The sequence below is a fragment of the Mytilus californianus genome, unplaced genomic scaffold (assembly GCF_021869535.1).
Source record: "Mytilus californianus isolate M0D057914Y unplaced genomic scaffold, xbMytCali1.0.p SCAF_8, whole genome shotgun sequence".
NCBI lineage: Eukaryota > Metazoa > Mollusca > Bivalvia > Mytilida > Mytilidae > Mytilus > Mytilus californianus.
The window spans coordinates 26117391-26178338 of NW_026262734.1; the positions used below are offsets into that span (position 1 = coordinate 26117391).

Sequence of the window (60948 nt, forward strand, 5' to 3'; positions counted from 1 at the left end):
GCGCCTTTGTCGTCGTCCGGGGTCGTTGTCTTTTTGTGTGAACTTTTTTGGTCGTGCACCTTGCTCGTTGTACTGTCGTCGAGGTACATCATCATCTCTCTTCTCGTCATCTTTCTTGGATGGGCAACATTCAACTCCTTCGATGAAGAGGCGGTCTCGTTTGAAAAAAGCCTTTTTCCGTTGTCTACGGGCTTCTTGAAAGTGTGGCCAAAGTTCTTTGCGTTTATCGTTAACTTCTTTAGGAAATTGTTCACTGATACCGAAGTGAGTTCCCCTCAATTTACTTGCAGCTTTTCTCACGAATTCCCTTTCTTTAAAATTTCGGAATCTGCAAACTATTGGCTTTGTCATGAATTTCACTGATCCATCGGGGAATCGTTCGACATATTCTTTACCAAAACGGTGGGCACGGTCGTATTCAGCTATTCGACATAATTTCAATTGTTCAGTCATAAATTTCTCGAGAACTTTTTCAGTCGACTCTGACTCTTCAAACTTATCTTGCATCGGTATTCCGGTAAAAATTAAATTTTCTCGCATTGATCTCGTCTGTAAGTCAATGTGTCTTGTATACAATTCATCGAGATCTTTTTGTAAGCGAAATATAGCTTCGTTCGCAGAATCAGTATCTTCTCGAATTACCGCACATGCACCTTTGACATCTGACACATCCTTTTTCGCATCTTCAAATTTTTCGTTTATGAAATTCATACCCTGCTCAACATCATCAACTCTTTTGGACACTTTTTCTACAGTTTTTACTAAATTTTGGACGGTTCTGTCAAATGTAGAAATCTTTTTTGAAAGTTCATCAAGTGTTGACAATTTGTCACATATCATATTAACTTTTTGGGTAAGATCGTCTAGTTTACAATTTGCGTCTAAATAAGGATTCACCATTGGCTGCATAACAGAGTTTATATTCTGTGGAGTACTGGTGTAAAAACCAACGGCCGGGAAACTTGGAGATTGTTGAGTAAAATTTGGATTCTGGACTGGCTGCGTCAATGAGTAAGGTTGAAATTGCTGTCTATTTTGTGTAACTGGGGTATCGTAGACGGGAACATTAAAAGTTGCCATATTTACATTATTGGTCGAGTATTCATTTGTTTTGTTTTTGTTTACATTACTCTTAGTTTTGTTTACGTTTGACGAGGACTTTTGAGTATTAATCACTGTCTTTTTGTTTGGATTCTCACCACTCACATTCTGTGTACTTGATTTTTTCCTTTTTCTAACCTTCTTTTCTCCTTTTTTTGAATTCATAAAGAATAACTAATGTTCTTTTTGTAAAATGTCATATTTTATCACTATAAGTCCATTTGAAAACACTTCATATTCCTTTAGTAAATTATTTTTGAAGGAGAGAAAAAAAACAAAACACGACATTCTTTTTTCACACATGCGCATTTCTGTAAAACCTAAGTCCAACAAAATCTACAACACCATATATAAGACATGTAAGACAAAAAAGACAAATAAATGATGTAAAGACAAACACATGTTTGAAACACTACATAGAATCATAGTTATAATTATCTGCAGAACCGTAGCTCTTAAGGTCTTTTATTTGATATTTTTTAATTGTTTGTGGACCATAGAGTCTGGTGGACAAATAGTAAAAAAATTATAATACAGCAGTATTTATAATATAATAGCCATATCCATAATATAATAGCCATATCTATATTATATCTATAATATAATAGCCATATTTATATTTAGATCTTTGAAAGACCCATTTAGATAAACTGTATGAGTTTGATATCTAGAAAAGTAAGCATATACACATGTATCTTATACACCATCATGTAAAATATGTGGAATTAACATTTCTAATTGAAAGTAAAAATGTCTCACTAGGGTATAAACTAGCTGATGAATAGTGTTGGTTATTTTTATATCTGTATTTGCATATAATGATTTACCATTGCAAAACAATATCCATCATTCATGAAATTATATCACTCTAGATATGTGTCCTAGCGTACAATATTTATTTTTGCTTTGAATGATCCAATACTAGTCATGTTCATATTCATATTATGTCTTCATATAATTTCAGTCAATGGAAATACATGGAATCCAACATCCTAGCTGATTTTGCAATTTTTCATACAGACTATGAAAACACTACTATAGTGTTCTTTAATTCTTTAAAACGTTGTACATGTTGTAGTGTTTTAACAAATTACTTTTCATCAACTATATGTACAAAAATGAATGAAAGAAGGTAAGAAATTAAAGTTATACTCAAATAGTTATTTTTACTTGTGAGAAAAGTTGCATGTAATATTTCATGGAAAATATTCTTTCTTCTTCCTGTTATTGACTTACAAATGTAACTCTGTCTCAAATAAATTGGAAGTTCAAAGATTTAAGAATACAAACAAGTGCACATGTACATAAACAAACATTAAAATGTTATTGTCTATATTAATTAACATTGCCAAGTTCTCAAAATATTTTTTATAGCCTTCAGCTATTGACCATGTTTACAACACATACTACAAATTGTGTGGTCTCAGTGAAATTCAGTCAATGTATTTGCAGATTTTTTATACTTTCGTACATGTAGGTGTAATTTAGATTGAGCCAAACTGCCTTCCCCCCCCCCTTTGTGGGTAAAAAATTGGTTGATTATATAGGGAATCACAGAAGCATGACTAGAGCGGCCCCCCATAGGTCAGTCAGCGGACCCCCTTACAAAAAGTTCTAGATCTGCCACTGAGCAGCTACATGTATACCAATATAAAATACCAGACAGTCTAAAATAAGAGAATAAAACAACCACAAACTTTTTAATAGTTTGCAATCAGGACTACAATAACATTGACCTTCTTGATTTTTGGGGTCCATACTGACAGGGCTCAGCCACTTTTAAGAACATACAATCATTGACTATTTCAATTCAAACTTTTAGGTTGAAATGATTTGTAAAATTTACACATTTATGATAATTTGATAAAGCATAGAAAATGTAAGGTTTTTTTAAAACTTTTTTTATATCTGCAATAAAATGAGATGTGTTTTTGTCATTAAACATTGATATATAATTCACATTTACATTGTACTTTTAATTGTATATTGTATTATTTTCTTTTATTGGATTTGTTTTTCACTACATATATAACATTATAATTTCAGGTTAGAATGAAAAACCTGGTGAAGATGAAGGTTATAATTGTGATCTACATATTGATTAATTTGAAGCAGATTTTGTTCTAAAGAGGGAAATAAATAAACAGTGGGTTTTATAAAGATGTTCAATTATTAACACAACAACAAAAATATTCATTGTATGAGAGATAAATGGATATAAGTGTAAATAAGACCCTTTCATTTTCTTTTTCTATTCACACTTTTTAGCAAGTAGCTATAAATAGCTACATTACCAAGTTCCAATTAGACTTATATTTTTTTTACCCTCTTTCCAAATTATTTGCAATCTTTTATAATCTTGTTCAATTTAGTGGTCCTGAAATATTGGTTAATGTATCTAGTGCTGGCAGTTTTTGTTGTTGTTTGGCAAAGGATACCGTTTGTATGCAGATAAAACTGGTTTATCTCTGTCACATTGTACATTTTGGTGTTGTTATAAGTTAGTAGTGTACATGTAGTTTGTTGGTGTAAAATCAGGATCCTCACACATTTACAAATGCAAGTGTCAAACAAATAAAAGTTTAAATGACCAAAAGCAACCAACAACAACCACAGGCACAGAGTTTCCCACTACTTACTTAGAACCAGGTCATACAGAATGAAAATGTGGTGGGCTGACACATACTGTAAGTGCTAAACTCTCCTGTAACCTGTGACGGTGTAACAGCTTGACATTTAAGAACAAACAGTTGACACACAGAAATGTCACCTTTATAATAAATAAAAATATGTGGTATGATAATCTATGATTGCCAATCATGAAAAAGACAACTCTCCACCAGAGACCAAATGACATAGAAAATGTATTTATAAACAAATTTACTGAAAAATAAAACATTCATGTCCCTGCAGACAAAAGCTCTTAAAGTCAATAAACCATGACCATGGGCTGGGCTAAAAATCTCCATGGAAATAAGATGTGCTTCAGTTAATACAACCAGATGCAGATCCAGGATTTTGAAAAGGGGTTGTGCAGGGGCCCCAAGCTACACGAAATTTGGAGTGAAACCGGCATCTGGATTAACCCTAAATGAAGCTTCATTAGAGGGGGAGCAGGCACCCTGATCACCAACTTTTATTCAGCCTCTGACAACTGCATCCCAAATATTATCGACATACGATTCATGGTTCCCCTTTAGAATACATTGCTGACTCTGCAGCTGGAAACAACAAATAAGAAAAGAATAACAAAGATAAGTATGCATGTTAAAAGGGATAATGTCAGCTTCTTATATTTCTTGTAACATGCTCAAAGAAGTTTCTGTGTGAAATCTGCCTCACAAAGTTAGGAACGTGTTTTTCAAGAAAAGGGCAGTTGGTTGTCGAAGAAAATTCCAGTGTCTGCATCTTTGGTTGAAATACAAAAACAAAACATTAAACACGCCTATGAGTTTTTAAGATATCCTCTTTCTTGAATGCATGGACGTGGGCCCACAGTGAGTTTTAGGTATCCAAGTAGGGAGCGGATCCAGGATTTTGGAAAGGGGGGCGTAGTATTAAAATTTGCCGAGCGGAGCTAGGCGAAAAAAAATTTGGACCTTTTTTTGGCTAAAAAACATAAAATAAGTGGAAAATGCATTTTATAGTTAAAGTGTAGGGGTTGGACATTTTTGGTGCCGTATTCTCTCCATTAATTGTCTATTATAAAATGATTGGATGGATTCAAAGCTATGTACTAATTAATATATTTGATGTGGGATTTGTCAGTAAAACATGGACATGGAAAATTCTCGTTTGTTGTATGGTTAGTTAGCATAACCTCACAGATTTCTTGTTGTAAACAAGATATACGGCTATTAAATGAAATTTCATATTCGACCGACACGAAGAAAGACAAACAAGCAAATTTTATCCAAATGTTTGGTTGATATGTTTCAACCAACAAGGGAAGTGAGGGGGTTCCAAATCAACCAACGGCTACGAATGAGTCGGAAATGACAATGAAGTTAATATAAAAAATAGGTCACACCCAACAGGCAGGTTGCAGTCGGGCCTTGAAAAAGTATTCAGTATATCAGTTCGGCAAAACAGACATTCCGGTCAGATATAGGATTCACATGCAACCCCCCCCCCAAAAAAAAAAATTACGCCCGTTTTTTATTCATCATGTTCATTTAATGCTAAATAATTTTGTTGAAAATATTTTTTTCTAATAGCAAAAAAGTGGACAAGATTATTGTTATCAATCCAGATACGGCCAGAATTTTTGTTTAAGGCAAAAATCAGGGTCAGAATTTTTTCTCTAAAATATCTCAGACTGCCCCCTCAAATCAAATGGTCCGTACCTTAGACTTTAAATCTGTATCTAGAGCTTACTGACTGGGGATCACTATTCATCAATGTTATTAATGGGCTGGGGCGTGTGGCGTTAAACATGTTTTCGTAGGTAAATATTATTGCTGTGGAACTTTTTTTTTCATGAGAGTGTAATAGAGTATTACTTTCTGTTGGGTGGAATTGTGAAATAGAAGTCAATACGTTCTTGCTCAATACTTTGTAGCTTTGAAGGCGTCATGCTTGTCATCCTCAGCCTAAGCAATGTGTTACTGTGATTTGAATTTCAAAATGACTGAGTGACGTTTTTTTCGACGTACTGGTCAACTCCACCGTAGTGAATCACATTACTTTGACATAATCAATAATATATTACAGTAAATACGAGCAAAGAATTGTCGCATAAAAATTAAATACCATGGGTAGTAAACAACAATTAAACAGAGCTCTGTTCTTGATGTTAGCAAATAAGGGTATATATATTTTAAAACTCCCAAAAGACATAGAATCTAAATCTAGAGGTATAAAAGAAAAATATTTTATAAACGGTGCCTATACCTGTTTCTTATGTCAATCTTCAAATCGTCATTATTTAAAAAGGTTATTTTTTCATCAAAGATCTGCAATCAAGATTTTATTAATATACAAAAATATTCAACCAGAGACATATATATGCACGTATATATGTCTCTGATAATGATTCAAACCTTTTCCAGATTTGTTTCATTGACGGAATATTGGATACTTCCTAAAGAAGAAGTGGCATCCTTGCCAAATATTTATATTTTCCTGAAAGTTTGTGCATTAAAATTTGCCATTGACCAGTGGCGGATCCAGGAGTTTTTATTAGGGGGCCCACTGACTGCCATAAGAGGGGGCCGCTACAGTCACTACAGTCATGGATCAGTGATTCCCTATATAATCATTTTTTCCACTAAAGGGCATAGGCGGATCCAGGGGGGTCCGCCCCCCCCCCCTTTCATGGGAAAAATTTGGTTGATTATATAGGGAATGACTGGAGCGGCAGGCCCTTCCTTATGAAAAGTTCTTGATCCGCCACTGAAGGGGGCCTATATCCGCCTATGACTGATGCAGTGAACAATGCTGAAGATAAAGAAACCAACTTTCATGAACACTGTATAAACTCATCATAGATACCAGGATTAAATTTTGTATTTACGCCAGACGCGCTTTTCGTCTACAAAAGACTCATCAGTGACGCTCGAATCCAAAAAAGTTAAAAAAGCCAAATAAAGTACGAAGTTGAAGAGCATTGAGGACCAAAATTTCCTAAAAGTTTTGCCAAATACAGCTATGGTAATATGAGAGGTTCTTCTCTAAAACATTGGACAGGTTTTAAGGGTAGGATAATGATGACATGAAATACGAATTTTCGATTATATCCAACCACTGGATACTCGTATTATTATACATTCTGGAATCGTTTAGTTGTTAAATTGTCAATATAGTGAATTAAAAAGAACAGAGAATAAACACGGAAAGATGCGAATAATCTGGTAAAAAAAAGAAGTTTTGACTTGATAATATTGCAGCTAGTGCTAGCTATTACTAGTCTGAGGTTATAATTTAATGAGAATATCAGAGCCTTCAATGATTATATTATAATACTACTACACGGAGTCTATTTTTTAATATCCAACATATTTGGGCGACTTACACAAAATCACATTCTTTAGTCATTGCTTTTTGTGGAGGCGGAGGATCAATTTTAAGTTGCAAGGGCTTTCCAATGCAGTGTTATTGATATCTATAGTTAAAAAAAAAGACATTGCCATTTTGTAATTTAAAAATCTTGAAAAATTGTAAGATTTTAATAAAATTTATGCTTACACAAGGATGCAGTGTTACCTGGTACCCGAAATATAAAATATAAGAAAAAGCACCCGGCGACACTTAATCATTTGTGTTGGGTCGGGTTTTTTCCTAAGGTGAAAATTAGTTTAAATAGAAAAACAAACATTTTATTTATTTCTTGCTAAATATTAATTCATCCGCGTTGAAGAAAATTTTACGATTGTAAAGACATCTAGAATCAAACATTTAATTTACCCCCCCCCCCCCCCCCCCCCCCTTCCCCTTAATTGTTTTTTTTTTTTTCAGATATCGCCAGGGAACGAAAAGACATTAATTCAAGAAAAAATAAGAACAACAAACAATCTGCCTTTTTATTATTGGCTTAGATCAAGTAATTTCGATGCTCTGAAACATTTTTAATTAGACTCCCCCACCCCCATTTTTATATCTTTATAATACACGTAGAAAACACTTTAATGGAGTGCATTCGTGTGCTTTGAAACACACGAGCACGTGACAATGATTTGTTATGCTATTTTGGGAGTGTAGAAGAGACCCCAAATAAGCGGTCAAGGGTTAATACACTTATCGAAATAAAAACACAAAAAAACTTTAAGCCAATCGAATTAGCAGGATAATTTATCGGTATGTTCGGACTTTGTGTCTATTTATTTTTGTAAAATCTAGATATTTCCGAAATAAATCCGCCATTGTCTGATTATCATCTGAAGCGAGTTAGGCTCCCCTCTATGATTTCCCCTCAAATTTGTTAACATAATGCCGTGAAACGAATAACGAATTTTCATTACTACTTACTCGGAGACTGAAGACAGTAGCTCTGAACATTGTATACGGCAATACGTGAATTTATCCTGAACTATAAATGTATTTAAAGTGGTACAAAAGACGAACATTAAGAGTGTTGTTTTTGTTTATAGTTAGTACGTGTTTGATTATTTATAGTAAGGTCGGTTTGAATGGGGTTTAAAGTTTCATGCACGAGTGAATTCAGGTAGTTTAAAGTCATTCGAGCCATTACAGTTAAAGTGAACAGTAGCACTTTTCCAAATAAATAATATAATAAATTTATATTATTTATTTTCAGATTTGTTGACCATTAGTATGCGGTAACCAGTACCAGCTGAGAATGTTCGGTGTATTTACACAAAAAACATTGATTTCATTATACAGATATGAATAATAAAATGTGCACTTGTCTCTGCAAGTGGCGCCTCCCATGTGAGAGTTTGTGGTTATTTGATAAATATTTTATGTTCGTTTGAGTTTACGAATTAGAATTTAAGTTTAAAAATTATAAGCTGTTGCCTAGAAAATAATTTAATTCACGGTAGGCTTTTCAGGTTATTGCCTTATATTTTTTTATAAGTAAAATTTTACTTAAAGCGTAGCTGATTTTTCAGGCAATGAGAATGTTTTTATTATTTTATGATTAAATAATTACCTTTACATAGATATTACATAAGTATACAACTATTTAACATTTACCCCCATCGATGCAACCGGTCTTACAACGTTTGGAGTTCAGGCGATACTCTAAGGATTTTTTTTTCTATTTTGATATACTAGTATAATATGTAAATCCAAAAAAGATTTACGAGATTTTTAACATCGGTAAAGTACTGTTGTCTCTAATTTGATTACACAACGATCATGTGGTGTTTAAAAACACCCAAGCCAATGTCCTAAAAACGTTTTTTAATAAAACAAACACAATTCTTGATTTTTCTTGTAATTTCCAGGATTTATAGTGAATTGATAGCGTCTCTTTTACAGTTTTATGGGTGTGTAAAAGCCTTTGAATCTTATGTTGTCTGGCCAGCATACCAAATTATAAGCCTAGGATCTTTTCTGAACTTTTACATCCGAATAAAATTATAAACAGAACCATGTCGCATTATAATTATCTTGTTTAATTCCTTCTTACGTCAAGTCTTGAACATATGTTGCATGTCGCTACATTGGAGGTTAGTATTTTCGAAAGGTGTTTTAGAGAAAAAGATACATTTGATTAAAATAATAACAAGTTAAGGGGTCAGTTAATATCAATATTGACAGTTAAAGCATTGAAATAAAAGCATATATTCTATTGTAGACGACACGCCCGTCTGCGTACAAAATTTTAATCCTGGTATCAATAATGTTAACATTGAGAATGGAAATGGGGAATGTGTCAAAGAGACAACAACCTAACCAAAAAAGCAGAAAACAGCCGAAGGCCACCAATGGGTCTTCAACACAGCGAGAAAATCCCGCACCCGGAGGCGGGCCTCAGCCGGTCCCTAAATAAAAATGTGTACTAGTTCAGTGAAAATGGACGTCACACTAAACTCCAAAACATATAAATGAACTAAGATTAAAAAACACACAAAACTAACAAAGGCCAGAGGCTCCTGAATTGGGACAGGCGCAAAAATGTGGCGGGGTTAAACATGTTTTGTCAACCCTCCCACTATACCTCTAGCCAATGTAGAATAAACAAACACACAGCAATACGCACAGTTAAACTCAGTTTAAATGAAGTCCGAGTCCGATGTCAGAATAGGTTACAAAAGAAACTAAGCAAAATGACAATGATACATAAATTGACAAAGGACTACTAGCAGTAACTGACATGCCAGCTCCAGACCTCAATTATACTGATTGCATGAAAGATATGTCTTCATCGTATGAAAATCAAGCACAATCCCTCCCGTTAGGGGTTTAGTATCATACCATCATAAGATATATGAGAAGAACATAACCCGTATCATGCCAACAACTGGTTTAAGAATAAATGTGTTTATTTCCGATGCAAAGACCCTATGAGTGAATCAATAGTAATACCAAACTTTAATATGCCATCTTTAATGACCTGACAACAGTATCGTAACTATATCCCTTCTGAATAAGTCTGTTTAAAGGTTTGGTTAGCTTTTGAGGTGAGTGCCGACATTTTTGTGCTTTGTATAGAATATCAACATAAAAGATTGGATGTGAAATACCTGAACGTATAAAATGTCTGCATGTTGATTTATATTTATGAATGATGTCCTTGTATCGATGATAAAATTTAGTAAATGTTTTGACTAGTTTGTGATATCGAAAACCCTGGTGTAATTATTTTTCAGTAATACAGAGATTTCTTTCGTTAAAATCAAATACGTTGTTACATACACGAGCGAATCGAACAAGTTGAGATATAGTAAACACCATAAGATGGTGACAAGGGAACGTCACCATCTAAAAATGGATAATTAACAATAGGAAATGAAAAATCATCTCTTTTATCATAAATTTTGGTATTAAGCTTCATGTTAAAGATATAGATATCAAGATCCAGGAAATGGCAGTGTTCATTGTTAGTATTAGCGTTATTTAAAGTCAGTTCAGCAGGATAAATCTCTTTGGTGTACATACTGAAGTCGTCATTATTGAGAGCCAATATACCATCCAAATATCTAAAAGTGTTATGAAATTTTTGTATCAATGTTGTTTCGATGGGTCTTTGCTGATTTTAGTCACAAATTGTAACTCATAACAATACAGAAACGGGTCCGCAATAAGTGATGCACAGTTAGCCCCCATTGCAATTCCGATAACGTGACGATATGCGGAATCTCCATAGCGAAAATCTAGTAAAAATTATAGGGTAGTTATCGTATCAAAGCAGGTCCAGTTGAGTTTATTTGCAACCACTGGGTCGATGCTACTGCTGGTGGAGGTTTCCTCCCCGAGTGTATTACCAGCCCAGTAGTCAGTATTTCTGTGTTGACATGAATTTTGGCGATGATTATAAATTAAACTGTTTAGAAAATTATGAATTTTTTGAAATACTAAGGATTTTCTACCCCATGAATAGATTACCTTAGCTGTATTTAGCAAAACCATTCGGAATTTTGGGTCTTAGATGCTTTTCAACTTCGTACTTTGCCTTTTTAACTTGTTTTATTACAACGTCATGAGTCTTTTGTAGGCAAAACGCGTGTCCGGCGTACACAATTTTAATCCTGGTAGATCTATCTATGATGAGTTTATTTACATGTGGCATGAATCTTATTCGAAATATTAAGATTTTAATAATCTCAGGAATAGATTTCCTAAGCCGTAACTTTTCGGAATTTTCGGTTTTTAACGCTCTTCAACTTCGTATTTGATGTGGCTTTCCAACTGTTTTTTTTCGAACCCAATTAATAAATATGTGTAGACGGGACGCGCGTTTGGTGTTACTAATAATAAGCAAGGTATCTTTGATCAGTGTTTGTTAATTTCATTCCTCTGACATCATGAAATGATAAATTTTGTCAATAAGTTGTCAACGATGTTGCATCAAAACGAAGTGAGAGCGAGTAGAAGATAAAGTTCCATGATGATTTTTAACTTTATTTGAATGCAATGCTGTTAACAAAAATGAACAAAGATCAAAGAATTCCGCAGGTAGGTTAATGCCGGATTTTATTAATTTTCTAGGCATCCCCCCTTTTTTATTTATTTTTTATTTTGAAAGAAAAATAACTGATTCCAGATTTGTTTATGTGGTACACATTGGTGATACGTCTACCAAGAAAATATTTTCTGCTGTCACACGTGGTGTCTAAGTCGTCACGTGATTTTACGATATGACTAATTTCCCATATGATTTAGCCTGTAGAACAAGTTCCCATACTAAAAATGTCGCCATGAAATTTCACTGTACGGTAAAAGATACCTTTTACTCCATGAAAACTGCTGATCGCTCACTGATAAATGTTTCCCTTTATTTTAACAACATTAAAACCAGGAATTCACGTCCGTTGTTCAATAAGCTGACTAATTCTTCTATAAACAACTCAAAGGATTTGAAATAATATTGCCGTTGGTAACTTGTTCTACTCGTTTGTTTGTTGTCCGCATATACCGTCTGAAATGACGCCCATTGCATAAACGCTTTACTGATCGCGAAAGGGAGGTAATCGAGGTAAAACATTCCAAAGTTGCGTTTACGGGAATTTCATAAATGAAAGATAAAAACATTCTTGCGCTGTTGTTTCTGATTATATCATGCACGCATATTTAGAAAATCACGCATATATGGCAATAAATAACATTCGTTAATTATTAAAAAATACCATGCCCTTAAATAAGTACGTTTTGAAAAAAAGGGGGTGGGTGTTTCTGTGAGCCAAAATTTGTTCCTGTGAAAAAAGTTCCAGTGGAACTAATATCACAGGAAATATGTTCTGGGAGAACTTTTTTCACAGATGATTTCTATATAATTTGTTCCATCTGTATAAAATAAGTTCCACACTTACCTGGTGAAATAAGTACCGGGTTGGTGAAATTTACAAAACCAAGGAGGAATACCACATACAACATAAATACAAATTATGATACATTGATTTCTATGAAATATGTACACGTTTGTTTAAAACAAATATCACAGGAACTTATTTAACTTTTTAAAACTCTTAATATTAATTGGAACAAAATTCATGGAGTTATGATTTTTGTTCCAGAACTTATTTCACATTTGGTCATAAAATTAGTTCCGGAACAAATTTTACAGTGCTGGAACATATTTTCTGTGATATAAAGTCCGGTGGAACATATTTTCTATGAAATTTGTTCCGGTGGAACAAATGTCACGCCGGAACAAATTTTTTGTTACATATCATCTTCTATATTTCACACACAATGTGAGATCTTCAATATTTCACACACAATGTGAGCACTCTTTCTTGAATATACAATTTAAAGGATTTGTATGGGTTATGCATAGTATTTAATTTGTGTCATACTGTTGAGACACCATTCTGATGTGTTTTATAGTTTAAAATGACAAAAAGTATTAAAGTCTATATGTAGAAGGTGTTGATCAATTCCTTTCTTACTGACTTAAAAAAAGAAGCTATTTCAAGGGTCCTCAATTATCAATTTCCTGGTGAAGTCTTAAATTTTATAACAATAATAAATATTGTGCACATTATGAATGAATTTCCTTGTAAAAACCCAGTCATTCTGCAAATGAAGGGTTTATTAAAAGCAGAGACATTATTAGTTATATAATACATGATATTTCTCTCTTAAAATGTGTAAGGGAGCTACCATTTCATTTTTATGGGGGGGGGGGGGGGGGCTAGGATGAAATTTGAAAAAAATAGGCAGGACAGGAGTTTTGAGTAAAAAAAAAAGGCAGGATGAGACACTTTGCAAAAAAAAAAAGGCAGGATGACAATTTAGGTTAAAAAAAGTCAGGATAAACTAATAAAAAAAAGGCAGGACCGAATAGAGTGAAAAATAAAAAGGCAGGACTGAATAGAGGGAAAAATAAATAGGCAGGACAAAATTTTTCATCCTAGCCCCCCCCCCCCCCCATAAAAATCAAATGGTAGCTCCCTAAGTTGACCTCAAGAAATCAAATCTGCTGTGAGAAATATGTATCATTCATTATCCCCTGTAACTGCTGAATAAGAGACAGTGGTAAAGCCCAGAAAATATTAAAAATTTTATTTCTTTAACTGCTGAATCCATTTGTCCAAGATTAAAACTTACTTAACTTCTAACACTAAATAAAAAAAGCACATCAAGTACTAGTAGTTAGCCCAAAAATTTAAGAAGGATGATAAAAGAAAACAAATAGCATACAATATTAAAGAGAATTTCTAAAACATTTATTTATCTTTATATACATGAACATAAATGTGTACTTTCACTAAAAACTTGCATGTTTCATAATACTCATTGTATTATGGTGTTTATGTATCTTGCCAGACAAGGGTAAATAAATAATGTCTATACAATGATTTGTAATAAAGCTTTTGATTTTTCAATTCATAATAAAGTATAAATGAATGGTAAAATAATAAATGTCTATTTAAATGTTTTATAAAGATGTCTGATGAATCTTCATATATTTCTGATCTAAATAATGCCTCACACTTTATTTTGAAAATATCAAATCCTGCTACACTAATTTTTTTCATTCAATAAATCCAAATCACATTCAAACCTTTGAAATGTCTCTGTCTTACATGTTCCAGAATCAAATTAGTTGTTGGTTCCTTGTTTGATATCCATTTGTTGTAATACTAAACATTGTTTGCCTTCAATGTTTTTCAACTGGTTTATTTTAAATTCACTTTTTTGTATGCCACAAATCAGCTTTACACATTGTTATTTAAAGCTATCAGTCTGTTTTGACATCTTAGTAATAAATTTCATAAATAGTCATAAACATTTCATTTCTCACAGATTTTAAATCATCACAATATTATAACATGTTTTATCGGACAATTTCCTTTTGTATGTAAATCCCCACATTAAACAAGTACACAGTATTTTCCTCTGATTATATTTTTATTTCTCTGTCTTCTATGTTCCAGAAACACTATTGTTCAACTTATTGATATTCATTTGTTGTCAATACTGAGAATTGCATTATTCCTCAATTTTCCTTTAATTCACATGTAACATGTCATGAATTATCTTATACACAGCTCAGTAATCAGTCTTCTTTGATATATATCAAAAACGAATTCTCACATATATATTTTCTATCATTTCTCTTTTCATGCATAGATCCAGAATCATCTCTGTAGTTTTTATATGATACACAATTTCCTTTTGCTGCATTTTCAAAATAAAGGAAGTGCAGTCTTTTTCTCTCACAGTTTCATTGTGTGGTATAATACCATTGCTTACAAGTCACCAAAGTGCTGAAAATAGAATTGTAAACAATATTTGGATAAAATATACTTGATATATGAGGGTGTGGAGTTTACATAATCATGATAATAGAGAATAATGGACCAAAAAATTTATAATAAGAATAGAGAATAATGAGGTGCTAAAATATAAAGAATAGAGAATAATGGGCAATATGTATAAAGATTAGAGAGAAATGGCCTAAAAAATTAAAGAATACAGAAATGAAGGACCCCCATCCAGACCCTCATATATGATCTGATACAAAATAGTAAGTTTAATTCTATCTTCCTATAAAAAAGCATAACAGTTAACTTGGATGTAACCTTTTAGTTAAAAATACATTTCCAAATTAAAAAGTTTCTTTAAAATAACAATATATATTATATAGTTTAAACTACATAATACTAAAAATGATACTTTCTGAGACATAATCACTGATTAACCAATATGCTTATTTATATTACTTCATCTGCACTGACTGAATGAAACTGAGGGAAGCATAACAGTTATGTACACACAAAACAATATAATAATATCAATGCTTACATTTTGGAAACCTCTTGTTTGGCATTGTGGAAACTATGTTTTCTCTGGGTATTAGAAATTTCATTCTTATGTGTAGTGATAATCTTTCTACAAAAGAAGAAGATAACTTTACAATCATAACTGGAATATTTCAAGCCCATAACACTCTAAATAGTTGAAAAGTGTTTTTTGATAAACAAAAGTGTCCTCCTAATCTGTACTAGACATCATAGTTACAACAGACAGAACTCATGTCAATTTTGATAGTTAATCAATATAATGATAATATGTTTATATCACTTTTTAAAGTGCAATAAATCAATAAATCAAATTTGCTCTATGTATGAACACAAAAAGTGATGAAATAAAATGTTAATATGAGATTTTAAAACATGAATGAAATTAATATTGTGTTTGAAAAATGGTCACATTATACTAAATAATTATAAAAGCTAGTTATTTTTATATATCAAATTCCTACTTATAATGATAATTTACTTAATTTAGACAAGCTATTGGCATGACTGCACACACTGTGCCATGATGTAGTTAAAAAATGCATATTTTTTACTATGCTCTCTTTTTCTTTCTTTGACCCCCTTCTTTGTATTTGTAATATGTAAATGATTATACAAATCAAATACCTAAGAGAAAATGGGACATACTCATGATGCTTAAAGAGTAATTTGAAGATTTATGCTCAAAGTATATGGAAGTGTTTTCCTCCACAATAATATGATCTAATATGGCCATGGCATGTCAGTCTGACAGCACTTTTTCATAAGCACCCACATTATTTTAACACTAGTAAAGTAATTTTGAATTGCCTAAAATTATACTTTCTATAAACACTGCCTTTCGTCCTTGCCGTTTTTTAAATAGCCAGAAAAACGCCAAATGTGAAAATCAACACCCCTTTTTAAAGAAAGGTACATTTTGATCTAGATGTATAATCTTCCTTCAATGAAATGAAATATACGGCCTTTGGCAGTAAAAGAATATGATAATTTGAAACAAACTTACCTCAAAATAATAGCAATATCCATCTTTGAAACGTGTGTTTACGTGATAAGACACTCATGACAAGGTGCCCGATCAGCTGATGATCACGAAGTATGACGTGATGTGCAAGCCCAACCTTGACGTTGATGGAACGATCAGGCCAATCAGATTCCGCGTAGTTTGGTAAATGACGTCAGATTTAGATTTCGATGCAAACACCGATATTCAGTGCCAGTTTTTTTTTAAAGTACATTAACCTACCTGCGTCAAATAGCGAAAAATATTCAACAAGTGACAGAACAACCATGATTCGTGGATTCGTGTGTTCTTTGATCAGTCGTTAGATATCTTTTGATTTATTGGATTGGATTGTTTATTTTATGAATAATTGATATGTTCACCAGTAATCAGTTTAAATGGCAAATGGTTTTATATCTACGTTTTCCATACAAGTGAAGTGATGTGAGGAACATGTCGGTATTTGAATGTACATGCATTTCCATTTCCTCGACAAAGGTTTATGTTAATCTTTAATATAACAAGAGATTGTTTTCTCCTGTTCATCCGCTCTTTATCTACTTTCCCATATATTCAGCCTTCCTAAGTTAACAGAATTACGATGTCTGATAATAAAAAAATAAAATATAAAACAGAGGAGAATATACTAAGGGTGTAATCTAAATTTGCAAGAAGAAGGCGAACATACAAATGGCATATCACAAAGCACTGCAGACTGCAGAGAAAATTAAATGACACGAGTACTCCATAAAAAACTGATTGAGAACTCATGAATCTTCCGAAGAGACTATGAGTATTGATATATCAATATCATGCTTGTCAGTATTAAGATAGAAGCTATCACGAAAGTAACGATCAACTTTGAAATGTATGCACGACATGCCGATGCTACTAGAATGTTGTTGTTTGTACACGTCGTTAATGTTCGTTCACATTCTATTATCCTTTGCCTGCTTCTCAAAATATATTCCAGTTTTACAAGTTGTATAAAAGTTCACATGGAAAATTCAAACCCTTTTAATTTGTCGTAAAGTTTAGGTCTCAACCGACCGTCACTGTCAATTCTAGATGTAACTCAACATGCTCAAGTTATGAAGCAATACTGACTGCCGATGATCTGTAGTATCCTTCATTTCAAGTTCAGTGTGATAGATGTGATCAAAATAATCACCATGCTGTGAATTAATTAGTGACCAGACATCATTCGTATAGCTGAACGTGAAGTTAAATGACAGTGCTAGCTCAGTTCCATTTTTGAAGAATGGTGTCATTTGCCTTATGCAAATAATAAAAAAAAACAAGTAGAAGAAAAGAGGAGCACAGTTTGTTCCCATTAAAATGTCAATTGTCTTTTGAAAAAATGCGTCCAACAAAACGTAAACTAACAAATACGTTACCAATAAAAAAATGCAAACCAGTACATGCCCAATGATTGGTTAATTTACTTTTACTGTTTTTTATACAAATGTTCAGCCATCTCCCGGCCTTTTGCGTAAACAACTCTCCCCCTTTTACCTATAGTTGTTCATAGCTACCGAAACCAAACTGAAAGAACTAAATCTGATAATACATAAATCATACCACCTTACATTACTCATTGAAATAAAATACGGGATAACATCGGAAATTTCAGATGTGTACACTTAATTACAAAACGGAATTCATTATTTACTTCTATATTACATAGGGCACAACTGTATTTTTCTTAAGTTTTTTTTATAATTATATCATTACGGTCAACACAATCATGTAACTAGCGTGCTGTTACTGATTCTTACTTTGACATAGTTCTTTATTACATTTAATTTGAATTTAATAAAAGATATCGGCTTTCAAGTTCGTACGTCTTTACTTTAAATTTTCTATTTATAAGTTCTTAACTTATTTCCATTAATCAATTTCTCGTCATTAAAAAGACAAGTTTTTTTTCAAAATAAATTGTAATTTTCATTATTATTTTATGTTAAGGCAGAGAGTAATCGTTTTTGTACTTTGAGTTTCCCCAACATGAGAAAAATTCAATATGGATAGTAAAAAAAATTTTGAGGCGTATCATTCACGTATTTGCTTGTTAACTTTATAAATATTATGAAGTAAAGACTCCTTTGAGTTTAAAATATGCAGCCAGAATCCTATAGAAGAGTCTGAATACAAATAAAAGACATTCCTAATACAACTAATACAGCTATAATCACCGCCTTTGAACTAACTCGAAGTAGAACCTTATCTGATTTGATTCGATTTTTTACTGATCTATTTACAAATATTGAGACTCAACAATTTTGTTGTTCTTTATAATATTTTAAAAGTTGTCATACAATATTAAAGAAGAATTGAACTAACACAAGAATTCAAAAGTTTCATATGAGAAAAAAATCATCTGTCTGATCAGAATATATAGCATTTGTTCAATACAAAACAATGCCCTAAAGGATTCTCTACAAAGGAGAATAGCTGCATTGGTGGAAACTCCATATATGGCTAAAACAATATTTCTGAATATTTGTATTCTGTGTCTGTGCAATGTTTATCTCAGTAATTCATTTTCAAAAATTAACCTGTCTTTCGCAATTTTCTTAACATTTTTTATTAAATACCATTGCCTTTGTCGCGTGAACATTGCCTGTTAAGTTCTATATTTCTCACAGTATCCTTTTAACATCTTCAAACAGTTTTCGGATCCGCATTAATATTAAGTTATAAGCGTATAAAAGACATATATCGTGTAATGCTAACGTAACAGGAGCACACGTGTGATCAAAAAGGGTGATTAAGTATTTCAAATGAATAGCAAAAAAGGAAGGGCTTAAAACACAGCCTTGTTTTATCCGACTATAGATGGAAACAGTTCAGCAATATCATCTGGAACTCTAACTGCTTTGAAATAGAACTTCTTTACAATACAATCGACATTTTTTTATTGTCAATTATGACGCCCAGTATACATTACAATCAAGTTTGATTACGGTCAACTGAATACAAAGTGATGACGATTTTACTATTTTGACAATTAAACAGAAATAAATCTTCATATCACTAGAAAATGTGCTGGTGTATATAAATATATAGAAAATATAGAAAAACAAAGCTGGACAAATTTCCCGGCGTTGACTACTATAGTTTGTATTCTACTGAGTACTAAATTTGTTTACCTATACAGTTTGTATAATGTACACAATAATATATAATTTTATTATATGACTAACAAATTTCCCTTTTTTCATTGGCTAAAAGCATATATATACGCGGAGTCTTCTTTGATAAAACATTATATATTCACCGCGGGAAAAATCACGAGAGGTTAATATAAGATTTGGAACAAATATATAACGTGTACCTAAACATAGATATTCCAAGGCAACGTCAATGACGTAGGTTTTGTTTTTTCTTTTTCTTCTTGTTGAGGCGTATTTTTTCTCTTCTCAGTTTTCGGTGTATTATTTTAGTAAACTTATTATTGAATATTTCAACTTATGAAGCAACTGCAAAAGCAGGTGATATATTTAGAATAAAAACAGGGAGCAGTTTTTAAAAGTATCCTGAGCAAATACTAGAAAATTGGAGAAGGATAAAAAGTCATATAATAAAACAATTGTTGACTTTGGATTTCAATTGATACAATGATTTATAAACCCCAGAGCTAGCTATGACAATCACCCTCACCCGTATGCCTCAGTGAATATCATATCTCTTGGGTTGATACATTATTGTATTATTGTATCAACCTCATTAAAAGTCAGTGTTATCTTCAGATCAGTTTTGATCTGTTTGGGAGATTTCTATTAAAACAGGAATTATATAATTTTGTCCCTGCAGGTGCGCTTTACAGTTCTTTGGGCCAAACTCAATAATTGAAAAGCTTTTGACAGAAAAAAATCACAATATTTATTTGTTAATAATGCCATTTTTTAAGGGTTCATGGTATTAAGATTCTACGTGAATTATTCGTTCATAGTAGTTCTAGTTCTTTCAATCTGTTATGAAGAAACGATCACTTCAGAGCTGGTATCGCACCGTTTCTAAAAATGGAACAAAGACTGGTCCAATGAAATTAACTGTTCTTTTAAAAATGACTTCCGTTATTGTTTAAACGGAATTTTATTGGATATTCTTCAACCGGAAGAGTGTTCCATGTGATATTTTCTACGTCATTAGGAATCCCTCGCCTTAGTTCCTAACGTCGTTGTCTGAATGAATGTAAAACAATCATAATTTACAAGACAGACATATACAGATTTATCCAAATGTAGAAGTATGGCCGGTGTTTTTGATCTCGAGCTTCACGATACCCCTGAAGGGGAGGAGGATATTTCAGACGACGATTATTTTGAGCCTGATGAACCAGTACGTATGGTGCCTTTATTAACAGTTTAAAAAAATTATATGACACACCGATGATGCAACTTTTACAATTTAAACCAAGTGTATTTTTTCAAAGATAAAAGCTTCTTATCAAATGCATGATGGTTTTCACAGATAAAAGATCTTTTTTTAATCTTCACCATGCTTACCTGTTGATCGTCCTAAATAGATCTCCACTTCAGTTATAAAACCATATAGTATAGACTATAGTGGACTATGCATATTATTTCTATTTGGGATTCTTAGGCAACTGACCTATTAATGTCATACAACAATCCCTTTTGTTTTTTCGTGTCAAAATTTTTCTTGTGTGATGTCAAATTGTAGAGTGAGGCTGCTATAAGCAGATCAGTAGCACGCCAACTCTTACCCAGGGCTCACGCTAGCAGGCATTTTGTGCTAAAAAGTCGTTTTCAGGTCTGTGACTTCGCTTTCCCCAACCGTCAAATGCGATATCTAGTCGCCCTGGTGTTCTTGGATCTCCTGTAGTTGGTGATCGCAATACTGGTATACTAGTATTGTGCACAATACTGGTATAAAAATTTTGTACCAGTATTGTATTCCAGTATTGTACCAGTATTGTGTTTTTTTAAAATAAACAATACATATATAGGTAATTAATCTTTTATTAAAGGTGTCACGTATATATGCATAATGATAATAACATATGACATGACAATTTTATATGGAATGATTGTATGTTTAACTGATGATGCCATTAATGGTACACTGTGATTGTAATCAAAGAAAGTTTTAAATCTTCTGATGTTTTTTTTCTTAAGGGAACCGTACTGTCTCAGCATTTTAACAAACTCTTTACTTTCTTCTTTGTTTTCTTCCAGCTCTCTCTTTCCAAGTCTCAATAGTATATTTTAGTGAATTTTATATTGACATTAATGCTGTTATAGCTTCTGTATCATCAGCATTGGTATTGTTTATTTCTTCTTCAGATGGCATTTCTGAAATCCCCACTTCCTATATTGATATTTATGTATTCAGTCTGTGGACTTTCTCTTACGCTTGCTGGATTACAAGCTTGTTTAGATAGCACCTGTACGGCTCTCTTACTGTAGGAGTGCTTGTCTAGTATTAGTATTTGAGTATTTGTACCAGAAGATATATCTGCTACAAATTGTATTGCCCATGGTTCTGAATCAACTGCTTTAACTACCCTTAACATTCATGTAGACAAACTAGTAAAAGTAGTTAATTTGATTATAATCAGGTTCCCCTATTAAGCAACTTTTTATGTTTAATGGATATTGATTTTCCGTTTGAATGGTTTTACACTAGTAATTTTTTGGGGCCCTTTATAGCTTGCTGTTAGGTGTGAGCCAATGCACCGCGTTGAAGGCCGTACCTTGACCTATAATGGTTTACTTTTATAAATTGTAACTTGGATGGAGAGCTGTCTCATTGGCACTCATACCACATCTTCCTATATCTATTAATATATTTTATCATGTTTATTGTGAAAGATTGATAAGAAAATAAACACAAACAAATGCTTAGAATCTTAGTATACATTGTACATGTATTAAAATATCTGTAAAAAATATACGATGGCATACATGTAAATGCTGAATTTACAGTGTTATAGTGTAATAATTTGCTTGAATTTATTAAATAATAACTCAGATAATAAAGCTTTTATTTTATTTTATCTAAATTGAATTAAATAAAATATAGAAATATGATAAAATTATTAGCAACTATTTATATAATTAACAGTTGTTTGAATAAGATGATTTAATTACAATAATCTTTTGTTTATTTGTACAATTATAGCAATTATTTTTAACTGGTTGTTTGATTTCACAATTATCCTCTATAATCTTTTTGAGTTCATTTAATCTCCCTTTGATCTTCCATATCTAATTTTGCTTAAAATTCATTTTTCATTATACACCTTAAAGTATAGTGAACAGTACAACTACAATACTGGTATATCAGTAATGTACCAGTATTGCTGTTTTTTTTTTAAAAATTACAATACTGGTACAAAATTTTTATACCAGTATTGTGGGCAATACTGGTATACCAGTATTGCGATCACCAACTACAGGAGATCCGTGTTCTTAATAGTCGCTTGCAGTCACTTTCCTCATTGGCAATTTTCATTTTTACCAAGTCAATAAAACAGAAATTTTTCTTTTATAGGTAAATAAATTCAAAGACAGAGACGATTTATTTCTTTAGACATGTTTGAAAAGCTTTGAAAGTATTGACTTTACAGATTGGTCGTATGTTATTCATGTTATTTCAAAGAAACAACTTTGATGAAGTATTTTCTTTCACATCCGGTAATTGTTACTCGAGAGCGTATATCAAAACATTCTGATTTCCAGCAAAATAAGTTTGTTTCTTCATTAAAAACATGTAAAACGTTACTTAAATTACCTTAGTTAATGTTTCATCCATTTATTGCATTAAAAGCATCATATTCCTTTCCAAATCGCTTGTCAAATATTGTTTATTTTCGTAAATTTTTCTTTGTCCGCCATTGATATATTTGTACAAACCACGAATTGGAGGCGGGATTCATCAGAAGCAGATCAGCTATTACCGAAATCCATATTCTTGCAATAATAACTACAGTGCACCAATGGAACAGCTGAAAGAAGAATAAAGATCCCAAAAGTTAAAATTTTGCATTCCACGCTCTTAAAAAACTTTTGGTTAGATCTCCTTGCTAAATGTTTATATTTCCATGTAAATGCATTGTTTCATGTAAACATGATAAACAGAATTTTTTTTTGGTTGAATTTTAATTGATGTATGATACTTTCTTTTCTTTTTTGCCATAAAAAAAGATCTTTTTAGTGCTAGATATATAGTTGGAAGTGCCAATCAATTTTTTTTAATAGAGTTATATAGCTTGGAAACATTAATTATATTGAAATTGCATTGTTAGCGCTCTCATGTGTACAATTCTTTCCAGATTTTTATGAAACTTATATCATAGGTGTATGTATATCAGCAATTATTTGGACATGTTTGAAAATCAGTGATGATCAATTATTTTTAAAAGAGTTACATGTATGCCCCTTGGAAACATTAATTATATGGAAAATTGCATTGTTAGTGCTCTCGTGTACAATTCTTGCGAGAATTTTATGAAACTTAAATCATAAGTTTATATCAGCAATATCTTTGACGAGTATGAAAATCAGTGCTGATCAATTATTTTTAAAAGAGTTCTGCCCCTTGGAAATATTAATTATATGGAAAATTGCCTTATGAGCACTCTCATGTGTACAATTCTTGCAGGATTTTTATGAAATTAATATTATCAGTTTACATCATCATGGTCTTTGACGATATATTCAATGCTGATCAATTATTTTTAAAAGAGTCATGCCCCTTGGAAACATTAATTAAATGGAAAATTGCAAATTGTTAGCGCTCTCATATGTTCAATTCTTGCCAGATTTTTATGAAACTTATATCATAGGTTTATACCAGCAATGTCTTCCATGAATTCAAAAATCAGTGCCTATCAATTATTTTAAAAAGAGTTATGTCCCTTGGAAATATTATTTATAACGGAAATCACATTGCATTTGCTCTGAAGCCTACATTTCTCTTAGATATTAATAAAAAGTTTTAAAAGAACAAAACAGAAGTGTGTTTTTTTAGTTTTTGCCCTTGTACCTTGGATAGATAATATATATGCAATGTGGGGGGGGACATTGGAACTCTGCGCTTTTATTATGGATAATTTTTTTCTGAATAATCTTTATTTGAAAATATCTTATGCTTCAAAAACTGTAAACTTAACTGGAAATTGAATGTATATTTTTTACAGTAAAAGTTTTGTTCACCAACATACATTGTTGTTCCTTTGCCTCATCTTCAATGTTAATATATATCACAACTCCTTTGCTATGTCTGTGTCTGTAGTGATGTTTTGGATTTTAATGAACATAATCTATGTATTGCTGGTAAATTATTAATTTAAGTCAAGGATTTTGTTACCACAAATTACTTAAAACCTTTACTAAATTCTTTCATAGATACAAAGATTTGGTTTGGGGATTTGACTGTACATGTATGTAGAAAACCTATTACTAATAGTAAAGCATGTCCTAATTTTTACGGTGATGTGGTTTTTCAAACCCGTAAATTCAGATAGGAACAGTGTAAACTTATCAATCCTTTGAATAAGCTTATTCAAAAAGGTTACTAATTTAACACTGTAAGGAGATCTTTGAATATTGTTTTTATCAGTATTAATTATATTGATTTTGTTATAATAAGAAAAATTATGTCCATCATGTCCATACCTATATTTTCGCATTGCACAAGGTCATGTTTTTCTTTGACTGTTTATGACGTCTTTACACTAAATCCATTGGATGTTATACATGATTTTTGATTTAGTTGTTATTGGCTTTGAACTAGCTTTATGTAAATTTGAGTACTCTCAGATCTGTATCTTTTGTGATTTTATTAGTTGTTTTTGTGCTTTGTATCGATCTGATGAGTTAAGGTTAGGGTTGGAAGCCCACAAACATGTTTATTCCTGCCACATTCTGTATTTGCCTGTCCCAAGTCAGGAGCCTGTAATTCCTTGCTGTTTATATCATATTTGTTTTTTCTCCTATTGTTTTGTACATAAATCAGGCCATTAGTTTTCATGTTTGTATTGTTTTACGTTTTTTTTTTTTTGGGCCTTCTATAGCTTGCTGTGCCTTGAGTTTTGCTCATTATGAAAGGTTGTACTTTGACCTATAGTTGCTTACCCCTGAATTTCTGGTGGAGAGTTGTGTCATTGAGTCTCTAGTGTCTCATTAGATATCATACCAAATTTTTTTGTTTTCATATATTACATACATTGTTTTTTTTTCAAAACAGACATATTGTGGTAACCTTCAACAAGTTGATATGAAAGTCATATTGAATGACTCAAAGTTGAAAAAAAAAATCAAATGTCACATGTGTGAGCTATAGATTTTAGTTAAGATCAAACAGTAGAGACACATTATCTAATAAACATTGTAAATTCACACAATAATATCCATGCTCATAAGTATTGTAGTTTGGTCACATTTTCAACCTTCATTTTGTAAAGAAAGACGTAAAAAAAATAATTGTAAATTTGTAAAAAAGGACACTTCTCAAAGGCTCTTTTATTACTGTTCTTCATCTAAACAGTAGAGGGAAGTGCGGATACACTGTACTAATATGATTGTACCAAGCAAAAATCTTTGAATAATTTATTAGGGCCCCGCCGAATGGCGACCGCCCTATAGTGATCAGTCTGTCTGTCCGTTCGTCCGTAACAAATCGTGTCCGCTCTATATCTAGAGAACCGTTATGATTTCAAAGTTTATACTGGACATGTATATTAAACAACACCAGAGGGTGTGTCATAATGTATGTTCAACTTCCTAGGTCAAATGTCAAGGTCAAAAACTTTGGTTTTAGTTGACAACCCCATGTCCTATGGTAAAGATCATGTCCGCTCTATATCTTGAGAACCGTTATGATTTCAAAGTTTATACTTGATATGTATATTAACCAACACCAGAGGGTGTGTCATAATGTATGTACAACATCCTAGGTCAAAGGTCAAGGTCAAAAACTTTGGTTTTAGTTGACAACCCCATGTCCTATGGTAAAGATCGTGTCCGCTCTATATCTTGAGAACCGTTATGATTTCAAAGTTTATACTTGATATGTATATAAACCAACACCAGAGGGTGTGTCATAATTTATGTACAACTTCCTAGGTTAAAGGTCAAGGTCAAAAACTTTGGTTTCATTTGACAACCCCATGTCCAATGATAAAGATACAAATTTTTTACCACACATTATTCACAGCGGGGCCCACAGAGATGGCTCCCATCTCAATGATATCTAGTTAATTCAGATCGGATTGATTCTACAAGAACAGATACATGTAGTGATATCGGTTTACTGAATTATTTTGTTTGACACAGTAAGAAAATAACTGTCAGATACTACATAGATGTTAGATATATGATCATTTTTAAGAAAGGTAAACTGTATACGTAACTGTCCATGATTTGGTTTACTTTATGCAGTAAACAGATTTATCTATGATGTTGACTGACATACTGACCAAAATATCATGATATAGTTATACATGTATATCTGTATAAATCTTCCAATTCAGACATAAATATTCAGTGCTGCGACTAGAAATTGAAAGGGGCAGGGTGTCTGAGTGGAGACCAGGGCACTTTTAAAGGTTGGGAATAGGCACTTCTCAATTTTTTGTCTACTTTTCCGTGCATTTTCATCATTGCTTTATATATACCAGTCACATATTATATTATCTTATAATACTTGTTAAAGTGCATGCATTGTTGGCTTAAGATTAGATGACTGAATTGACTTTAAATATTCCAGAAAATTCCAGGTAGTGAAGTTGACTATCATCTGTTGATATTACTCTTACGTTACATTCAAAGTATGAAGTAATGTGTGCCATGTGTTGTTTATCCATAAGACCATATGAGCATTAAAGATATATTCTTTTTAGGCAGTGTAACAAAATGTATACATTTATATGCCTTTAAAAATAAAACTTAATTAACAGCAAACATTGTCTACATTTTATGATAAAACCTTGAATTTTGTATCTCATCTTTATGGTTGATTGATAAGAGTTAAGAGGATTATAATTGAATGTAATCATACAAATAACAATCCATGGGGCCACTCTGATGTGATGCTTTTCTACCTTAAAAGTTAAATCCTAGAGTGTAATAAGCTAATGAATAGTGAGGTGGCAGCTACATGTAGTGAAGTAGAAAGTAGGATTGGTAGTGAGTCTGATTGTAAACAGAGTGAGGTTGAGACTTCAAGAAATGTTGAGAGATATATAGAATGAAATTGAATATGAAGTAAGTTGATGTTCAAATAAAAACATGAATGTAACATCAGTTTATTCAGCAAATTTACAACACAAATTTCATATATATACAATCCTGGTATTATACAGGGAATTTTGAATAGATTGTACCATCTTGTTTCTAGAAATTATAGCATGACATTCATAAAACAAGCTATAAGAAAAATTAAACATTTCAGATAGGGTCCCATTCAAGCAATATACCATCACATATATAACAATGATCAATGCTAAAAGGTCTTGAGGAGAACACTGAATTATTACATAATCTGGTTAAAAACACTTATGATATGTGCATGTACAGTACTGTATGAATGATGCATTAATTAGGTCCCCTTGTTCTTAAAACCCAATATGGAGATTTGGAAAATATAGCCAGTGTGAATCTAACAACACAAGTTAACCAAACTTAACATCTGGAATTTTCTAAGATTGATGTTGAGTCTAAAACAGTTCATTGAACCTTTGGTAAAGAAAATAAAAACCTTTAGGTCAATGACATTTTTTTTAAATACTTTCAAATAATTTTTGATGCTATTTCCATCATGTCCATAGCAGTATAGTTGAACAGATAATTTTATTTCATTTTAGCCGATCCTTTTCATTTGTTTTTGTCATTCAAAACCTCATTAAGATAGTAAGAGGTTTACACACATTTTACAATAGTCTGTGTAGGAGGAATTGATATATAATAAATGGCTTACCTAGGATTACTTTTGTATCAGAGGTAAACCAATTAAGTAAGAACTATTATGAAATGTCTACATAAGATATCTATAACGGGCTGACTTACTCACTACATCCATTATATGTCAAGATTTTTTAATTGTTGAAAATAGCATGAAGACCTTAAAATTTCTAGTTTCTATATGATTTAGAATAAAGGGAGATGTGGGGTCAACCTCCATGAAATCTGTAATCTAAAAACATTAGAAAGATGTATATATATATATAGAGTTACAGGAGGTAGAGTTCTGTATTGTTTGGTAGCTCTTTCATTGAGGCTAACCACATGAATATAGTATACCTGAATTTTTTATTTTACTATCTGTTGCCCAGATACTCTATGTATACAGAATGCGTTGAACATTGCTAGAATTGAAAACCAACATTTTGTCAATTCTCGTATTTTGTTGATGTCTTCTTAAACATGTTAAAAGAGAAGATCAAAATTTGACATATTTATTATGATTTAAGTGATAGCGCTATTTATCATGTTAAACTATTTGCGAAATTTGCATTACAAAAATTTGGTCAAAAAATAATGTGGTCTGCAGTAATTATATCTTTAAGTAATTCCTTTAAATTGCAATAACTATACTGAATTCAATGATTTTATTTTTCAGGGAAACAGTTTTGGTCGAGGACAGCTGTAAGTATACAGAATTGTATCACTGACTGCACACTTATAAATTGCCAAATCTTTAGCAGTAAATTAATTATTGAAATGAAAATAGATTGAAAGATATTTTAGTTACATACATAGCACGCAGAGAAAAAAAGATAAATTAACTTTATGCATACACACATGAATATCTATACACTGTGGATTTATTTATATTTGTTGTTACTGATTTTAGGGTATTGCTAAAATCTGAATACAAGCTAAACGAAAATTTGTACTTCGTTTAATATCTTAATTTGGTTCACCTAAACCGTAGAAATTCATAAAAAAAATTGGTATTCCACAAAAAAGAATGAATCCACAGTTGTATTTTTATACGACCGCAAACAAATTTTGGGGTCGTATATTGGTATCACGTTGTGGTCGTCTTCGTAGTCAGTAGACATTTGGTTTCTGGACAATAACTTAAGTTAAAGTGTATTTATCTCTATGAAATTTTCCCAAAAGGTTCAATACCACAAAAGGAAGGTTGGGATTGTTTTTGGGGGTGATGGTCCAAACTGTTTAGAAATAAGGGGCCAAAAAGGGGCCCAAAACAAGCATTTTTCTAGTTTCAGGATAATAACTTGTGTATAAGTATTTTGATTGCTCTGAAATTGTACCACAAGGTTTAATACCACAAGTAGAAGGTTGGGATTCATTTTGGGGGTAATTGCCCAAACCGTTAAGGAATTAGGGGCCAAAAAGGGTCTCAAACAAGCATTTTTCTAGTTTTCAGACAATAATTTGTGTTTAAGTGTAAATTGTACCACATTTTTAAAAAAGAAAATTTTCTTTAAATATTTTTTTGGGGAAAAGGGGGGGGGGGGGGGGGGGGGGGGGGTAAAAAAAAATTTTGTTTGTTCGGGGGGGGGGCAATTTTTTTCCCTCAAGATTTGAGAAATGAAAAAGAAAATTTCTTCAAATATTTTTTTTTTTTTTTTGATAAGGGAGGAGGGGGTCAATTTTTTTTCTTCAGGATTCAAGAAATTGTCAATTTTCCAAAGAAAAATTGAGGGTCACAATTTATTTGGCTAATTCTTTGTTTATAGTCTGAAAACATATTTACTAAGTATTATGCAACAGCACAGTGTATTGCAGAAAGCAAGAAATCTTCAATTGAATATAAATTCAAATCATATAACCAATTTCGAGTTCTTTGACTACATTTATTCTGTGTCAGAGACCGATAACGTGTCAAATATTTAATTACAATCCGAATTCAGACCTGTATCAAGCTTGAATATTGTGTTCATTTTTGCCCCAACTGTTCAGGGTTGGACCTCTGCGGTCATATCCAGCTGCGCTTGGCGAAGCAGTTTATTCTATTTAGGATGCAGGGGTTCAAAATGTTTTCTCCTTCTAAAACGTTGGGACTTTCTATCATTGATAAAAGTCTTATGTATGTTATAGATATCTAGCCATGTTAAGAATAAAATGTTTTTTGTTTTTTTTGATTCGTTGATCATGTTGATATATAAGTAACCAAAATATGTGTAAAATATCCATAATATTTTGAAATTTTAATAGTATAAATATGAATAACTCTACACACCAGAAAGTCCATAAATTTTGACCTAGACATATATTTTACATTCTTTGCCAAATTAAAAGTTTCAAAAGTTGTATATATAATAGAAAAACAAAGGATATGGGGTATCCATCCATGACACAAAATCAGTACATGCACAGCAAAAAAACACCTGTATTGCTGTTCTTCATCTCAAAGTCACATTGAGGCCCCAACACGGAGCAAAAAACTCTCACCTCACTGCAGGTTTAAGATTTAATATACTAGTTTATCGATATTGGTTGTCATCCAAATGATTCTGAAATTAGATAATTAAATTGTATTTAAATCTACCTGTAGATACAAATGGTAGTACAGTATTGACATCCTCAATAGTTTAAATATTTTCATATTTATTTTTATCATTGATATCAGTTGTTAGATGTTAAAAATCAATATCAAATTATTTAAATCTATGATTTGTATATAATTATTTTTCATTGGTTGTGGTTACCCAAAAAAATAGGTGTGCATTGTACATGTTGTATACAAATGTTAAAATTATATGATATGTGTTTTTATACGACCGCAAAAAAATTTTTGTGGTCGTATATTGGTATGACGTTGGCGTCGTCGTCGTCGTCGTCTTCGTCGTCGTCCAAATATTATACACATTAGTTTTCGCACTCTAACTTTAGTTTGAGTGAATGGATCTCATTGAAATTTTACCATAAGGTTCAATACCACAAAAGGAAGGTGGGGATTGATTTTGGGGGTTATGGTACTAACAGTTAAGGAATTAGGGGCCAAAAGGGGCCAAAAATAAGCATTTTTGTAACTTCCAGACATAACTTGTGTGTAAGTGTATGGATCTCTCTGACATTGTACCACAAGGTTCCATATCACAAAGAGAATGCTGGGATTGATTTTGGGGGTAATTGTCTCCAAATTTTAGGAATTAGGGGCCAAAAAGGGGCAAAAAACAAGCATTTTTCTAGTTTCATGACAATAACTTGTTTGTAAGTGTATGGATCTTTATGAAATTGTACTACAAGGTTCCATATCACAAAGGGAATACTGGGATTGATTTTTGGGGTAATTTCCTCCAAATATTAGGAATTAGGGGCCAAAAAGGGGCAAAAAACAAGCATTTTTCTAGTTTCATGACAATAACTTGTTTGTAAGTGTATGGATCTTAATGAAATTGTACTACAAGGTTCCATATCACAAAGGGAAGGCTGGGATTGATTTTGGGGGTTTTCCCTCAAAATTTTAGGAATTAGGGGCCATAAAAGGGCAAAAAAAACATGCATTTTTCTAGTTTCAGGACAATAACTTGTGTGTAAGTGTATGGATCTTTATGAAATTGTACTGCAAGGTTCCATATCACAAAGGGAAAGCTGGAATTGAGTTTGGGGGTAATTGCCCTAAACGTTTAGGAATTTGGGGCCAAAAATGGGGCCAAAAAACAAGCATTTTTCTAGTTTCCAGACAATAACTTGTGTTCAAGTGTATGAATCTCTCTGAAATTGTACTGCAAGGTACCATACCACAAAGGGAAAGCTGGGATTGAGTTTGGGGGCGATGAATCATAAGGGGGTTCAAAAAATTGGGGGGGGGGATTTTTTTTTTCCTTTTTTTTCTTTAACATTTTCCATTTTAAATTGGTTATTTCTGATTTATATATAAAAGCAAATAATAATGATATGGTTTGAATAGGCATACATGTGAACCTCCCGACCTCCCGTTGAAAAAATCCCGTGTATGAAATTTTTCATGAATGAAAAATTTCTGCCCAACATAACATCTCAGGCATCTGGTGTAACTGACATTACCTGAAGTTATATTTTACCTGTAAATCAATTAACATGCATAATTATATGGCTTCACTTGTCAGCTTGGGTGTCAAACATACTGGTAAGCAACGATTTTTACCTCAGGCTAACTGCCGTTGTGTAACAAAAACTGTGTATTTATTGGGTTACTTCCCTTGATTTATCCTGTTTTAAGTTACTTTCCTTTTAATAATGAAAATTTTTAAAAGAATATAAATAAAATATAAATTGAACAAATAATCATAAAAGGATGGCTATTAAATGATTTTAAATGTCTTAGGACAAATAAAAAAATAATAATTTGAAAATTATTTGAGGATTCTATACTTTCTTTTAAGGCTTAAATTGAAATTTATATAATAACTATGACCCTAACTTTACAGATAGAATGAATTTCTGAGTTTGCAAATAAAAACTATTTGCAAGAGAAAAAAAAAAAAAATAAAAACTATTTGCAGACAGCTAAACAAATGTTCTGGTTGCAATGATTGTTTTATAGAATATGAAGTAAAAAATTTAAAGAACATACTGGAAAAAAACAATGTTAGATTGAACATGTAGAATATAAAGATGGAGAAACTTTATAAGTACAAGGGTACTATAAACATAATAAATTGGTTGGAAAGTTGAAGAAAACACACTTTAAAAGACCATTTTTACAGCACACGGTTACATTTACAACAAAATTAATGTCGATTAAAAACCTCCTGATCTGAGTCCTAATCTCCTGACCAAAATTTCCCAATCTCCTGATCTGAGTTTCACAGTCCATCACATGTATGAATAGGTAAATTGAAAATTTTTAAGTTCTTAGACCACTTTCATTCTGTGTCAGAAACCTATGCTGTGTCAAATATTTAATTACAATCCAAATTCAGTGCTGTATCAAGCTTGAATGTTGTGTCCATACTTGCCCCAACTGTTCAGGGTTCGACCTCTGCGGTCGTATCAAGCTGCGCCCCAGCGGAGCATTTTATTATAATATGAAGGAAGACCTGTTACGGAAAAATTAACTTATTTGAATTATAAAAGGAAATATTAGATTCATTACCAATTTGAAATATTGATTTAATTTTGTTAAGGTACTTAATAGTAATTTGTAAATTTTATTTTCAAATAAAACTATTTTCTCAGAATGATTTTTATATATATTATTAATAGATACATACCTGGAAGCTGAATATAAATAGATTTTTACTTGGAACTTTTGCAGTCCAAAGGAACTTTAAATTCACAAAGAAAAAAATACTGCAATTTTATGTAAAAATGTTCTTTGAAGTAAATTCATAGCAAGTTTATGATGATACTAGTACTTATGAAAAATATATTCAATCACAACTTTATATACAAAGTTGAGTTATTGAAATTAAACATTTCTAGAAAAAATTTCAACTATTATCTGTTTGGCACCAACAAGTTTATTGTGATGAGAGCTAGGGATTTTATGTTAAAATGAGAAATTTTATTTTAAGCAGTATGATTTTTTGTGGGTCAAAGTCTATTTTCTATAAACTTTTTTTTTTCTTTATTTGAAATATACAGAAAATGAAGTACAAATGTATTGGAACAAGATAAACACAGGAAAAAACTGTTAAAACAAACAAAGTTTTTGAATCAGAGCTTTCTATTGCTAATAATATCAGATACATGTACTTAATGTATATATAATATATAGTACCCCTAACAGAACTTTCTCGTTGCAAATATTCACAGAGGTGTCTAGAACATGCTTAATAAACATGATAAATGTGAAAAGGACTTATACAAAGATATTTGTATTACAATTTTGATTCAGAAAATGCAAGAAGATTGACAAATTCAAATTATTGATGAAGAACTTTAACAAATTCAAAAGGAACATTATGAAATATTGATTGGAAATTCTTTTTAACCAAAGTTAGCGAATACTGTACATGTTTAATGTATATAGTGTATCATTTATCATTATGTACAAGTATATATGCAATTGACCATTTAGGTCTTACTGTATTATTTTTTTTTTGTACATGGTTCATTTAAAGTTTTAAGTTAAATTAAGTAATTATTTGCAATCTTATGCAAATACATGTATGACAGAAATGCTAACATTTCTGATGTATATTATGCATGGGAATACCTTGTTAGATATTATGAGTTAATGATACCGATTATTGACCTGTGTTTTATGCAGGCCAACACAGATAACATATCTCGCCAACATTCTAATTACATCTTTGAGGGGATTTTATCATGTTTACATGTACTTTATAATTGAAACAAGAACAACACAAGAAAAGGTGAAGATTTAAACAGGATTTCTATACTTTCTCATCATGTTAAAAGATTTATACATAAATGAGACAGCAACCAAACAGCAAAAATAACTGAGACATCTGGGTCAATATCCCTAATGCATGTCAAACTGAGGAACACAACTATAATTAGAAATAAAAAAAAACTCTATGCAATGATATTGGACATGCTGCTATTTTAAGTAATTGACTGAGCTTAACCATTTGTGCTTTTTTGAAGAGCAGAAGACTGTAAAAATGAATAAAGATGTAAAAACTTTAAGGGTATTAAATATTTGTAAAGAATGGAACTTTTAGCATGTTTGTAGAATTTAACTGTATGAAAATAGGGACTTATTACTTGCAGAAGCCGCATCACATTGGGGCCTTTGGGGGTTTCACAATATGTGAAAAATTTAATCATACTGGGTTCCCCTAAAATTTAACCATATCTGTGAAAATGTCTCGGCTCCATAACAAACCATCATACATATATATCAAAGTTTACTATATGGACAGAGGAATGGAAAAAAAGCTACCTTTGTTGCCTTACTGAAAGAAATTGAAAAAATCTTAATACTATCCAGCACTCTAGACGTCCCCAAATATTGTATTCTTACATCTCCCTATATTCATGTGTATTAAGTTTTGTTTTATTCTCTTTCTAGTGAAGATGGAATGGAAATGGTTGAATTAACAGAGAACACTGTTAACCCAGGACAGAATAAAACTGGACCACAAGATTTTGAACTGCTTAAAGTTCTTGGGAAAGGGGGATATGGAAAAGTTAGTGGTCAAATTAACAATATGCTCTGGATTGATTATTAATTGTGGGATACTTGTTATAGAGGAGTTGTTGGTATAAATGAACCCTAAATTCAAGTGTTCAAGTTAGAGAAATACAAATTTCATATAAATAATTAGGCTTCTGTGAAGAATTGCTAAAAAGCACAAATTCATGTATCCAAGAAAACACAATCTTTCCTCAATCCATGAAAAAATACTTGAATCCATACTACACGGAATTTGTTGTTATAAAAAATACTGAAAGTTTTGTTTAAATAGAATTAAGTCTTGATGAATTTGTGGATTAAAATAAGTGTCTACAATGGGATAAAATAAGAAAGAAATGTCTATGTGTTTTCAGATTGTAAGATTTATCTTTAGAAGATTTCACTGTAGGTTCAGGAGGTTAATCTCCGTTGTGTACACATCCTTTGATGAAAAAATGAAATACAGACAAAGTAATAGTTAAATAGATTTTAATTCTCTGATCAGCAGACAGAAAATAATATAATTTAGAAAACAACTTTATTGTGACAGATTGTGAAAAAGCAAAAAGTGCACTCATATATATGTAACAGACAATTTAACAGTTTTCCCTTTTAAATGAAATTAAAGATCAGTCATGCAGTATGCAATGCATATTAATGAAGTGTAACAAAATCAACAGACTGATTTACAGATTAAAACAAAAAGCTTTTACAAATATTACCAGTATAAGATGGTTTTTTATGAGAAAAAAAATATAAAAAGAAATTAAACTTTATTAATCACAAACATTTTTTCTGTGTACTAACATAAGTTATCCTTATTATTACTTACAGGTCTTTCAAGTAAGAAAAATATCAGGGTCTGATGATGGAAAAATATTTGCCATGAAAGTGTTAAAGAAGGTGAGTTGTATATTAAAGCTTAAATTAGGAAAACAATTGCAAATAAATTAAAGGATGAGGATTGCACAAAATAAAAAATATACCTTATAATTAATAAATAATTCATGCAAGCCATAGATTTGTTGGAAATTTTCAACTACCAAGCCATTATATTCAAATTTTATCCTGAGTATTATTGAGGAATATATTTAATGAATATAACGGCCCAGGTCATATGAAAATGATAACAAATCTATGGCTTTGATGTATTATTTCGATTCTAATGGGACAAATACAGTAATTAGAAAACTGAAGTGAGGATAAGTATGCCCTGTATGTGGCTGTTCTATTTCACTGTTTGATAAAGCTAATAAATTTCCAATAAATTTATAGCTTGCATGAATTATTTCTTATATAATCTATAGAAAAAAATGTGTTTAAACCTTTCAATTCCCAGCCTAGATATTTTCACTTGTTAATTTACAATTTTTTTCTTAGTAAGCTACAAAATGTACCATCAAATCCACAGTTGACATTAAGTAACTAAGGAGCTGCCATGTTGAATTACTGAAATCAATTAATGTGTGAATAATGCAATAGAATATAGAGAATGAAACAACAACTACCTCAAAATTTTATTTTAATTAGATATGATCTGAATTCGGAGCATACAAGTAATGGGATAACTTTCATCACATTATTACCCCAGGATCAATAATGGAATTTTGCTGATTTTAATTTGATTTTTATTTTATAATTTTTCTATGCTCTTATGCATTAATTCGTTTTGTTATGCATTAGAATGGCAATAACAGTTATGTCTTGTTTTTTTTTTAAGTGCAATTTTAAAACAGCGAAATCGACATAGTGTTTGCACATAGGTTACAATACATGCTTATTTATATGGGAGGTAAACAGCAACAGCCATAAATGTGTAATTCTGTGAGTCTGCACTTAATATAAATATATTGAGAATTTTATCACACTTTTGTATCCAAAGAGAAAGCAGCATGTCATATTAGAATCTATGATTCAACTCTAAAAAATATTTGTATAAATGTATATGTGGTAATAAAACAATTCATATATTTTCTCATGTTGATAGGCCTCAATAGCAAGAAATGCCAAGGATCAGGCACATACAAAGGCAGAAAGAAATATACTGGAATGTGTTAAGGTAAGGCATACTGACAGCTACATGCTGATTTTTCATTTCTTTTTCTGTTGCTTTTGGGGGTGACCTCTCCCCCCAACCCCCCAAAAAAATACTATCGCTAAAGTATTTTTTTACACTTAAAAGATTTATATTGGTTTAATGACAACATTTATGATGCCCCCGCTGCAGCAGAGGGGGCATTGCAGCAGAGGGGGCATTAAGTGTTACCCTTGTCCGTCTGTAATTCAGTCTACATACAACAAAATAAGTTTCCCTAAACCGAATTTTATGAAACTTATACTTAACAATGCTTATTACCACAAAATACAGATCAATTTTGAATGCGGGTAATGTCACTTTTACCGTTCTAGACCTTTTTGAATGGAAAAATTGCTCATTTTTATGATTTCCGTTCTTTTAGTAGTTACCTCACAACCATTATACACCATACCCGTGTCCATAAGTAACACTGAACAATATGTACTTGCTTTATTACACATAACAGATGACAATATATACTTGCCACAAAAATTAAAACAAGGGATGTGGTATGATTGTCACATGTGTCAGTGACACAACTATCCACCAGAGTCCAAATGACTAGAATGCTTAATGATACATACATTAATACATATCTAAAAATAAAATATTAATTGATATCCTCAGTTTGAGATTCAGACTTTGTAAATATTATATATTATAAGTTATATCTTGTGAAGATTAATATATTTGAATATTTTTTGTTTTATTTTCAGCATCCTTTTATAGTTGATTTAATGTATGCATTTCAAACTGGTGGTAAATTATACCTAATATTAGAATATCTCCCTGGTGGAGAGTTGTTCATGCAATTAGAAAGGGAAGGTATTTTCATGGAGGACACAGCTTGGTAAGTTGACACTTTCATGTAAGACTATAAAACATAATTTATGATAAAATCTCATATTTAATTCTATTGGCTTGTTTTGGTACTGGCTAGCCTAGTGACTGCAAAATGCAGAGAGCTTTCAATTTATCAAAAATAATGAAATTGAAGATCTTCATCCCATCATGTGGCAAAACTATATTTATACTATATTTTTTTCAAGGGATGGGGTAGTATATTTACAATGCCTTAAACCAGATAATGGCTCTTGTAATACCCCCATCCCTTGAAAAAAATATAGTTGCAAACTATAAATATAGTTTTGCCACATGATGGGATGGAGATCTTCAATTTCATTATTTTCAATGGATATAAAAAAAATTAATGAAAATATGCTAGCTACATGGTATATATCTGGAATTTAATATCTTCAGAGTAGTGGAATACTTTATTCAATATTTAATATGATTTTAAAAGTGGTATTTTGTATGGAACATAGAATGCATTCAAATTATTTTGATTGAATATTTTAAAATTTGATGCTTTATAATATTACCTTACATTTGTTTTTCATCATTTTTACAAGAATAATTAGTGGAGGATTACTATCTTTATCTTTTTCAGTTTCTACCTGGCAGAAATATTAGTAGCTATAGAACACTTGCATTCTCAGGGTATTATATATAGAGATCTGAAACCAGAAAACATTCTTTTAGACGCACATGGTAGGTTTATTTAGCATATATACAATTATAATTAGGAGATTTTGTATGATTGCCAATGAGATAACTATCCACCAGAGACCAAAGTATGAGGATGTAAACAACTGTAGTGTACTGTATTGCCTTCACTAATAATCAAAATCCGTACAGTTTTATATGTTTTTAAAAGCCCCAGCCTGACAAAATATAACACAATTTAAAAGAGAAAAGAAATGGCCTGATTTAGGCTAGAAAAAACAAATACAGGTAAGGCAGACAACGACTGAATACCGGCTCCTGACTTGGGACAGGCACATACAGAATAAAGCAGGTTAAACATGCATGATATATGTTTGTGAATGTTCAATCCCCCTAGCACAACATACAAACAAACTATAAAAATCAGTTGGAAAAGAAATGCACTAAGCACACAAAACCCTAATAAAAAGACTAAAAACACAAGGTACCAATCATAGAGTACTCACATATATACTGGAAGTTTTTTAGAAATTTAAATGCCAGTTCTGTCTGTTTGTATAACTTGATGGTAGAGCCATTTTAGTTCACATTAGTGGAGGAATGGAGAGTTGCTTCGTGAAATAAATTACATTTGGCTAACACTTTACAAGGCAGTCTTTCATAATTCTGTCACCATAAGATAATATTTAGCATCATTAGTTGTATAAAAATCATATTATAGATTGTTGTTCACCTTTGAATTTCTCAGACCAATGAAAACTGAATTATTCATTTGGATGGGTTATCATTTAAGCTCTAACCATAATATTATTGTTAAGTCAAAATTGAATTTTGTGATCATTTCATCAAAATTTACACAATTTAATTTTTGTAATACACCTAACGCACATGTTTTTGATTCTGATTTCAATGTATTTACATGTAAATATAAAAATAAAAAGATGTGGTATGATTGAAAATGAGACAACTCTCCACTAGAGACCGTATGAATTACAGGTAAACAACTATAGGTCACTGTACAGCCTTCAACAATGATCAAAACCCATACCGCATAGTAAGCTTAAAACACTCCGTAATGACAAATGTAAAATAATTCACACAAGTACTAATGTTATTTATAAATGGTATTTATTAATTAATTAAACAATAAACAAAAAACAGTCCATTATAATCTTTTCGTCATATTAGAATAGCTAGCAATTTCCTTTTAATACAAAAGAATTTATAAATTAAAATAATTTGCATCATAATTGTATATTTTCAGGTCATGTAAAATTGACAGATTTTGGTTTATGTAAGGAATCTATAAATGATGGAAATGTAACTCATACATTCTGTGGTACTATAGAATACATGTAAGTCTATATCAAATTCTTTACCTAATTCTTAATATATGGTCTAGTGTGGTAAAGATGAATAATCATTATTAATTAATAAATGGACATTTTTGATATGCCAATAAAAATCTGTGTGTTTTCGGTTTCCAGACCAACCGTATTTTTTTTAGGGAGCTACCATTTGATTTTTATGGGGGGGGAGGGGGCTAGGATCAAAAATTTTGTCCTGCATTTTTTTGTTAGTTGTAATCTCTGTCCTGCATTTTTATTTTTCACTCTATACGGGCCTGCCGTTTTTTTTTATTAGTTTATCCTGACTTTTTTTTACATAAATTGTCATCCTGCCTTTTTTTTTTGCCAAGTTGCTCATCCTACCTTTTTTTTTACTCAAAACTCCTGTTCTGCCTTTTTCAAATTTCATCCTAGGCCCCTCCCCCCCCCTAAAAATTAAATGGTAGCTCCCTTAGGGCCAACCCAAAGTCCGAAAATTGGGCAAACTATATTTATAAACTATATAAACACCAGTTATGTTCTCGACAGCTGTGTTTACGGTTTCCAGACCAACCATATTTTTTTAGGGCCAACTCAAAGTATTTTTTCTCCGAAAATTGAGCTAACTATAACTCAAAGTATTTTTTCTCCGAAAATTGAGCTAACTATATAAACACCAGTTTTGTTCTTGACAGCTGTGTTTTTATTTCTGAAAATTGTCATCAAGTAGTGTGTAAAACCTAGTAAAAACTTATCTGACTGACAAAAATTAAAATGGCTGCTAACTTTAAATATTGGTATATACAAACCTGATTGTGTTTGGGAAATGGATTGCACTATTTATGGCTTAGCTGGTCAAATAAAAAAAAACAGTAAATAAGAAACTTTTTGCCAGCCCACAAGACCCCATTTTATTGCAGCAAGTGACAGTTAATACACCATTTTTTGGTGGGCCTTAATTCTCTTTCAAAAATTTTAACAACTTGAATTTTTGCAATGAAAAGATGATTTCATCACATGGTCAGATTTCAGTTAACATAAAATGGATCAACACCATATAACTATATATAACTTTAAAAACTGAAATTTGTGAATGTTCTGTTTCAGGGCACCTGAAATCTTAACACGGAGTGGTCATGGTAAAGCTGTTGATTGGTGGAGTTTAGGAGCTTTAATGTATGATATGTTAACTGGTGCTGTAAGTAGTTTTTTGTTTGTTTAAAAATCATTAAATTCTGGAGCTCAAACTTTGAAAGAATAACATACTGTTAACCTTATCAATTTATTTTTTATTTCAGACACTTTTTTTTTGGGGGGGGGGGGGGGAAGATTCTTTTCCTTTTTTGTTTGATTTTTATAATATCAGAAAGTTGTCCAATATATGAAAAATGAATAAGAAGGATAGTAGCAATAACTTTTAAAAAATCAAAATATTGGGGAACAAAAAACTTTATAATATACTTACAAAGTATAACGTACTTATAGTGATAATGTTTATATACGTATTAACTACATGTACCAGTGATAAGCAAATGTCTATTGTTTGATGCAAAATAAAAGTAAAATTACTTGGTTAAGATGATCCTGAGAGTTAATTAGTTTTGTAGTGTGATTGTAAGATTTTCATTTTATTTTCAATTATTTTTTGTAGCCTCCATTTACAGCAGAAAATAGGAAGAAAACAATTGACAAGGTAATTTAGTTTTCACATAAAAAATAATTCTTTAATAAAATCGATTTATTTTCTTATAAGAGTAAGTAATACTAGTAATTAATTTTTTGATTCAGGTACCTGGGACTTCATTTTACAACACATTTTATAGTAAAGCTTATCTGTTGGTCTCTTCATAAATAAATGAATAAAATTCTGAAAAGAATATTTTGAACACCATGAATAAAGAGTTAATCAAGCGCAAAGAGACAGTAGCGCAAAAATAAAAAAAAAAAACTGGTCACTGAAATGTTATAAATCTGAATCACCATCAACATTATATTCAAAACTCTTAATCTTTATTTTGTAATAAAGATGTGAATAAATTCAGTTAAGGGGATAACACACTTGACATCAACACCAAAAAACAAAGACTTAAAAAAAAAATTACACTTTGAAGATTAATTTTATATATGTGTGGTACATGTTAAGTCTTGGAGAACATTTCAAATAATGACTCCAAAGCTTTATGGTTTTATTAAAATGTAATGAATTATCATATTTTAATATGTTTGTTGTTTTAGATTTTAAAAGCTAAACTGAGTTTACCTCCATACCTTACAAATGAAGCAAGAAATCTAATTAAGAAGGTAAGTTAGAAATGCTATTTGTTTTTAGTATGGAAGTCAGATACAAAGTTTTGATTGTAAAGATGGTGTACTATAAGTTTTAGGAAACTTCATGAGCACAGAATCCTGAAATGCCTAATGGCATTGTGCACCTCCTATTTTAAGCTCACCTGGCCCAGTGAGCTTTCCTCATCACTTGGCGTCTGTTGTCCTAAGAAATAGAACATAGGGATAAGATAAAAGTTTTGTCTATTATCTGGACCTTTATTGTGTTTTGGGCAAAAACTAAAGGAGACGAAGTGGAACTGTATACAGAAAAACATATCAACAAAATTTTTTGTCATGAATTATATTTTAGTCTTCTATGTTGGGGAGTGTCCATTGTGGAAGATACACATACCTCAGTGAGCAACACAGGCTCTTGAGAGCCTCTAGTTTATTTAATGATCCTATTTTATTTTATATTTGTATGTTTTGTAGATTTTAATTGCAGAATATTGAATTTGTCATAGGTATTATGTGAATGATTAAGAGGATGGTGTATGAATAGAGATTTTCAAAAAATAGGCTATGCTGGTACTGTTTTTTTTTTCAGTTGTTGATGAATATTTACTGATTTGAAAAGCAGAGTGCCAAATTTTTTTCATTTAGTTAACATTTTTTAGATGAGTAAGGATGAAAATCTAATTTTTCTTGGCCCTAACAGGAAAAAGCAAATGGAGATATAGTCATATGCATTGAGTATTTATACAGAGAAAGCAAAATAACTATACATGAGAAATCTTTTGTACAATTTCAGGAAAACACTGTAATCCTAATATTATTTCTTGAAAATATGATTTGTGTTTGCTTTTAGTCAAGATCATAAATGTTGTTATTGTGGTAAGTTTACAATAGAACAGATTACACTTAGGTACAGAGAAGAAAAAAATTCAAACTATTCAATCACATGTCTGTCTTGTTAATGTACAGTGTCATATTATTTGTTAATTATATTGTCATACATGTATATTTGTTAATTTACAGTGTCATATAATTGTAGTTACTGAAGAAGAATATAAATGAGAGATTAGGTGGAGGTCCCGAGGATGCCAAACCTATAAGAGTAAGTAATACTGATAAGTCATTGGGATTCTGATACCTGTGCCATTGTTTAACCATTCACTAAGGGGTATTACAGAAAAAAGTATAGGGGGTGGGTGGTTGGCGATTGCACTTGAATTATTTTGTATGGGTGGTGGCAGGTCAAGAAGTTCAAATTGTGTGGTTCTGTAAGCCAAGTAAAATGCAATTGTTTGGGTGATGGCAATTAAAAAAAAGTGCCTTCCAACACACCTCCTCCCCCCCACCATATGGTTTTTACTGGAGTAAAGCTAAGTAAAGTAGGAGTGTATAATGGTCATTTTGTCCTCTCTGCTAAAAATAAGGAGGTGGTATGATCCAATAAGACAACTATCCACCAGAGTCAAAATGACATGGATGTAAGCAACTATAGGTCACTGTACTGCCTTTAAAAAGTTTATTAATAAATTAATGAAATTCTTTAGTAAACAAGTAAAACAATGAACATCATTGACATTGTTATGACTAAAGGGATGTTGTAATGTCAAAAAATTAACTATAAATTTTGAAAGCACCAATTAATAAGAGTGGTACAAACATTCATTGCTGAATAGCGAATGACTGTGACATATGTTTTTTGTCTCGCCTTGACGGAGTCAAAAAGCGAGACATAGGTATGCTGTTTCCAATCTTTATTGGCCAGGACTTCTTAGTTTTCCTTCTAAAGGTTGGTGGTTCTCTCAGGGGACTCTTTCTTCCTCCTCCAATGCTCTGCCCCCTCAGTCATGGACTATTGACTTTAAAACTTTTGCTTAGTTTACATGTATTAGTTTGTGATTAGGTCAGTTCAAGGGGAACCACTAGTGGTAGGTCAATGATATTTGGTATGCAGTTGTATAAGCATTGGCATATCTCATTTCCATGGAGAATATTTGGTCCCGCCTCTGCAGTCATGGTCTATTGACTTTGAAACTTTTGCTTAGTTTACATGAATTAGTTTGTGATTAGGTCAATTCAAGGGGAACCATTAGTGGTAGGCCAATGTTAATTGGTATGCAATTGTATAAGTATTAGCACATCTCATTTCCATGGCCCCTCAGTCATGGTCTATTGACTTTGAAACTTTTGCTTAGTTTACATGTATTAGTTTGTGATTAGATCAGTTTAAGATGAACGCTATTGTTAATTCAATGATATTTGGTATGCAAATTTATTTGCATTTGCAAGTCTCATTTCCATGGAGATTATATAGCCCCTCCCCCTCATCATGGTTCATTGACTTTGAAACTTTTACATAGTTTACAAGTCAATGTTTGTGTTTAGGTTTGTTGAAAGGGAACGACTTATGATGTCTATGGTATTTGGGATTCAGTTGTATTAGCATTGGCACATCTCATTTCCATGGAGATTGTTTTGCCATGTACCTTCAGTCATGGTTCATTGACTTTGAATATTTGCGTAACTTACATGTTAAAGTATTGCTATTTTAATTTCAACATTTGCATTATCAAATGTTCAAAAAGACAAGACATATCTCTGTGTTAACAGTTTATTTTAAATATTACACTTTTTCTCTAATTCTTTGGTTATTTAACCCTTTCTCAACTTTTCGACCCAATATTTAATCAATGTGTAGTTACCGATGATCTCAGTAGATGATTGGATGATCTCAGTTGATGTTTGGCTACGCTAAAAGGTTATCACCTTTACTTTCAATAATATAACTACCTCGATTGGATAAATCCAATAATCCACTGGTACCAATGTAAGAATCTTTATTTAACTTGTTCTAAATGTCTCATTCCAATGCATTCAAATGGAAATTCAAAATTAATGTTGATGTAATATATATTACTGCTCAAAATGGTACTTTTTGACTAAATGACCCTATTATAAATTTAAGTGAAATATAGCATTTAACAAATTTTAAAATGAAATGGAACACTAAATATTAACTTTGTATGAGAGAGTTCACTGCCAATGGCCTCTCCTGTATGATGTATAATATAAAGAAACTCAACAGTTACATATTTTTGACAAAACAGGACAATCTATCAGTCAGGGGCGTTACTTAAACAAGTTATTATTTTAAGTTACTTATATAGGTAATTTTCGTTTTTAAAAATTATAAATTGCTCAATAGAGTTATTTTAAATTTCAACAGAAGCATGAACTAAATGTAGTTTTCATGAATTTTTACATCATTTTATATCATAAAATTAAGAATTTATTAAATTTGAGAGGAGTATAGAGATAAAGGGTTACTTTAAAAATAATGACAAAAATATTACTTGAATAAGTTATTTTATACATCTTTGAAAGAATTAGTAACAACACTTATTTAAGGAACATTAAATCACAAGTTTCTATCTACCTATATCTGTCTACCTTCAAGATTTTTAAGGAAAATTATATTTTAATAGTCCCAAGAGACCAATCTTTGACCCAGAAGCGTCGATATGAAAGATAAATGCGTCAGAAAGGCAATTAGTGTTTCAGAAGGATTAGATTTTATATTTCATGGGAAAAAAAAACAGATGACTGTGAAAATTTGTTAAAGCTATTAAAATCTGTAGAATTGGACACCTATAAAAATAAAATTTTGCAAAGTTACTTATATAAGTAATATTTAAAATAGCCTCGTTTTCAACATTACTTGTATAGGTAATTTTAAAAGTTACTTGTTTAAGTTATGCCCCTGACTGTCTTATTTTATGTTTAATTTTGACAACTTATCTTAATGCTATTTTATGTATTTTTATTTTAGGTCCATCCATTTTTCAGACATATAGATTGGACAGTATTATTTAATAGAAAAGTAGAACCTCCATTTAAACCCTCAGTTGTAAGTAGTAGTAATCAATAGAATAGTAATGTTTTGAAGTAGTTTGTATGATATTGCTTAGGTTTATAACTATTTCATTTAATCAATGATTTAATGAAATAGTTATAAACCTATTTCATTTAATCAATGATTTGAAAAGGATCAGACACAAATCTTACAATATTATAAAGTCATCTCCTGTATTCAGCATACTTTTACACAAATTATAATTTCTAACATGAGTTAAGGTAAACCCTTTATAAATTATAAGAATAGCTACTTTATGGGTATTGATGTTGATGTTATTTTGCTTAAATTTTAAATATTGAGACATAAGTGGTGATTTTCTTAGTCAACTAATAAAAGTAGATGGACAATAAAATCACATTAACAGGAATTACTAAAAATATTGAACAGTGCAACAGACCACACTAACCAACAACTCCCAAGTGTAAGATTGGTTGGTTTGATCTGAAAGATAAGCAAAAATAACATGCTTTATTGAATATAAAAATGTTTACTTCTTTCTTCTTTTTTTTAATGTCAGATTAATTTGTTAAATGATGCATAAGTTTTCTACAGGCTTGTATTCAGACTTGGGCAGATCCACAAAATCAAATATTTATGAATATACAATTTTTCCTAGATCCATGAAATTTGGTACCTACAAAAAAAATGAATCCAAAATGTACTGAAGGAGAATAAAATTTCAACTTTTTCATCTTTTGTATTTCAGACAAGTGAGTTAGATATTAGTCAGTTTGCTACAAAGTTTACCAAGCAAACTCCTGACTATTAAGGAACTTTTCAAGCTTTTTACATTTGTATTTCAGACAAGTGAGTTAGATGTGAGTCAGTTTGATACAAAGTTTACCAAGCAAACTCCTGTTGATTCACCTGATGATACCATCCTTAGTGAAAGTGCAAATCAAGTATTTGTTGTAAGTTACACATAAATGTTTTCTGTTCGTCTAAGAATATATAAAAAGGACAAAATATATATAATATGAGGATGTGTTGATATTTTCATAAGGCATGGAGGTGTATGTGGAAGGGGGTTACGTTGATAGAGCTATAAACAGTAACATAGTAAGGTGCAAGCAAAGAAATTTTCTTAAAACAAAATAGTGCATGTGTTACAAATCAAGAACTTTTGGTCACTTTTTCCTCTAGATAAGGCCTTTAAAATTTCATAACAGTTTTAATGTGATATACTGAACATATCTTTATCTAGATAAATATAAGATGTATAGAAGAAGAGAGTTCACGGTTTATGAATTCTAGAAATATGTTATGCACCCTGAAAAATCCATTGGAATTATTCAATTTTAGTCAGTCCTGAACCAGTTTCTTCTGTTGAATCTGTTTATAAAGGAAAAATTAATCTTTTTTATTTTTAGTTAATTAGATTTCTCTATAAATTAATGAGATTTCTCTATATTCCCTAATATAATTACATGCACATACATTTTATTTAACTTTTTTCAAAAAACAAACCAGCTTTATTAATTACACACTTTTTTTTGCTCTCAACCATATGGTTATTGGCAACAGAAAGACCTCACAATGAATGAGAGCAAGTTTTAAAGATATCCTAAATGGAGTACAATTCGTTAGAAGTGATATTGAAATGGAGAAGAGAATTTCATCATTTTACCAGCAAATAATTCTGATCTTCAACTGAATTTACATCATGCCAATTAATTATATGAAAAATCTTACTTTTCCTGGGTACCATGTTGTTTTTTTTTCTCAAAGATTTTAATTAGGTTTATGGTTGCTATTAACCATAAACTGGTTTGAAGGTCACAAAGCATGTTTATAGTATGTTATACCAAGCATCATTTTAAACAGGGGCTTTAGTCAATAATGTTAGAATGAACAATTGTTAGGGAAATAAAGATTTTTTTAATCACCATTTGTTTTCTCTGTTGATTTTTGCTCCCATTGAATTTAGATGTCAATCTTAATTACAATGTATGAGCAAATAACCAAACAAAGTTTGCAAGCAAGGCATTTAAACTCTTGATTTGCATGCTTTATTATTTCAACTGTAACATGTAATAGACATCTTCTTTTGTTATTTTAAATTTTAAAAAATGCCAAAAGAGTCTATAAATCACATTTACCTGAGAGATTTGAACATCATTACATGAATTACGCAGTTACATATATTACTAGTCAACAATTTGAACATGCCAATCTTGAATTACATACCCACTTTTCAAACATTTCAGGGATTTACTTATGTAGCACCATCAGTATTAGAAGAGTTAAATAAGCCATGGATATCTGAGAAAGAACCACGATCACCGAGGAAGGTTGGGAACAGCTTTACTAGAGGTGACATGAGGTAAGATTATTAAACACATGGATCAGATGATATTTTTGGTAATAGTATTCATCGGTATAAAGGAAAAGATAATTGTACAGTATTTATTAGTACATTTAAGTTTAGGGTTACATGTGTGTGCATGTGATTTTTGATACAAACAACAAATGAAACATAAGATTTGTAAATAGCCTTTTGGAAGGCTTGATTTTTGACTCTGTCATAATGGTATAATTCAATCCTATATATATATATATATATTTGATTTCCATTTACAAAGTATGTATACCTTCAGCAAAATATTTTGGGTGTAGGGGAGAAGGTATATAGGAATCACATTGCCATGTGACTTGTAAGTGCAACTCACTTTATAAATGGCTACAGGCATCTTGATGAAACACTTCACAGTGGGAAAACCTGAGGACATGCTTAAAGGATTATGATCAGGGGTTGATCATGTTAAAGTGGAAATAATTGGAATTACTTCAATATACTATATAGTATTATCGCTATTTTGTGTATTTTTTTTTTTGATCTTTTTTTTTTGTGATAATTTTTCATTTCATGCTACTTGCTTGGGATAGAACTTATTGCTAGAAACTAAGGGGCACGTGCCATTGTCAATGTAAACACCAACGACGTCATAGGCAAGCTAGCAATAACCAGATTATCAATGGTCTTTCAAACAGGAGGATGGTTCTAGGCCACATCTCATCTCAGTGCTGTCGCCTTTCAATGAGATTGTAGCTGAGAAACAACCTCTCTTTTATCAAACCATTGATAATCTATGATTACGGGGGTGATTCCTTTTGGGATTTCTGGTTCTGTCTGATATTCAGAATGATTGTACTAGAGTGGATTTTGAGCAAATTATTTTTGTTGATAGTGTAAATATAATAGGCTTCAAAACAGGGTTTTCATTAAAAAAAAAATGACCCAGAAATAGTTTTAAGAGTGTATGATTTTATTGAGTGGATGCAAGGTTTATTATTAAAGGAACAATTATCCATTGAAAAATTCTTTTAGCCACTTCATTGAAAATCATTTATTGTATTCTACACCATAATATAAAGTCATGATTGCCAGTAAAGGTTATCTAGATTATCTATGAATCGTATTTTAATATTTAGTCAAAAATACAATAAAGAAATTTATTTTTACATTTTATTTTCTAGTCCTGAGCAGAATGCATTAGTCGAAGGATTCCGTGTTGCTGGGCAACATAATGGCTCTGAAGGAGCTGAAGCAATGGATACCACAGTAACCATACCTAAACGATCAACATCACCTGCTATAGCAACCAAAAATACAGCTTTCAAGTCTGTTGCATTCCCAGGAACTTCAAATAGGCCGCCTCATCTACGTATGAATTGACATAGGGGCAAATTAGGACAATTTTTCAAATTATTTTTAAATAAATGATTTTATTGATGTAAATGACTTTTGTTTCAATTTGTAATTTATTTCAAATGTACATATTTAAAAATCAATTGTCCATTTTTAATTTATTATTTGCAAATATTTGAGTAATTCTGGATTTTAAATAAATGATTTTTGACACAGCAGTACTGTAAATTCAAAAATTATTGCGATTTTTGAAGAATGGACATAAATGCGATATTTATCATTGCGATTTCGGGGAAAACTGCATACATATATATGCATCAGATATCAGAATGCGAGTTCTTATTATTGAGATACTTGCACATTTGCAATATTATCATTAGTAAAAACCTCGCAATAATTTCTGGATTTACAGTAATTGGACCATGAAAATTTCTAGTGGTATATGTTAACATTGATTCATTCAACTCGAGTATAAGCAATGTGCTTAATAGTTTGCTTCAATGGGAGTATATTACAGTAAAGGGAGGTAAATCTTGTAAATTATCATATGTTTTTACAGTATTGTGAACTTATAGCAAATCGGCCATATTGGATAAAATTTTCAACAGATGTTTAATAGCTTTTAGATAATTCATGTGGAATGATGGTGCCCAGTTTTAATTATATTTTGGATTTTTATCAGATAAATTGTTTTATTACTTCATTCAAAAAGTACGAAAAAACAACCAGGATCTCATTTTCTTGCCAAAATATTGAAGTATCATTTGTCTTTCTTTTCTAGAAATAATAAATTTTAAAGCAGTGAAAAGTAAAATGAATGTTGCAAGCTAGTATTTATGTGCCATATTTTAATTTTAATCTTTTACGGTCATCATATTTGTCAAGTTCATGTCAGAAGACACTCCACCTTCATGCCCCCAGAAGTTGTGCCCATTGTCTTTCAATCTGCACCTGGAATCTACTTTGTTCCAGATGACCTTGTAGTATTTAGAGGTCAGCACTGTTTTGTGGCAGTGTCTAAAGTTCAGTGTTGATAGTTCAAAATTTACTGCAATGGCAGTTATCTTTTACCAGATATCTGTTTTACTAAGGCCCAAAAATAATTATTTTGTCGTTTAATTTTCATCTGTTCAAATAAAAATAATTGTGATAATTAAGCAGTGGGTTCATTGATATTATGGGTAAGCATTAATGTATACATTTCTGCAATAGAATTCATTTATCCAGAATTACTTGTTGATGGAATGTGTTCAGCACACTATGTTTTATTAGTATGTATCTCTTTTATCAGATCTATGTTGAAAATTCACAAGTTTTATGTTTTGTAAATGTTACTATTTTGTTGTTTTATTACTGTGACAAAGCCTGCGTCAGAATTTATATGTTTTTATGATGATTTAGATGGTGAAAAATTCAATTCTTGAACTTATTGCAGATTGTGTAGAAAGTTTGTTCAGATACTCAAACATTGAATTTAAATTTGCGCTTGAAAAACAGGCACTTTGGTTTTTTTCTTGATCCATGTTTTCTTTTACTTTCAAAAGGAAACCTTTTTTCTGAATTATGTCAAAAATTTACTACAAATGAAAAAAAAATTAAATCTAAACATAAATCAGTAATAAAATAAAATATTCTTTAAGTTCTTTATTGCATTGTTTGCCTGTGTAGTAGATTCCATTATACAAAATCTAGAAACAGACGAAATAATTTATTCTACTGTCCTGATATGATTTATCAATACATTACTTTTGTGTTCCGTGACATTTGTACAACTTACTTCATTTTAGCTGTAGTTTGTCAACGAATGACATTTGCAAAACGATTATTCTTGTACTGTGCTGTCAAATATTTTCTGTTATGACATTAAAAATCTATGGCAAAATGTTTCTTTAATGGAGGGAAAAGTTTAAATTGGTATATTATGAAAATAAGGCTGATTTTCATAATGGACAAAAGCTTTATAATTATTCTGTTATAAATGTTATAGAACTTTGCTGTAAACTCATAAGAATATGTACAAAACTATCATAAAAAAATAACAAACAAGGACAGTGTTTTCATATACCATTTGATTGGTTTAACATGTCAGTTTTGACAAAATACATAGTCTGCATGTCTGTTGTCTCCCTTATTCAGTTCGTTTAATCCGATTGGTTCTGTCTCAAAGCAAATGTCTTGCCAGAAAGTTATAAGTTGTATGTGCTCTTTTAAGAAAGATGGATCAAGATAAAACAAGCTTATAAATTATTCCATTGAAATATTGAAATATTTTCATATAAATTTTTTAAGAGTTCAGTTTCTGTTTATACCAAGAAGATTTTAATAATTTATTGGAGTATGAAATTTGTAAGGTTTCTGTTGCAGTATTCAAGCAATAACAACATTATACAGAGCCCTGAATTTTTTTTTTCTAATCCTCAATAACGGAAAAAAAATGTGAAAATTTTGCATTAGTTAATCATGTTGCTCAATGCACTTGCAGTCCCATTAAGTTTGAACTATGTTTTAATGTAAATAAGATACACTGTTATATTATAATTTAACTGTGATAATTTAATTTTTGACAAAAGATATATTAAATAATTTTGATAATTGGTAGTGAAATTTGCATAACTGTGACATATTCTGTAGATATTTAATCAGTTTAATTTAGAAAATGAGTTTATATTGGTATTGCACTTCAGTCCATAGTTAAATACCTTTTTGAAAATACAATGGTTTTATAAACATTTCAAATAATTTTTGTTTCTGTATGAAAAAAAGATGTTTCAGGTATATTGTTAAAAGGTTGTTTATGTCTGATTAAATTTTGGACCCCCAAAAAACAATTTGTTCATTTCAAAAAATATAAAGAATGTTAGAGATATTTTTACAAGCTGAAATGGTAGTGCCAAAAAGCTCTGAAATATAGAAATCGAGAAACTAATTCATGGAAAAAAATATACAGTACACATCGAGTTTTAATGTATTTTTTGTTGCATTCATTTGATGTTGGGCTTAGTTTTCTTTCAAATATATCTATGTATTAGATTAGCAGAGTTTCTAAAATTGATAGCAGTGGTTTCATATTCATATGTAAGCATCAGCTTCTTGTGTAAGCTGCATTAATATTATAAATAGAATTAATCTATTTCTACAAAAAACTCTAACAGATTTATGAATTATTTTATATCAAAAATGAATAGACTGTGGAAGACTGTTCATTATAATAGTTTTTATTTATTGTAATGTATAATTTAGAATAAAAAGTTTTATCATTAAAATTTTACAGGGTCAGAACTGTTGTTCTTATGTGAAGATTTTCAATGTTGCTGAAGGCAAAATGCTTGATTTATGAAGAAATAAAAAAAAATGCAGTTTGAGGGTATATTGTCATATTAGTAAAGCTTAAATTGTTAGTTTATTTTATTTGCTATGTGACGTGATATGTATAAATCATATTATAGTACTTTAGTTTACAAACAAGTAAAACTGTAAAATTGTAAGAAATTCAGCAAGATGTAATTTTTCACCAAGAATGAAAAGTAGATTGTATATCCAGATTTTTTTTCGTCGTTTGATTGTAAATTATTTGGTTTTTTTTTAGTAATTCAGTCTTGATTATAAACTTTGTACCAAAATGTTGATTGTCAAAGAAGGCACATATGTAACAATTCCAGCATTTTTCATATTAAATGTTTGTGCTTGTTTTGTTGCACTATTATCTTTATTTGATAGTACCTCATGGAAGAAAATTATTTTGAAACATATCTTATCAAATACATGTGAATCAATTTTGTTATTTAGAGATACAACAAGGAGTAATTATTAAAAAAAATTGTTGAAAAGTCATTGTATATATTCCCATTATATTAGTTCAAATCTTAAGCAAATTTCATTTCTATGATTACCAGTTAGTTAGATTTTTGTTATGGTCAGGAAAGAGACAACAATAGAGTTAAATTATTAGACATTTCAGAATCTTAAGCATTGTGGGTAATAATTTCAAAATCAACACCAAAATGTTGTGATTGGCTAACAATGTCTTAAACAATGGAAATAACCAATGACATGACATTGTTCTCATTTTAGGGTATACTATTAATAGCCAATGAAATTACCCTTAGAACTTTTAGAGGTTGGACTGGCAGATTCCTACATCATACCTAACAAACTAGTTTGAAAAATCTTTTTTGCTTTGTTCATCTACACAAATTAATCATTCACTCTGATACTTATAACCTGCTATGCTATGAAGTAGAATTTTCTGCCACAATGAATAACAATTATTTTAAGGCAGGTTTTAAAATTAGGCAATCCAGGTTAAGAGCTTATTTGCTATAGGTGTACATGTGTGTCGGCACAGTGGAATTTTAAGCCATTGTTTATAATATATTTTCATTTTGATAAATTCTTTGCACAAAATTATATTTTGGAGCCAAAGAAAAGAATAGCTTATGAAGTGTTGTCCTGTCAATAATAAGAAGAAAGGGACAAAGAACTGACACAACCTTTGTTTTTAAAAATACAGGTTTGAATAATTGTATTATTTTGGTTATTCAAAAAACAACTCAAAGTAAATTTGACTAGATCATTGATATTAGACTATACAAAATGTATGTTTCTGGTAATTTGAAGATTTTACAAATATGTATGGAATGTTAACATTCCTTTCAAAGTGAATAAAGCATTGAAACATTTAATTATTTTGTTTTCTATCACAATAGCCAGAGGCAACCTACAGTATTTTTGGCTGAATTGCAAGAAGTACAAAACTGGCTTTTAGTATGTTGATTTCAGGTTGGTGGTTAAGAGTGGATACATATTTTTAGCTCACCTGGCCCGAAGGGCCAAGTGAGCTTTTCTCATCACTTGGCGTCCGTCGTCCGTCGTCGGCGTAAACTTTTTACATTTTGAACTTCTTCTAGAGAACCACTGAATGGAATGAAACCAAACATGGCATGAATGTTCCTTATGAGGTGCTGACCAAGTGTTGTTACTTTGTAGCCGATCCATCATCCAAGATGGCCGCCAGCGGGGGACTTAGTTTAACAAAGGACCCTATGGGAAATGCATACAAATGACTTCTTTTAGAGAACCACTGAATGGAATGAAACCAAACATGGCATGAATGTTTCTTATGAGGTGCTGACCGAGTGTTGTTACTTTGAAGCCGATCCATAATCCAAGATGGCAGCCAGCGGGGGACTTAGTTTAACAAAGGACCCTATGGGAAATGCATACAAATGTCTTCTTTTAGAGAACCACTGAATGGAATGAAACAAAACATAGCATAAATGTTCATTAGGAGGTGCTGACCAAGTGTTGTTACTTTGTAGTTGATCCATCCTCCAAGATGGCCGCCAGCGGGGGACTTAGTTTAACATAGGACCCTATGGGAAATGCATACAAATGACTTCTTTTAGAGAACCACTGAATGGAATGAAACAAAACATAGCATGAATGTTCCTTACAAGGTGCTGACCAAGTGTTGTTACTTTGTAGCCATTCCATCATCCAAAATGGCCGCCAGCGAGGGACATAGTTTAACATAGGACCCTATGGGAAAGGCATACAAATGACTTCTTTTAGAGAACCACTGAATGGAATGAAACAAAACATAGCATGAATGTTCATTAGGAGGTGCTGACCAAGTGTTGTTACTTTGTAGCCGATCCATCATCCAAGATGGCCGCCAGCGGGGGACTTAGTTTAACATAGGACCCTATGGGAAATGCATACAAATGACTTCTTTTAGAGAACCACTGAATGGAATGAAACAAAACATAGCATGAATGTTCCTTACAAGGTGCTGACCAAGTGTTGTTACTTTGTAGCCGTTCCATCATCCAAAATGGCCGCCAGTGAGGGACTTAGTTTAACATAGGACCCTATGAGAAATACATACAAATGTCTTCTTTTAGAGAACCACTGAATGGAATGAAACCTAACATGGCAAGAATGTTCCTTATGAGGTGCTGACCAAGTGTTGTTACTTTGAAGCCGATCCATCATCCAAGATGGCAACCAGCGGGGGACTTAGTTTAACATAGGATCCTATGGGAAATACATACAAATGTTTTCTTTTAGAGAACCACTGAATGCAATGAAACCAAACATGGCATGAATGTTCCTTATGAGGTGCTGACCGAGTGTTGTTACTTTGAAGCCGATCCATAATCCAAGATGGCCGCCAGCGGGGGACTTAGTTTAACATGGGACCCTATGGGAAATACATACAAACGTCTTCTTTTAGAGAACCACTGAATGGAATGAAACCAAACATGGCAAGAATGTTCCTTATGAGGTGCTGACCAAGTGTTGTTACTTTGAAGCCGATCCATCAACCAAGATGGCAGCCAGCGGGGGACTTAGTTTAACATAGGATCCTATGGGAAATACATACAAATGTTTTCTTTTAGAGAACCACTGAATGGAATGAAACCAAACATGGCATGAATGTTCCTTATGAGGTGCTGACCAAGTGTTGTTACTTTGTAGCCGATCCATCATCCAAGATGGCCGCCAGCGGGGGACTTAGTTTAACAAAGGACCCTATGGGAAATGCATACAAATGACTTCTTTTAGAGAACCACTGAATGGAATGAAACCAAACATGGCAAGAATGTTCCTTATGAGGTGCTGACCAAGTGTTGTTACTTTGAAGCCGATCCATCAACCAAGATGGCAGCCAGCGGGGGACTTAGTTTAACATAGGATCCTATGGGAAATACATACAAATGTTTTCTTTTAGAGAACCACTGAATGGAATGAAACCAAACATGGCATGAATGTTCCTTATGAGGTGCTGACCAAGTGTTGTTACTTTGTAGCCGATCCATCATCCAAGATGGCCGCCAGCGGGGGACTTAGTTTAACAAAGGACCCTATGGGAAATGCATACAAATGACTTCTTTTAGAGAACCACTGAATGGAATGAAACCAAACATGGCATGAATGTTTCTTATGAGGTGCTGACCGAGTGTTGTTACTTTGAAGCCGATCCATAATCCAAGATGGCAGCCAGCGGGGGACTTAGTTTAACAAAGGACCCTATGGGAAATGCATACAAATGTCTTCTTTTAGAGAACCACTGAATGGAATGAAACAAAACATAGCATGAATGTTCATTAGGAGGTGCTGACCAAGTGTTGTTACTTTGTAGTTGATCCATCATCCAAGATGGCCGCCAGCGGGGGACTTAGTTTAACATAGGACCCTATGGGAAATGCATACAAATGACTTCTTTTAGAGAACCACTGAATGGAATGAAACAAAACATAGCATGAATGTTCCTTACAAGGTGCTGACCAAGTGTTGTTACTTTGTAGCCATTCCATCATCCAAAATGGCCGCCAGCGAGGGACATAGTTTAACAAAGGACCCTATGGGAAAGGCATACAAATGACTTCTTTTAGAGAACCACTGAATGGAATGAAACAAAACATAGCATGAATGTTCATTAGGAGGTGCTGACCAAGTGTTGTTACTTTGTAGCCGATCCATCATCCAAGATGGCCGCCAGCGGGGGACTTAGTTTAACATAGGACCCTATGGGAAATGCATACAAATGACTTCTTTTAGAGAACCACTGAATGGAATGAAACAAAACATAGCATGAATGTTCCTTACAAGGTGCTGACCAAGTTTTGTTACTTTGTAGCCGTTCCATCATCCAAAATGGCCGCCAGTGAGGGACTTAGTTTAACATAGGACCCTATGAGAAATACATACAAATGTCTTCTTTTAGAGAACCACTGAATGGAATGAAACCTAACATGGCAAGAATGTTCCTTATGAGGTGCTGACCAAGTGTTGTTACTTTGAAGCCGATCCATCATCCAAGATGGCAACCAGCGGGGGACTTAGTTTAACATAGGATCCTATGGGAAATACATACAAATGTTTTCTTTTAGAGAACCACTGAATGCAATGAAACCAAACATGGCATGAATGTTCCTTATGAGGTGCTGACCGAGTGTTGTTACTTTGAAGCCGATCCATAATCCAAGATGGCCGCCAGCGGGGGACTTAGTTTAACATGGGACCCTATGGGAAATACATACAAACGTCTTCTTTTAGAGAACCACTGAATGGAATGAAACCAAACATGGCAAGAATGTTCCTTATGAGGTGCTGACCAAGTGTTGTTACTTTGAAGCCGATCCATCAACCAAGATGGCAGCCAGCGGGGGACTTAGTTTAACATAGGATCCTATGGGAAATACATACAAATGTTTTCTTTTAGAGAACCACTGAATGGAATGAAACCAAACATGGCATGAATGTTTCTTATGAGGTGCTGACCAAGTGTTGTTACTATGAAGCCGATCCATAATCTAAGATGGCCGCCAGCGGAGGACTTAGTTTAACATAGGACCCTATGAGAAATACGTACAAATGTTTTCTTTTAGAGAACCATTGAATGGAATGAAACCAAACATGGCATGCATGTTCCTTTCGAGGTGCTGACCAAGTGTTGTTACTTTGAAGCTGATCCTTCATCTATGATGGCTGCCAGATGGGGACAATGTTTAACAAAGGACCCTATGGACAATACATACAAATGTCTTCTTTTAGAGAACCACATACTGAATGGATTGAACCAAACATGGCATGAATGTTCCTTATGAGGTGCTGACTAATTTTTGTTACTTTGAAGCTGATCCTTCATCCATGATGGCCGCCAATGGGGGGACTTCCTTTAACATAAGACCCTATGGGAAATACATACAAATGCTTCTTCTAGAGGTGCACTGAATGGAATGAAACCAAAACATGGCATAAATGTTTCTTATGAGGTGCTGATTAAGTGTTGCTACTTTGTTGCTGATTTACTGTTCAAGATGGCCACCAGGATTTTTTATTAAATTACAGGACCAATATCAAACCAAATTTGGCCTCACTCATTATTAGGGTATCTGTTATGATTTTAATCTATTTTTACATGATTTCCAAAACCAAAGTAGAATCAGGTGAGCGACACAGGCTCTTGAGAGCCTCTAGTTGTGTAACCAACTGAAAGATAATTCACATGCTGAATTTGCATAACTATTACATGTATGGATTTAGTTTTCAATTATTTTTCCTCATTTTTCAAGACTTTAGAATCATTTTAGCCACATAACCTACTTTTGTGTAACCAATTCCTAGTTTTCAACCTGATCCTTGAAACAAAAAGCTGAGCTATTTTAATACTTGTACATATTGTCTATGCTTAACAGAATTTTGATTAGAAATATGCTTTAACAGTTGCAGTTTCATATTTTATGGATACCAAAGGATTCAATCAAAATTCTAGCAGTTTGATTCTCCTTTGCCAGTATGCAGGTGATGCCTTTTTTAGACCAGCTTGGCACTTGGAATAAAGTTATGTGCACTTCAAAACTCATGCTGCTTTGTATTGAAAAAAAGACTAATGAGAGAGGAACCAAATTGAATATGGCTGTCAAATGCAAGTTTCTTGCATAATAAATTCAAACCAGAAATATATATACTTTTTCTGGATTACTCAAGTTCAAACTAGTGTTATGGATACATTTTTACTCAATATATTTTCAATTTGTATAACAAAAACAAAATAAACCATAAGACATCTGTATACAAGGTAGGAAGCATCCAAGGTTTCTACCCTCTGAAATATAAAGCTTTATACAAATAGTTTATTTCCCAGCTGGATTGTAATCCCTATGTCTTGCATTCTGTAACTTTGGTTAAACAAAAACTTCAATAGATTGAGAAAGCTTTGATCAGCAGGACAAGATTGACAAATGTCAACATGGCTGAAATCTTCAGTCAACTCCTTATTGGGTTTTTTCCATTTAATGATAATATTTACCCAATTTGTGTTTTTGGCTGAAACTATAGTAGATAGAAACACTCTGCAAATAGCAAAAAATATCAGCAAAATAAGATCTACTATAGGTCAAAATGACCAAAATTGTCAGTTGACTTCTTATAGAAAGTATTGTCCTTCAATGTTGGTTTTGACCCATTTTGGATGTTTTTGGCTTAAATATTGGAAACTGTTAAAGAAAATGCAAAAATGAACAGCAGAGCAAGATCTGAAAATGTCAATATGGCTGGAATCATTAGTAAACTCCTTAGGAGAGTTATTGGCCTTTAATGAAAATTCATACCTATTTCTGATAAAAACTTTAGTAACATACATAAATACTATGAACAGCAAAGAAGATCTGCAATAAGACCTACAAACAAGTCAAATGACCAAAATTGCAGTCCACTCTTTGAAGGTGTTATGCCCTCAATAGTTGATTTTACCTATTTTATGGATATAATAATGATAACTTTAATAGATGGAAAGAAAAGTTAAACAGCATAAACTATCATCTAGACAAGATCTACTAATACATCAACCAGCCCCTTATAGCAACTATAATGATGATACTATTCACTTTCTGTGTTTCTAGCTAAACATATACAGAAAGAAATTTAGAAGTGCAAATATACCAGCAAGACAAAGATAAAGAAACAAGTCAAATTTCTGAAATCTTTATTTGACTCCTAATGGAGTTATTGACCAATTTTAGTGTTTATACATAGTCTCGAAAAGCTCCAATAGATATGATAGATACAAACCTTGAATAGTAAAAATGATCAACAAGACAAGATTTTGGCCTTCACAGTTTCTATCCAACCAAAATGTTCTTGTTTTTATGCAAAAATACAAAGTGAGTGATACAGGATCCTTGGAGCC

General features: G+C 31.8%; 1 protein-coding gene and 2 long non-coding RNA genes across 3 annotated transcripts; all 3 read left to right on the forward strand.

Annotated features, from left to right (window-relative positions):
- The first annotated feature begins 20618 nt into the window (after positions 1–20618).
- LOC127711922 (ribosomal protein S6 kinase beta-1-like) lies at positions 20619–54934 on the forward strand. Its single transcript, XM_052218079.1, has 16 exons — positions 20619–20823; positions 29071–29096; positions 35392–35509; positions 36331–36399; positions 37484–37555; positions 38290–38423; positions 39024–39124; positions 40344–40434; positions 41515–41605; positions 42059–42100; positions 42643–42708; positions 43730–43792; positions 46517–46594; positions 47407–47514; positions 48811–48926; positions 50081–54934. The coding sequence occupies exons 1-16, from the start codon at positions 20734–20736 to the stop codon at positions 50277–50279; spliced, it is 1464 nt and encodes a 487-aa protein (XP_052074039.1). The 5' UTR covers positions 20619–20733; the 3' UTR covers positions 50280–54934.
- LOC127711929 (uncharacterized) lies at positions 31292–32956 on the forward strand. The gene is made up of 2 exons (XR_007986915.1): positions 31292–31673; positions 31835–32956. It is a non-coding gene; the product is annotated as an uncharacterized LOC127711929 (long non-coding RNA).
- Positions 54935–55064: 130 nt separating the features above from the next.
- Positions 55065–57779, forward strand: LOC127711926 (uncharacterized). The gene is made up of 3 exons (XR_007986912.1): positions 55065–55210; positions 55875–57368; positions 57701–57779. It is a non-coding gene; the product is annotated as an uncharacterized LOC127711926 (long non-coding RNA).
- The last annotated feature ends 3169 nt before the right edge of the window (positions 57780–60948 follow it).

Excerpts from the sequence above, each read along its gene's own strand:
- LOC127711922 (XM_052218079.1), top strand. The coding sequence starts at position 20,734 with ATGGCCGGTGTTTTTGATCTCGAGCTTCACGATACCCCTGAAGGGGAG. Across the intron at positions 35,510-36,330 it reads GGAAAGGGGGATATGGAAAA|GTCTTTCAAGTAAGAAAAAT; the intron begins GTTAGTGGTCAA and ends TATTACTTACAG. Across the intron at positions 36,400-37,483 it reads CCATGAAAGTGTTAAAGAAG|GCCTCAATAGCAAGAAATGC; the intron begins GTGAGTTGTATA and ends TCATGTTGATAG.